A 72089-nucleotide genomic window follows, 5' to 3' on the forward strand; every position below is an offset into this window, starting at 1 on the left:
ACAGTCTAGATGACGACAGCAACAACGCAGTTAATAATACAAAACACCAAGCCCAAGCGGAAACCCTGTCTATACTCCGTTTCACTTTGTGTTGTACCGCAGCCGACGCTACGAGTTATCTTGTCCAGTCCATCACTAAAAGTGAGTCACGTGGCCTTCCCGTTGAGTACAACTGCACGGGGAAGCACGATGTGACGTGGCGGGGTCAAAGCACTGGATTGGTTTTGATGCCTCGTATAGCATTGTCTGCGACAATGCATCGTTGCATTGTCGCGTCACCGTGTTTTTAATTTTTGTTAGCAAACATAAAATCAACGAAAAGAAAGCAAATTAAACTCGAGATGACACGCAGTTTTTGCCACGGCCACGCCTGAGCACTATCACGAAAGCAAGCGCTGTTCGTGTTCAGATCTTTGCTTAAAGGCGGTTAGCTATGCCGGCAGATAATGAACAGGGGCTGTGTGCGGTCCACGGAATAGCCTAGCAGACGACGGTCGCAACAGAAAGAGCTTTGTGCGCGCACGCTTTATCTCTCCCGTGACGCCGCATTTTTCCGCGGCACAGCGCTGGCCGTCCCGGCGGTCGACGCTTGCTTGATATTATTAAAAAATTCGGCCACTGTACATGCACCTCCCTTTTAAAGGGAAGATGGGGCACTTCTGTATTTGAGAACAAAAAAAACACTTGTATGGCGTTCGTTTGGCCTTTAGAATAACAGATATCACGATTATGTTTCATTGCGACGCGCCGGAGAGCCATAAGAGCAATTTCAAAATAGGGCTGAAGAACCGCCTCTCTCGCCCGCCTTGGGCAGCCAAAAGATCCGTCGATGACGTCCCGTACAGCGACTGTGTTTCGCGTTTTCTCACGTGTAACTATACTTCCGCATCAAATGGTTTGGATATGAGGGTTCACGGGGTAAAAATACATCAGAATTCACTTCTTACTCATTTTTTTTCAAGAACCTATATACCTTCCCTTTAATGATACAAACTCCCTTTTAGAGACAGTCAGATGAAACAACCCGGTTTCAGTGAAGATAATAAGCAAGCTGCATCTCCTATGCCTTGAGGAATGTCATAGCAGGCACGCACGGTCACACATTTAATGGAGCCAAAATCTATCAAAAATGATATCTGGCTTAATGGTTACATATCTCACGTGTGCACTAAATAAACACGAATCCAGTCCTCAGCGCGGTTACGGCGCTAACGCTTGCACTTCTAAGCACGCAGTGCTGTCTGGATCCGAGCGAGCCCAAGGCAAAACGATAACTTGCTAACAATGTAGCGCTGCGCATCGAAACTTACTACCCAACTCGCTGAAACACCACCACCACTCCGATCTACTCTGATCCCGCCACTCTGTGGATGTCCCCCGAACTATTAAGCAAGGAAAAAAACTTATAAATTGAATGAAATATTCAATTTATATGAATAAACTGCCGTGGATCCTTCAAAGCATGCAAAATAAGCCAAGAGCACAACAGTTTTCCATTGAAAATCCGCGAGAAACCCCTCTGTCAGTTTAGCCAGTCGCCCACCGGGAGGAAAAGTTCGCGGTGCTCCACATAGATGCCGCCACAGAAAGAAAAAGCTAGGGATAAAACCGAGGGAGGACGCAATCTGCTCGCTTATTCGGCTCTTATTTCCCCACTTGCCTATCTTACACCCTGGTTGTAGGTCACCTCGTAGTAGAAGTGTACCACGAAATTGAGAAGTTTCAAGATACCAAAATATTTCTTTCGGTATTTTGAAACTATCGCAGATTGAACCTTTCCTATGCGCAGTTTGTTTATCACTTATCTAGAGCGGTGTTCCGTGTTCGGGAGACTCCTGCCATTACGAAGCTTTCCCGCAAAGGACAGGACTGCTTTCGAAAGCTGAACATAATCTAATAAATTCTGAAATAAAATACTAAAAAATCGACTAAGCCGATTGTAAAAGGCACGGCTTGAGACAAATCACAACCACCAATGCACACGACTTACCACAGTATCGCAATTTACAATACCATAGCGATTTTTCTTGGAAACTTTTACCACAGGGTAGAGGCGAATGTGCAAGCACAGTCCCTCTCTCGAAGGTTGCTTCTTCCCAAGCACGCGGGTGTGCTGCGGCGAAGCGAGATTGTAATGTTTAGCGTCATGGGCGAACTTCCTCCGCACAGTTCGAAGCCCAACTGACAAGTTTTGTCAATGTTTTATGCAATGATCGAACCGGATAGTACGGTATTTGAAGCAATATTGAGCTCATTGAAAATCCGCGAGAAAGGGATCAGACAAGGTCCTGAACGAGTCATTGGTATTACAATCAAGAAAGAAATAGGATTTCTCACATTTTGAAAAATTATGTTAAATCAGCCTCAGCGGGCGTCTGTTTTCTGCTGTAGACGAGAAATTTAGCCAGTGAAGTACCGCCGCCAGCCTGGGATCTTCAATGGGCAACATACTGTGGTGATACGCGACCGCACGCCGGTGCTAAGCTCATCCAAATGGAAACGGGCAGGGGAGTGGATTGGACCCATGGTCTCCAGGTTCCACAGTGCAAGTTTACGGCCCACATGCTCCGAGCTGCATCACGTTTTTGGCGAAATGCAACACAGTGTACGGGGGTAACCACTTGACAAAGACCTTCGTCCGACAGTTGAGAACCAATTTAACGCAGCAAGCACATGGACAATCTTGAGGCAGAGCAGGTCGGCCGCAAAAAGTGACAAAGCCAAGGTACTATTGAACAAACTTTTAATTGCGAATCTGTACAGTAAAAGTGAAGAACGACAGTTCCGAGACTGCCGAATAATTTGCAATGTTTATATACCAGCACGAGACTTATGAAAAAGGTACCCCGAAAAAGGAACACTTTGAACAAAAGCGAGGTCAATGTAGGACGGGGACACATCTTGCGAGACTAACAATATTGAATACTCTGGGAAACTCTGATAATATATGCAACTTGATGTAGCGGGTTCATGCAGCACGGTTAAATAAGACTCAAGTGCACGCTAGGGTGAGGCATGGCAGTGGAAACTGGCACCATAGGTTTAGCTTTCCATTAAAAAAATGCTACCGACAGAAAAAATACCAAGAAGCACATTTTGACACGAACGAGTTTGGAAGTAGTGATCACTTTCACTGGGATCCAAGACAAAGGAAAAAAGCGCTTGCAGAGGCTACACAACTAAACAAAGACAAACCCAATACAAGAGATGAGCTCTTACTCTACACCTTCGAAGCATGCACTGCAATGATGGATTGCAGTGCATGCTACGAGAAATCCCAGCCAATACAGCAATGGATTTTCTCCGATAGCTCGTAGCAGCTGCTGTGGTCCACCTCAAGTTGGAAAGGATAAAAAAAACTGCACATTCTATGTCGAACAGAGAAACTAAATGGGACTCTACGTCCAACAGTCGAAAAAGGTTTCTGTTGAAGAACTTCGACAGTTACGTTGTATTAAGAAGCTTGTAAAAAAATCTAGCGGGCAAAACATCGAGCAGTTCACACAGAGTGTAACCAGAAACTTTGGCAAAAAAAATTTAGGATCGAAACTCACTGCCATGATTGCGGAGGAGGTGAAATGGTATTTGTGTCGGCAGTGCAATTACCTTGGCAATTATTAACATCCACGACTGCGCACAAGTGTACACACCCGAGAACTCTGCAACTGCTAAAATCGCGAGTGAAGGGAAATGATTGACAAGATCCATATTCCCCTGACAAAGAAAATCTAGAGACTAACCCCAAACAACACGTTAGCCTTGCCTGCGATGTTTTTGATTAACATACATCATTGAACAACCAGTGCAACCACTAAACTGTCCAAACGCAGCAATTTCAACTGGGCAGTTTAAAAACCAAGCATAAATATGGTGCTCCGATGTAACACACAATAAATTCAAACAAAATTGTGAAAAAAAGGTAATTTTTTTTTTTGTTTGCGAGGTCAAACAAACAGACATTTCCGAAGACAACGATCAAAGTCAAAATATCCATAATCAAGTGCTCCAAAACACTCTGCCCGCATTCCAATAAACTGCAGGGCAAAGTCGCGTCTGCCGTAGAACAGATTAACCCCCGTGTCGCCCACGTACAAAAAAAGCAACCTGCTTTTTTGGTGAAAAGCACTTCACAGGTACAGTTGGCAAACTAAGAATAATGGTTCACAAGGTACTTATGTTGTTCTTGGTACGACCTGCGCTTATAATTGCAACACACCGGAGTCGACTTGCCCAAAAAACTGGCCAAAAATTCTTAGCGAAACCAGAGCTTCAGAAACTGCTGCCAGGGCTGCAGAATGATGTCCTCCCGAAACCTATTGCAGTGATGTTGAAGTTACACCCTTTTTCTAAAGCGATTAGGGTTTAAAAACTGAAGGTTTTATCTCCAACACAGGAAAAAAGTTTGGAAAAACCATAGCAAACACCACGCAAGGTTTGCTGCAAGTAATGTGGTTCCCCTGTCCACAAAACTAAACGAACAAGCACTACACTACGAACAAGACAGCACTTTAATGTAACATGATGTAGGTTACATGAGTCATGAAACGACAGCAACAAAAGCACGCACACAAAGGGGTTAGAATATGAAGTTAACAAGTTACAGAAATGCTTTAGACAGGTTATGTGGGGACACGTTAAGCTATTTTTTTTTCTTTCTTTTAAGGATAAAACAACTGCAGTCACAAACAGGTGGGTCAAGAGAGAAGTACAGAGAAAGGCAAAAGGAATATAACCAATAAAATAAATGGCACTAAGGATCTAATGACTTTTTTCATTTTTTTCTTGCCTCTTTACATCACGCAGCAGCGGTTGGGCTCGTTGGGATCCTGCGAAGGCCGCAAAAAGCAAAAGTTAATGTGTGAAAAAAAAACTCACGTAGTCTATTTTTACGACAGACTGCCATGACTGGAGTTCGTCGGAATTCCTGGGATGGTGGCAGTATATAACCGGAAGCAAAGCGCCGGCAGAACATGGGCCAAAGTAACACCTACCGACAAGAAATGCATGCTCTCATGGATATTAGAGCAATCAAAAAGTTTAAAACATGTTGCTATGCACGATGTTCAACATCGCTGCACCAACACCAACACCATAGCCACTCGCAGCCCAAGAAATGCAGAATGGCTTATTCAAAGCTTTCGCAAAAGCGAAATCTTGAAGGAAAAAAAGAAGCATCTGCTTTAGGTAAGGTAGCTAACCCTCGTTTGAGGACGAGGGTCGGGTATGACAGGCCCTACAAAGTTCGTGAATTCCACGGCGTGCAACGAGCCTTTGCAACATTAATGCGTTTTCAAAACAAGGACAACAACCCTAACCGACCGATCTCTCCAAGTGTTCGGCACATGCGCGACGCCGTCAGAACTTTAGTTGGCGGGAGGCAGACGGCGGTGCAGGGGAGGGCTCGCGCCGTCTGGACGCTGCGCACGGGCAGAGTGCTGGAGAAGCTGTCGTCTGTGCTGACAAAGTTCACTCGATGCAGTGAAGTCATACTGTCCGGCCAGAACGGTCTATTACAGTAAAAGCTCGTTAATCCGAATTTTGAGGGGGCTGCTGAAATAGTCCGAACGATACAAACTTCCAATTGATGAAAGTCAACGAAGAGAAAAGAGCCCCGTCCCGCGTTGGGTAGACTAGAATGCTCTCAACCGCCAGAGGCGTGCAAGTCCGCTGCTGCGGAGACCGAAATGCCAGTTCAGACAGCACGAACCAAAATAATCAAGGCCTGCCAACAGCCTCCTTGGATTAAGTCCACGCAAATTTATCGCGCCCGGATAGCGCCCGCTCGGCAACTAGACCCCAGCAATAGCTCGCTGCGACGTCGAAATGCTGGCACACGGGCTTTGAACACTATAGGTGGTGTTGCTTTATTCCTCCAAAAACTGGGTGTATCAAACATTCTAAACTTGATGAACCCCTATTGGTCCTGGCATTAAAGGTGCGCTGAACCGCTTTCTACGGTAGTCTAAATGCCAACTCAATCTACAAGCAGTAAACGTACTTAATAAATTACATTTATGTGTAGCAGATTAAAAATAGTTAAAATAGGTATCAAAGGTCAATTATCTCAGAACTATCACACGCCGGAGGGCAGTCGGAAAAAAAAATAAGCTCCTGTCCGACGGCGGCCTCTGGTGTTGGTGATAGTTCCGGGGTAATCAACCTTTATACCGATCTGAGAGGAATCGCCACGCATGGAAATGATGTTTGGTTTCTTAGCACGCTTAGAGCCCATAGATTGAGGTAGTGGTCATAGACTATCGCGGAACATGATTTAGTGCCCCTGGAATGTGATGAAGCAGTAAACAAGCCTACAATGTAAACAATACATGTATAAGCGAGCGTTCACCTCATTGTCACGCGTCAATTAGTTGGTTGGTTCTGCCAAAACAAGTCTTAAAATGGAGAACAACTACCAGGCGCGCTTTCACGTGCTGTACCAACAAAGGGCATCTGTCACGTCCCTGCGGATAATTGATGATTAATTTCGATCACCGGGGGAAGCTTTCAAAATGGAACCACCCCGACCGGAATTCAAACTTGCTGGGGCACTCTGGGCAAACCCTCCTGTCCCCGGAACCCAGTTTAAATATATATATGCTCTTAGAAAAAGTTTCAAATTGTTTTAATTAATTTTTCTTTCCTGCATAGATTAAGAAGTCATGCCCCATTGAAGAAACCGAAGGAAAGAAGAGGTACTCACGTGCTCGTGGAAAAGGGGCTCACGCCCCGTCGAATATCCTCCCGCGCCGGACGACCTTTCCGAGAGGCGCGTGAACTGACGCCGCCGGTTTTCCCGAAAGGCCACCTGGGGGCGCAACGAAAGTGAGCGTTAACTCGTCAGCCGTAACATGCCGCAGAAGCGCTAGAGTTCCGGTTACACTGCTAATTCATGATAAAAAATAGACTTTGCAATTAATGCACTGCCTCGTCACGTGGGTCATACAAACATCGTCTGCAGACACGTTCGAAGCATGCATATGTGTTAAAGGTGCTTCGAATGTGCTCGAGGCCTGCCTGCAGGTAATTTTCAAAATGTGTGCAGCGGAGTGTGTCATTCGTATCGTGCGCGAGCAACGGGACTGCGGCCGAGAGCTTCAATGCGGCCGAGAGCTTAAATGCGGCCGAGAGCTTCAATGCGGCCGAGAGCTTCAATGTGGCCGAGAGCTTCAATGTGGCCGAGAGCTTCAATGTGGCCGAGAGCTTCAACATGACAACATAAGAAATTCGAGGGTCATTTCCATAGGATTACCGCAGCAAAGAAGCCGCTTCGCAAGGTCACCGCCGCAAGTGTACGACCGTGAGTACACCTACGAAAGCTCATCCCCTAAATGCAGAATCGCGTGCACAGGTGCCGACATCGAGGTTTTTTATTACTTTAGCAGTTTTATTTGCAGCATTTCACTTTGGTGGAACATAAACTAGGTTTGTACTGCAAGTGCTGGGAAGTATTCAATACAGGGTGTCTAGCAAATTATTTTGAAATCCCTTGACTTTTTCAGGTTTTCCCAGACAAATTTAGGTGAAATTCCCTGACCACTGTAGAGGCGATTAAATATATAGGACCATTACAACACAAGGTATTGAGCATTGAGCAGTGTGAAGATCATTTTGCATGGGCTTAATCCAACCTTCATCTTAAAAAATATCTGGGTTCGTCCTGTCTGGAATAAATGAGCCCTTTCTTGCTGCGGACATAGTCAGTGAAGAGCCCACTTCCAGAAACACGATGAAAACACGACGCTCAACCACACACGCCTTGTTACTAACAGAATGGCAGCACGGCCGCCAAATGGACACTTTTGGATACCTCCGGCTTGTATTATATTGGGGTCTGCGGCTTTCCCATTTGTTACTAAATCAAGTAGCTCTAACTAGATTTAGCCTAGTGTCGTGCCCTCCATATAATCCAACCCAATCCAAGGCTTCGACTGGGTTTGCCGGCTGTTCCCTTTGCATCGGGTAGCACACTCTACATCGGGTGAGCAGTGACCGTGCTCCGCTCTAAGCAGAATTTATTGCCCATTTTTCTGCACCCAAGTCTTCAAGTCTGCTCAGGGCACTCAATGGCGTTTGCGGCTCGTTTTCCCTGACTGGGCTCGATATTTTACAGCATTCCTAACAATTCCCCGAGTTGTCCTGGTAATTAAAATTTCCCTGACAATTCCCAATTTTCCCAGTCGCTAGACTACGTGTGAATAGAACTTTACTGTGCAGTACCTGAAATTGTACAGGGAGATTTTTTATTTATTTTGGGAACAAATTTTTATTAAAACTAAAGTGGCACGACTCTCTTCAATAATGCTACATGCACCATACATCATAGCATGTATGATGTATGATGCAACGACACGATGGTTAGGATTTATGAATGTGTACATTGAATCCATCGGATGGACGAATGGACAGATACGTCTGAACCAAAGAATCTGGCAGCAGCTTGCGCCACCTGGTATATAAAATAGCCAAGGTTGTCGACAGAGTTCACTTTCTGCTAAATCTAGCGCCACCGTGATTTTTTGCAGAGCGTAGCGTAGTTTGTCAGTTTCACGCTTTTGGTGCCGCTAGGCGCAGGAAATTTGAATGTATCAAAATGGCACAATTGGTGCAGCTGTCCCGCCCCTGCAAATAGAGCCCAGGGACAACAAGAAAAGTTTTAAAGCACTATATGGAGATAGACAAAATCACAGTAAAATGTCAGCCCCTCAGAACAGCAACCAGACACGGCAATAGAAATGTCGGGAAGAGCTCATTGTAAAAGCCACTCCTGAACTACATGCCGACTGAAGAAAGACAAGCATGAACACGTGCAAATGGTTATCCTGGGTGTCGAATCAAAGATAAATCAAGCAGTGTTCACCAAAAAGGACACAATACCACAATTCAAAGGGAAAAACAAAGCTTGTACCCTCTAAATTCACACATCGATGACATCTTACATGCAAGTGTCTTATGAATAACTATTTTCCCTTCTGCTACCGTGAAACCCTTTATTTTCGCGGCCCCGATTTTTCGACAATTGGACTGCGGGGTCATATTCGCGACCATTAAATTTCGCGATTTCTTAATGCTGGAATTTACCTATAGAAACCACTAAACTAAAACCACTAAAACCAATTTTACAATTCGCGTATTTCGAAAATTAGGGGCTCTCAAACATTAATGGTTTAACAGTATATGAATAACAAGGCTAAAAGCTGCTTAACAGGTTTTCACACAAAATCAACGTGCGGGCAATACATAGGCTCTTCTAAAGAAAGCTCTAGATGATTTAGTTTTAACTTTACTGGCACTTTTTCGAACAGATGGAGGAGGCCTATTAAAGGTGGTAACTGAACGAGCAACTTTACAAGTAAATTACACCTATAGTGCAGCCCAGCTACAATGGCAAAACACTAAACCGAAGGCGCTCACCTCCTCCCCATCAGCGCTGAGCAAGGCAGTGCGCATCTGTTCAACGTGGGGCCACTGCTGGTTGCGCATGACCAGGTCCGACGGAGGGCTGTGTGCTGCACCGGCGTCGGAGCTCCATACCTGCACAGCATCCCAGCTTCGGATGAGTCGTGGTCATCTCACCGCAAAGGAGGTATACTAAAGCAAGAATGTGGGCAAGCTGGTTGAAAGAGAAGCTAAAAACAGTTCTTTAAGAGAAAAAAAAAGCAAAAAACTGAATGTTTTAATGTAGGCATTTTAAAGATTATGTCTAAGTTTTCTTTCGATCTTATTACTAGGAGTGTCAAAATCTCTAATTAAAATTTCGACGTAGCCCTGCCCGTCGTTGCATGCGGAGAGCAGGAGAGCGTGAAGGCGGATAGAAAAAAATTCAGGAATCCCGCGTTGATCCACAGTAGAGTCGCAGCGACAGCCACGACACGACATGGCGAAGTTGTCGGGCACTGGCGTCGCGTTCAAACACCGTGGGGTGCGTGAACAAAAGCGAACAAAACGAAATAGGCATCCGAATATTTTGTTTTGAAAAACGCTCGTATCATTTTTGTTCCGGATAGCGTAAAAGCGCTTTCCCCTGCACGAGCTCTTGGCATTGACAGTGCTACAACCGCCTTCTGTTATCGGCTATTTTATTTTCTTTTCCAGAGAGCGCGTGCGGTGGTGCTACAAAAGCCTCCGGTATAGAGCGGGTTGTTGATGCTGTGGCATCAACAACTCCGCACGAAGCGAACCCGGGTTTGATGCCCGTGGGCGGCGAGCAATCTTTTTAAAGATTTTGCAACACTGGTGACGGACGTCCTACATTGCCAACAACAACGGACGTTATGTCAAGTGGTGGCAAGAGCCCAGAACAGTTATCGCTGCGAGACTAACCAAAGGGACGTCGTCGGTCAAATGACTCTGCTCGGCACTGTGCAGGAGGACGACTATAACGTCGCAATGTCTTCGACGGATAACAGCTGGCGGCAAGGCTCGCCGCATGCCCTACGGCAATCGCTGCGCACACATCTCAAAATATATGGGGTTTACGTTTACTTCAGTCCAAAAGCGCGATGACTGAATTCATGGGACAAAAAGCTATAGTAGAAGACCGTTCCAAGCATTTTTTTTTTTAAGGCGGTTCACCTTTTTTGAGAAGGGCATAATAAATCCTGGTGCGAGGGAAAGGACGGACAAAGAACAAACTAAACTCCCAAGTTTTTTTGTTTGTCCTTCGTCCGGTGTTCGGTCTTCCTTGGCCAGTCTTCCCCTCGCTCGGATTTACGGTGTCTGCCTAGTCTGTTTACGAGGACGAAAATAAAATGTTATGGTAGGGTTTCTATTGAGACTTCAATTTCCACTACCAGCACTATGGGCTTATGATATAAGGCAAAGTAGCGATTTGCTATAGGAATAGCTACAAGTACCAAACAGATTTTACTTTCCTCAACCCAGGCCAATGTAAAGCAGGCACACGCATAAAGAATTGGTCAAGCTCAAAGCCAGTAGCGGTTTTGGCAGAATAATTTCTAACCGATTATCGGATAGTTTCTTCGAGCCTTTTACTAGTGATGGACCGAATCTGCTCAACTTCAGATTCGGCAAAGTTCGGCAAAGATTCGGCAAAACTTCGGAAAATGTCTGCGCACGCGCGAGAACGCGACGGAGCCTTGGATTGCAAATGGACGCTGTGCAGTCGTGCGGTTACCATCGTGCAGCGTAGTACAACCAGCGGTTACGCCGCGGTGTGGGGTAGGCAACACGGTAACTGCGTTTGTGATCGAGCGTGGTCCTCTTCAATATTTTCTGCCTCAAGAATAGAAGATCGACCAGTAATTTACGCAGTCCACTGCGCAAGTGACGAATGATGCCGTGTATTCTGAAACAGACACATTGTCCCACAATTACTTTAAAGCACTCCTCGCGATTATAACAATTCTTTTTTCGGCTCAAACAACAAAATATTGCTTCTTCAATTAGTGTTATCTCGCAATTTTCATGTGTCTGCATAAAACTAAACACGGAACTGCAATGCTCGACATTGCACATCTTACATTCACTCTCCCCATCTTCCGAAACGTTCGTGTATTCTTAAACACCAGAAACCGGCATTTTAAAGGTTAAAAACGAGACGTTGTGAATATGGGACGCACACTTTCATGCAAAGCCGACTCCAAGTGACTCAGCAACCGTTGCATTCGTTTTCCCGCACAAAACGGTGGCTCCCAGAGAAAGCAAGAACGCAGCGTTATTGCTTTCATTTTAGCAATGTGCACACACACGCCGGCCTGCGCTGATGATACCTTAAAACCGAAACTCGTAGCGTGATTCGTGACTGCGCCACGCTCGCTTCTACCCAACCTCCCTGTCACGCCACTCCTGCAATGAGTCACTAAAATTGCCAGTAAACACACAAATACAACATATAATGCATATAAGCCCAGTTTTTACTAAACAAGATGACATTCTACAAGATAATTGTATCGGTGTCGTTTTTAGGTTAAGAAAAAAAAACACTTTTTTTGCCAAGAAAAACTAAATATCAACGCTAAGCCTAATAACAATGTATCGAATCGAAAATTCGGCACCAAACTTTCGATTCGGCAAAAGTTTGGCCCATCACTACCTTTTACTACCGTTTTACCATGCTTAAACGAAAATTCAGCTGAACTCGTGAAGGTTGTGCCCAACCTTCACTTGTCCCCTTCTAAGCTTTGTTAGTTTTAATGTAACTATATCCGTGAACCATGGCCTCAGAAAGTCCAATGCCGACATGGGGGTGGCAAAAGAAAACGACAGATTTGACGCAAAATTAAGCCCAAAGAGACGCCCAGCCATCCTCACCGAGCGAATTTATAAATCAGCTCGATAGACACAAATATTCTTTGTTTATTCTCAATCCTCCACAAAAATAAATAAATAAATAAACACGATTAATAAAAGCAGATTGTCAGGACTGTAATGCCTGCGATCCCCGCCGAACATCCGCGTACAGCGGAAAACCAATGCCCGCGAGCTTCGCGGGTACTGCTTTTCCGTAGCACACGGGTGCTTGGCAAGGAGTGCCCTCAACGGGGCCAGGCCCACTCCCGATGAACGAATGGCACGAATTAAGCGAAAGCTCCACTTGAATTAAGCAGCTTAAAAATGCATCAAAACATAGCGGGAAAAGCAAAATATTTAAATTTGTCCGAAATAAAAGTGAGTACGAAAATTTCTAGGTTGAATTATCGCGAGACCACTGTATGCACCGTTTCACTGCGAGTCCTACCACAGCCGACGCGACGATTCGACGAAGACAATCGAGCAAAGCCAAAACCGCGCCGTTACACCGCTCGTCTTTGTGGATACGCCATCACCAACTTAACCAATCGCAAACATAAAAAAAAGTGGGACCTCGTTGCATCCACTGCACGCGATTGGTGTAGCCGACGATGGCAGATGCGCAAAGGCAACAAGTGCAGGGACGACGCGCTTCGGGCGCTGCTCAACCGACACTGAAGGACGGTAGCGCAGCCTGTGGTCGGACTTAAAGAAAAACTGAGTCTTCGAAAAATGTCGCCCATAAAAAAGCAAGCCAGGGGGTATTTACGCCAGTCCCTCTATGAAAGACTAAGTTTGAACTGACGAAAGCCTCGTTCTACTTTTATGAAACAAATGGAACCAGTGCCTTCGACGAAGAAAAACAATTCAAGAACTGCAACGAACCGTGATGGTGGTTCCCGGTTGGATTACGTGGGTCCGGTGGAACCGGAAGGTGAACTCATCGTTGCCGGACCTCCGGTCAATCCGCCAGCCAGCCAATGGAATCTCCTGAAAAAAAAAAAAAAATATAGATATATATATATATATCTCGAAGGCGCACCTGCAAGGATCAGCTAACGCGCGGTTGGACCGTCGCTTACGGGGAGTGGAGCCTGTTCCTTGGAGTCTCGAGCCCGAAAAGGAGAGCATCCCAAATATTTCTCGCAAACCGAGTGGCCAGCTGAGCTGGCAATCTTGTACCGCAATTCGAAAAGCAAAGTCGAGCACCAAATTGTTCTCCGGAAACTTGCACAGGTTTTTATTTCACTTAGAGATGTCAAAATGCCGTGGAATGTTCGCACTTAACCGAGAGTGAAGCGTCTGTTTTATTTCCACCACCCATACCAGGCTGCTCCAATTTGTCGAGATTCGAGAAAAAACTTTGCCTTGGTGAAGCTAACTGCGAATGTGTTCAATCGTTGCAGACGTCTGCGAGCAACGCAAACGAAAATAGAAATGGAATTTCAAACACTGAAAGTAAAAGACAACACAATCTACAGATAACAATGCCCGTGCTTCTTAGGAGAGGGGCAGGGAAACAGTAGCATAGAGAATGAAAGTACTGCAGCTTGTGCAGCGAAAATTCGTGCCGCAGAGCTCAAGGATCACGTGCTCAATTCACTCTTGTCCGTTCTAATGTGAATGAGCACCATACCGGCGTGCAGCCTTGTGTCACTACTGCGTGATGCACGTTAAAAAACCCCAGGCTGGTGGCCGTACTGCACTGGCTAAATTTCCTGTCTACGGAGCGACTACTTCCCACTGTATAGACATACGAACACGACGATTACTTTAGCTTGGGAAAGAATGCAGAAGAAATCAACTATGTGTTAAACTTTGTTTTACCTGAAGTCCTAATGTCGCTATGCCACGAGCCAATAGGGTATATCAAGCGGCTTCAAGTACATAGCGCGACGATATTCGAGCGCCTATTTTATTGTCGAAATGTCAACCACGTTTGTGCTAGACCAGAGACACCAATATTTTGCTCTTAAAGCACCAACATATTATTGAAGAAAAATTAAACCGAATGTCGTCACGTCACTCTGAATTAAAAGCAGCGCCGCTCCGCGAAAGTACTGAGGCAAGCTACAAGCGCACAAATCCTGTCAAACTTTGCTGAACCGGATTTTCCTTTATTCTCGCACCTATGCAACTCCTGCGGGGGCAACTAAAAGGATCAGGTTTGTAACGAGCCTCTCTGCGTTAGTGATGTCGCGTTTTTCTTGACGGCGTGTTTGCGAGTTTCGCCACTTGTGGTGGCAACGGATCACAACCTGACCGTTTCAGTTGCCCCGCTCTCCACAGGCGTTGAATAGGCACGGGAGAACAAGGAAACCCGGATCGGTCCTGTTTGACAGGGCTCGCGTCATCGTGCGAGCCCCGTCGTTTTGGCCCTATGTTTTGGCGTCTCTTCGAGCAAACAATTGGCGCCTCCGCGGTGTCGCCATCAAATGTGCTGTGACCTCACACTTCCGAGTATATCCGCTTGAGTTTGTTTCAGCCTTTGGTTCTGTTCCGACTTCCGACAAGACAGTGTTAGGCTCTGTGCAATTCAAACGTGATTTCCCTTTCATGTCACAGGCTTCCAAGCATTGGCCTTACAGCTCCTAGATAACAAGGCTGCAGTTATGAATTCTAAACGCCGCCTAAAGAGGCAACACGGGGCATTGACTGATCAAGTGCCATATACGCGTCTGACGAAGACTTGTCTTTAATCGACTAGAACTTGACCGTCGGCTAAACGCCGTCGCAGCACTTGGGTCCACCCTATGCCCCCGCGTTTGCCCTTCAGAAGACGTCGAAAATTCGGCACCACGGCCTTACCCAGGAGACGTCTATAGGCTTTAGATGGCAGAAGAGGGCGACGTTTACCAACCTTCGTGCCCTTGTTCTTTACGATGACGTATTTTCCGTCTGGGCAGTGGTCCGAGATCTCCAGGTCCCCCTTGGCGGATGCGGAGACCTGGACGTCGAAGTTTGACTGCTCCTCCCGGTGGGAGAAGGTCAGCCTGCGCTTGGCGCCTCGGAGCAGCGGACTGGTGTACATCTCAGCCCCGCTGGTAGATGCGCCTGAGAGAAACAAAATATCGTTCGCATCTCGCACGGTGAATCGCGTGTGTGCGGCACGGTTAACGCGTCGCTCGCCTCCATTGCCCGCCCTTGACTGCGCTACACGACGAGCGAGTCTGACAAAATCCGTCCCTTCGCACGAAAGGGGAGGGGCATAAAAGCGAGGAGTCTCATTGCGCACAAGAAAGGAGGCGCAAAAAAAATGAAAGGCAGCGTCCTTTGTATGGAGTTTGGTTTTGCGCCGTTAATGCGCGCTGAGCAATGTCGTCAGAACCACCACGACAATGCTGCTTTTTCGCAGTTTACTTTTTACGGACGCTAGTGGTCTTTGCGTTTTACAGTTCACGTTGCGTTCCCAAATATGTGCCCCCTACACTAGCAGTTTTGACGGCAGCACTTTTGATTCTAAGAAAAAAAAAAAGGAAAACCGGCGATCGCACCTGTGCGCCTACAATCCCGTGCCGGGATCCTACGTGAAAAGAGCAGACAACGTAATGTGCAAGCCTTGTCTTCTGGGTGGTGGTGGTGCGGTGCCTGGAAAGAGTCTCCGCAAGGGCGATTAAAAAGTGGGAAAAAAAATAGGGCGATAGGTGAGGCGAGTTTCTTTCGCTGCGACGAGTCGGAGTTGCTCCCAAAGGGTCGCCAACATCATTTTTACGCATTGCGTAAAGAGAACCACGACGGGCGAGGTTTCCCTGCTCATTTTGAAGTTCTTTCTGTGTAACAAAGCGACACCAGCAACGTGGCCTTATCGGGACCACCACATTCCAAAGTGGCCGAAATGCATGGAACCCTTTCCTCTAGATCATTTTTAAGAGTTAATATAATTTTCCACGGGGAAACGTCGCATGCATTTGGGCCGGTTTGGAATGGCTGTTCCCCAAGGGCCCAGATCACTGGCAACGCTTTCAGACAAAGAAGCAAAAAAGCATCAGTTGCAAGGTCTGCACCTACTGCAGGTTTGTTTCGTACTTGCACAAAGAAAAACACAGACGTATGACATTCTATACAACAAAAATTTTACAAGCGCCCTAACGATTGTACTAGCAAAAGCCCGGCCAACCTATTGTCTGCTCTCATTTTCCGCCCTTCTGTAGCTTTTTTTTCTCATTTCACTCGGGATTACTTACTCCACCGCTTACGCAATTCGCCGCGTTCTGCTCCCATCGCGAACCCCCACCCCGAGATTCTCACATAAACTCTACGGACTCACTGGGCGTAATGTGCAGCCGGGACTCTTCGCCCTCCAGGAGCTTGCGGTACGCGGCAGTCTCGAGGTCCAGAGCCACCTTGATGTCCAGCAGGTTCTGGTACTCCCGCAGCTGGTCCTCGATCTCCGCCCGCAACCGGGAGACCTCTTCCTCCTTGGCCACCAGGGCCCGGCCGTGCCACTCCCGCTCCTGGTCCAGCAGACGCTCCAGGTCTCGCACACGGGCCGTCAGGGACAGGTTCTGCGGCGGAAGACTCAAGTCACGGTCTCTTCCCAATCTTCCTACCAGGAGTCGTCCTGCGATTCCTGCCCTGGCCTGGGGAGCTTCTCGGTCACAACAGCGTGCAAAGACCACGACATCATGAAATGGTCATTCACTCTCTCCACCTTAACGTGATGGTCAAGCCGATCCACTTCTCCAGACGCTCGAAATGCCGAGAACAAACGAGTGGAAACAAGGCGACTACCAACTAAATTGCATCTCACACCGTCGATACTGCATTAAAAAAATTATTTCCGCAAAAAATTTTTTTTTCACAGGCATGTTATAATTTTACTTAAAGGAGCTCTGCAACAGTTTCAATGCTTTGCTTAAATCATTTGGGACTTCGTGTCTTGACCTATCTGAAGTAAAGAAAAACCGATTTTGCCTGCATGTCCCAGTTTTTATTTTAAAAATGGACAAAGATTCAGGTTTTCGGCACCTCTCAACTCCTTCACCATCTTCCTAGTCACGTGCGCTGTGACGTCAATGGGGTTTACGCGGGGTTCCGGTGAAGCTTCCTCTTTAGAGCCATCAATGGGCAGCGATAACTCATTCGCTCGCGACCGCGTGACCACGTGCTAGCGGGCGCAGCCAGCGCAACGCGAGCAATATGGTGAAAGGATGAAGGTTTCATCCGGGTCCGGCTATCCACTTCCGGTTCTGTCCCCCTCCGGCTTCTGGCGGCTGTTCGCGGTAGCAGATAGAGCTGACGGTTTTGTGGACCTAGGATAGATGGCGCCACTAAAACTTCGTATAACAAAAGATTTGTCGATGATACCAGGTTTTTGACACATTTATATTCATGTTGAAACAACAAGATTTATAAAAAAAAGTGACTTTTTATCGAGCAGGTATTCGCACAACTTGCCATCTTTCTAAAAGACACCCCATTCACGTCATGCAACCTGTTTCCTATGGCCACCGCTCGCGGCTGCAGGTCGCGGGATATTTTAATTTTTACCTCTCGATTACGCGGCGGAATCGCAACATTTCGAAGGAAGGAGGTGTGTTTTCCGTTCTTTGTGACAAGATGAACAATGTGAAAAGCAAAAGATGCCAATTTTTTCAACGTTAAAATCTTTGCATACCTTCTTAGAAATAAAACAACAAAAAACTTTATTTTCAGTTGCTCTTTAAGGTAATTAAATTAAATTTTAACAAAGCATCTCGGCCAGTTGTACACGAGTTCAACTTAAACCAATGAGGTTGGTACTACAAGTGTTGGAAAGAATTGCATTAAACTTTAGTGCGAAATATATCTCAAATCGCTCAGAGAAAGAAATTTATTTTAGAAAAAATGTAATTAAAACCGGAGGGGCAAGACTCGGCAACAAATTTTAGATGCTACATTGTATGCGTACAATATAACTGTACATATACAGTCGGGGACAAAAGTCCCCAGGACGCGCGAGCTGCGACTGTAACGCATCGCTCTGCCATCCGCCGGCGGGTCGCCTGGTTTCGAGATCACACAAAAGCGCATGCGCGTCCTGTGCCTGCAAGCGTGTGTGTTTTGCCGCTTTTCTGCGTCGCGGCGCCTAACTCGGAATCGGGCGCGTGGTACCGCCTCGGAGATAGCGCTCACCGCGCTTACTGACATGGCAACTATGAAGCAGGGCGTCACGGCTGCTCAACTGAGCGATAAGCCCAGCTGGTTATAAAGCAAGATGCGCTGACACGGCGAAATGCAGCACAATGCCGCAGGCGATATCTCCAGTTTTGGAATGTGTAGCAGACGCTCGTCAGCCGCAAGCGCTATCTCCGAAGCGGCACCACGCGCCCGATTCCGAGTTCGGCGCCGCGCCGCAGAAAAGCGGAAAAACACACATGCTTGCAAACTCAGTAGGACGCGCATGCGCTTTTGTGTGATCTGGAAACCAGGCGGTCCGGCGGCAGATGGCAGAGCAATGCGTTTCAGTCGCAGCTCGCGCGTCCTGGGGATTTTTGTCCCCGACTGTACAATGTATGACGCAGCAGTACGATGGCTAGGATGTATGATACACCGAATCCATCGGATGGATGGATTGACAGATATGGCTGAACCAAGGAATCGGGTGGCGGCTTGCAGCACCTGGCAACGAAATAGCCAAGGATGTCGACTGAGGTTTCGCCATCCGCTAAACGTAGCGTCGCCGTAATCTTCGGAGCAGCGCGGCACAATCACGGCCGATTTCTGGCTTTTGGCACCGCCAGGCGCAGGAAATTGTGATTGTATCCAAATGGCGCGGCTGTGCCGCCCCTGGCAAGCTTCCGTGAACTGAAGAACTGAAAATCGACTGCTGCGACACCGCCACGACCGTGGAGGGCGACGAAACTTCTACGAGTCATTGCGTGGAAATTAAGGTCATTTGTTAGGACGTTGTTAAAACACCGGTTGGAGACTTGGTCGAGGCACCGCACCTGAACTGTCTTTGAGTACCGAAAATGTTGGGCATCAACTCTAGACTTAGTAACAAGCTGAAACGACTGAGAAGAAAGGGACAGGACGGTGGGCTTACTGACAACTGTCAGTTTAATAGAGCATGTAGGGAAAAACAAGGTGGAAGTGAAAAAGGAGAAGAGAAAGATAGAAATAAACTCTCAGCTGCCACTAAGAGAGAATATTTAGTTGTAATGACATGGATGCCGAGAGCACCATATCCCATGTCGGCACCCAGAGGAGAAGAAGAAAATGCGCGCTACAGTCCATGCCAGGCGTCATGAGCAGTTTATTCACTGTGCGGCTAGAAAGTCTATCCTGAAGGCAACAGTGAATAAATGCTCATGACGCCTGGCATGGACTGTAGCGCGCCGACATGGGATATGCTACTCTCATTATCCATGCCATTACAACTTTTTTTAAAATATATTCTTTAAAAAAAATGTTTATTTCGATTTTTAAAGCTAAATATTTTGTCTTAATAGCAGCTCAGAGTTTATTTCTAACTTTCTATTGTTTTTCACTTCCACCTTGTCTTTCTCAACACGCTCTATAATATCGACAGTTGTAAGTGAGCACTCTGTCCTGTCCCCTTCCCTTAGTCATTTGCGCTTGTTAACTCAAAGTCTAGATGTTCAGCCAACTAGTCTCCCCCCCCCCCCATTGATCTTGATCAATTGGGGGGGGGGGGGGGGCTAGTTGGACCTGGTTCCCATGTATGCGCACTGTCGACACTCGACCATTTTGGACGAGCATAACCCGTCACCCCGGAGTTGTCCCGCAAACTGTTAAGGACGAGTGCAGCTCATCTGAGGCCAGATTCATAAAAAACCTCTTACCTACGACAACTTAGCTACGAAGTTCGTAAAGTTACGATCATCGTAAGATGAGGCGAGAACTGTACTCACAAACGCATTCTTAAGTGAGAGGAGGAAAGTTACGACCTCTTACGGAGAAGCGATGACTTCCGGTGCTGTTGCTATGGCAACGGCGTCTTCGGCAAAACGAACAACCAATTAGAGAGCTAGGCACAGTTCGGAGCACTTGGATTGTTAATAACAAACACAGGCTAACCACTCGTTGATAGACATCTCTGTGTATGTCCTGTCCTGTCTGTGTGTAAATGTGTAGTGTTCAAGCTGATTCTCATAAACACGGGCGACCTTTCCACCACCGCTTGTCTGGGGTTCGTGTCCGTGCAGTGGTATATCGACGCTAACACGATTTAAACGCTTCGTTGACTGCTACAAACTCGATCGCTACAAAGTGAACACAACTGTCATCGTTGGTAAAAGCCCCGTGCCAGTCGTTTGCAAAGAGACGTAGAAGAAAACAAACCGCCGCGGCGTTTCTCGCGGCCTTGGAATTGCAGGAGCGAGCCGACGTTAAAAAAATACGTTTGAACTACGAGAGTGTCAGCAATACGTTTGATCGAAGTGCCGGATTCAGATTGCGTTTCGGTAAGCGCTTCGGAACCGATCTTCTACGATTGCAACTCGATACTGACATGACAGTCGGAAAAGAAAGGTTGGACCGGCATCGCGTAGCTCCCACAAACGGATATACAGCTCGACAGTTAAAAATGGCATACTAATAAGGAAGTGTACAAACCGTGTTGCGAAGGTAATCCATACGGCGTTTATTTGAGCTCTATAAAACACAAAACAAGGAGATAGAATCGAGGAGTCCCTTTTCGACGACAGCGTTCGTCACCGCTGCCTCGGAAAACAAGGTGATCGAGATGATGAGGGGAATCGGTTGACCTCTGAAATTTAGTTAAGCTATCAAACGGCAGTGTCCACAAGGGCCGCGCGGGCATATTCCATTCAGCAAGCCAGCCGGTCGTGGGCAGACGGTCTTGGCCAAGGACCGTCTGAGCAATGCTGCGCCGGAACGGGTCGGAGTGCCTGCTAGGCCTATATATTCTGCCGAGCTCGCTTGGTCGGTGGGATCGTCGCCTTTGTTGCCTTTTCCGGGTGTCTGTGGATCCCGCGTTCATGTTCGTCGTGGTCGGTTTCAAGTACTTCTTCATTTTTTTCTTGCTGCTTGAAGTCGGGACGCGCAAGAAGAGCAGGCAGAAAAAGAAATGTCCGTTGGGTCGTTGCGAACGAGCAACTGAGTGACGTTGTCGGCCATGTTAATTTGATCATAGAAAGGGCGTAAGACAGCTTCGGAGCTGTCGTAGAATTTTGTCGTAACCTGCGCAAAAGTTACGACAATTTCGTTTCGAGAATACGGATTTTCTCTCAAATTTGTAGTACGCATTTTTTTCGTCGTAAGTTCGCTTTGAGAATCCGGCCTCTGCTTCATCCGCTGATGAAGCTCTCCGCATCTCTACATCGTTGAGTGCAGTACACCTCAGAGCTACAACTATGCAGAGTTTCCAACACAGAATTTGTTTCTGTGTTAGAAACTCTACATGGCTCTAACTCTGAGGTGTAGCGCGCTCAATAAACTCGACGAAAAAAATTCTTGAGCAACTGCTGCGGAGGACTCGCACGCCATTTCCCCGAAAAATTTATGTGAAGAAATTTTCGACTCCCAACATATATTTCTCCTCCAAATTCAGCAGAGAAACTGAGGTCGCACGATTGTCGTGATTTGACCCGACGTCCATCTTCCCGCCAAACATAGTGTGGAAAGTGATGCCGTGTCGTGCCAATTACCTAACTCAATTTAAAGAAGAATTCAATGCAAAGCGATTTCGATTTCTTTGTGCTAGAAGTTTGCGCTGGATGCAATCTGTGACCCCAGGTCTGTTTGCACAATAGAGCCTGCGAAATCTATTCTTAACACCCTAACCCCAACGAATTCTGCACAAAAAGGAAGACGTCCCTGACCTGCGACTCGAGCTCCGAGATCTTGGAGTTGAGTCCCTCGATGCGCGACTTGTACGCTCGCATCTCCTCCATCTTGCTGGAGCTATCGCTGGAGCTCTGCTCGAGCAGTCTCTGCAGGTCACGCATCTTGTTCTCGTAGATGTTCTGCGTTTTCTCCCGGTCGAGCTGCATCTGCGACTCGTACAGTTCTCGCTGTTTCACCAGCGTGTCCGCCAGGCGCAGCTCGTAGCCCTCCCTCAGCCGCCCGTCGATCTCCGTGGTCTCCGTCTGCTTGGCCACGCGCACCTCCTGGAGCTCCTGCATTGAGCAATGGCACCCACGCCAGGGCAAGGAAAGGTTTAGGGGGGGGGGGGGGCGGGGGGGGGGGCATGGATGTCGTTTCCTTGAAGGTGTCCTCTGGCATTTTCGTCGTAGTGCCAGATTTGCCTGGAAATTCGTTAAACACGCCAAAAAAGATCACTGAAAAAGTAACCCAAATATTGTGCCAAAATAAAAAAAAAATTCCGCTATTGAACTTATTGAACTTGTCATCCTCACCTTGTCTTTCAAAGCGAGTCTACTGGCCACAATGAAGAGGTGACCTCAGGGGAAGGCAGGGGTTTGCTCTTTGGGCTGTAGACTATTCCCAACAGATTAGTTTCATGGTGTCAAAGGAATGCTTTGGAAGTTGGCTCCAGTCCTTGTCCAGCAGCACAGAACGAACGCTGGGCACAGTCAATTCCTAGACTGCCCGCTCAACCTGCAAGCCTGCCTTTCCCCTAATGTCATGGCATTGAAAAGCGAGGGTATATTTGAATCTTGGTTTTGGAGTCATTTTTATTTGCCGATTTCACAATAGCTATTAGGGGCGAAGCTCCTTGGGGTCTAGCCTTCTCCGTCCGTCCGTCCGGCCGGCGTCTGTGCTCACATAAAAAGAAAACAATGTTTGCGCAGTCGACAGGATTTGAGTCCGTGTGGGGAGACCCCAATGGATTTCTAATCCATCGCATTAACCACTCGGCCACGACTGCGGGACAAGTAGGGGGCTCTGAGATGTGGTAGTAACACAAGAGCTGGGGTTTGTCATGGATAAAACGTTGCATGTAGCAGCTCAACGTCTATACAGGAGGGCGCTGCTGTCAGATGCGTATATAATCGCGTTAAACTTTGCATGCATTGGCTCAACGTTTATAGACGAGAGGGCGCTGCGGTGAAATGCTCAAATGCGTATATAACTACGTTCCATACCATATATTCTCTTTCTGACATGGACCGTTGACTTAAGCGGTGGAGATCCGTTCCCACGGCTTCTAGCGGATCCAAGCTGATCTGCTAGAAGAATCACTGGCCCCGCATTTCACCGACCACAAAGCAGTAACAATGAAGTCGAAACGCAACCCGCAACTCAACACTAACTATGAGCAATAAAAAAATATTAGTATCATCAGCGCACAGCAGAGCTTTATCCCAATCAATATCATTCACCACGTGGAGATGCGGTCATTTTTTTTTTAATTTCGCGACACTGAATGGCATACCGGAAAGGGTAGAGGCCAGCGATTGCAAAAATAGTTACTTAGGGTAGCTAAAAAAAAAAAATTGCCGGAGTACGTTTTTGAAGGGACACTAAACATAGGCAATTTTCTTTTCTACCTGGTTTGGACGGACATGTCTCAAAAAAGATTGTAAAAGAAAATTGTTTTTGTTAATATTTATGTTGATACGAATTTTGACTCACGGGCAAAACCGAAATTGTACCACGTACGATGATAGCGTTTTCACTGAACTAGTATGCGCTCCGTGATCCAGCAAACTGAGCGCATAAAAGCTGGGTACGAATGAACGGCCGATGGAACGCATTGTTCTATCGCCCGTTTAATTAAGGCATTCTTCAATTAATTTGTGAACCACTCTGGCCGATACATCAAATAGCAAAAAATTCCTTGTGGACGTTCACCCAAAATAGAGACAACTTCTGGAAAGATGGGGTGGGCTATTTGGGGATGCCACAGCAATTTTATCAAGTTAGCGACGAACACCAGGACTATAAAACATGCTACACGGAAAGCGTCACCACGAATCACGGATGTGGCAAGTTTGCGTTTCACGATGCAATGAAAACGCGAGGATTCGCTACAAACTTTCTGTCACGGGAAAGGATACCGTAGATCAGTGGTTCTCAACCACTGGTGTTTCGCGGACCCCTTGTGGATCGGCGGATATGATGGAGGACCCCATTCGCGGTGAGGGGAAGGAAAAGTTATTGATTAATTATGATAGTGATTTAATAAATGGATGTAACTAAGGGCTAGTGTGAAGTGGATTTCTCTTATTGACGTATACACGAGAAAACACACCCAAGAAATGGAAGCTTTATTCTTAATCTGAAAAAAGACAACTTTTATCGCCAGCAGGCAGGGCTTCGCGGACCCCAAAGGGTCCGCGGACCCCCATTTGAGAACCACTGCCGTAGATTGTGGATGCAGCAGATTTGAGTTTCATACTGCAATGACCGTGCAGTAGTCTGCTCCAGACTTGCCAGTCACGGAAACCGGTGTCGTGATGAACACTTGTCTTTGTGTTTATCTCTGCATATTGCAGACAAAAAACGAAGAAACGCACTACAAATGCGCTTGCCACGCGTACCAATCCCACGGATCGCGCAGTTGATGAGATTCTTGTCAACGGAAATCGCATCGACCGCGCGATCCGCGTGCGGTCGTTGGAGTTTTTCCACTATGAATATTTAGCTAGAAAAATCGAATGGGCTACCCGTCGGAAGGAGGGTATGTTCACAGGATTTTATGGCATCACATCCCTAACATTAGAAAGCAGAACGCTTTTGAAAACACAGTCTTTTGCATACTTTGCCCACTGAATTCACACAGTTGCCGATCAGACTGAAGTTTCTAAATTCACATGCAAAGAAATTTCAAGATCTTTTGCGGGTCCTCCTTCCACATGCTCCCCATTGTCCGGAAATTCTAGAAAGGTCCTAGGGAACCACGCTTACTCTGCGACGTTTCATTCTGATGCTCACCTTCTCGTAGAGGGACTTCCGGAAATCCAGGTCTTTGGAGAGAGTCTTGGCCCTGTTCCGCAGCTCGACGTTCCGCAGAATCTCCGCCTCCAGCTCTTTGCGGAGCTTCTCAAGCTCCTTCGCCATCGCGTCCCGCTCTGCCTCCGCATCCTAAAAAGTGGACCAACAAAACAAAATTAAAGGGCTTTGCATCCGTTCTGGACCGTGGGCCGGGATATGGCACAGACTGTGGTCACCAACCAAGACGAGTGCTGCCGTTGCCACCTGGTCAGCAACTGTACTCTTTCATTTAAAAGTTGCAGTTAGACTTGGCCTTTCTTGAAATGTACAATATCTATGTCTGCACAACCCGGAGTCTAGAAAACTGAAAATTTTTCTACACAGAGCTTTGTAATTTGCAAAGAAGATTCCAGAAAGAGGAATATATACATCCATGCACATACTCTCACATAGCTTACGCTTGAAAACTAAGACCATAAAAAAGATAGCTTGGTTTAGATGCTTTGTTCAAGGCAACGAGCGTGCAATAGCACTAATACACAGTTCCTACCTCAATGAGCAGCCCCACTCTTACACAGTAGAGGTGATAGTGAAGTGGGGATGTTACTACACTACTTACTGCTCTACTCCCTGTTGAGGGAGGGGGATGTTACCAGAGTAATCACTCCTTCCACTCATTGAGGAGGGGTACGGTGTTACACCATTTACTTCCTCCACTCCACACTACTGCATCAAATCAACAGCTGCACTCTGCCCAGACATTTTCTACCACAACGATGCTACCGTGTGACCAATGCCAACACGAGCGACTAAGGTCCGTGCAGGGTTTCCACGCAAGGCTCTCGCTCCAAAATGTTAACTCAAACCAAGGCCCGTCCAGAAGTTTGGTAGACGTAGCGCCAGTTACCTCCCACCACAACGAAAAGTAAGCCGTCAGAAAACTCAGCAAGCCGACCACGCAGACAAACGACGGTTAACGTAAAAACAAGCGTTTGGCCGCTTTCCTTACCTTGAGTTGTGGAAGGGCCTGATTCAGACGTCCCTGGAGGTCGACGTTTTGAGATTCGAGCGATGTGACCTGTTGCTGAGCTGCGGACCACTCGCGTTCTCGTTTGGCGAGTCTGACGGGGTTAAAAAGTTGCAAGCAAATGCACGTCATTGAACGATGTTAGGCAAAAGGCTGCTTTGCACATTTATGTGTGAAGGCCCGTTCACACACTTGCGCTTGAGTCCGACAAGACCGGTTTTCAAGCCTTTTCCGACGGCTCACGATCGGCTGCATTGCTGCGCATCCGGTCGTAAGCCGTTTCAAGAGGCTTAATTAAAACTCGGCCTTGTCTCAGTCGGTCCAAGTCAAGCGCAAGTGTGTGAACGGGCCTTGAGTGGCAATCAACTGCGTATAACTAGACTGAAGGCTTGAAAGTGTTTGCGTGACCAGACCTACTCCGACATCGAGAAGTGGCTGCTCGCAGGATTGTCGGCATTTTCTCAAACACACGGTTAAAGATGGCTCTGGATAGCGGGCATCACTTCCAAAAAGTATTAATCTGAAATAGGTTATCTTATGCGATAAAAACCGATGGATAGGTGACCACAGTACACAACTCAAAGCTAGTCCAATAAGCACTCAATCGTGTTTGTCTCAGTTTCGCTTCAGATCAATAGGGCTCATTTTAAAAAGAAAAAAAACTGAAAGTGTATTATGTAAACCCAATAAAATGCAAGTCATCAGCGAGCCCCGACTGCAAGAAGTGCGTCTACAGTTACACCTGCCGTTACACTTCAATTATAAAGAAAGTTGTCAGGGTGTCTAGCAAATTATATTTTGAATTCCCCGACTTCTCCAGATTTTCCCTGACAATTTCAGGTGAAATTCCCTGACCAATGTAGAGGCGGGTAAATATAAAAGATAATTACAACACAAGGCATTGAGCATTGAACACTGAGGATCATTTTGCATGGGCTTCACCCAACTTGCATATTCCGAAATATTTGGGCTCGTAAAGTCCAGATTAAACGAGCACTTTCTTGCCGCCGACATCGTCAGTGAAGGGGCCACTTCCGGAAACACGATGAAAGCACGACGCTTAACCACACACATAAATAACCGAACGGCAGCATGACGGCATAGCCGCCAGATGCACACTTTTCCATACTTTCGGCTTAGATTGAATTGGAGTCCGCGGCTTTCCCTTTTGTTACTAAATCTAGTAGCTCTAACTGGATCTAGCCTAGATTCGTGCCCTCAGTTCAATCCAAGCCTTGGACTCGATTTGTCAGCTGTTCCCTTTGCATCGGGTAGCACTCTACAGGGGGTGAGCAGAGCCCGCGCTCCGCTCCAAGCAGAATCCATTGCCTCTTTTTCTTCCCCCAAGTCCTCAAGTCTATGCTCAAGACACTCGATGGCATTTCCGGCACATTTTCTCTGACTGGGCTCGCGTTTTTACAATATCCCTGACAATTCCCCGATTTTTCCTAGTAACTAAAATTTCCCCGACAATTCCCGGTCACTAGACACCCTGAAGTTGTCCAATGAAAGCTGTAGCAATAACCAGTGCAAGCACACCAAGGAAGATGAGGTAAATATACGAGAGGATAAAAACGTTGGGAGGGGGCTGTCCAATATCCCTCATAATTGTTTTTTTTTTATTTTGGGTAATAATTCACTATTGTAATGTTGTGCACGACAAAACTTTTTGGGTGAAATCACAATGTTAATTGGAGAGCCTAGTACGAGTACACTTATATGCTTCATTACAAACAGAACTGGAACACTACAAATGAATTCTGAAAGACCATTGAAACATCAGCCGTTTACTGCATTTGCCACATCTGTCTTTGTTAGGGGCAGATGCAATGGCAAGGAATCAACAACCCCGTTTGTAAGCTGGTAGAGCGCAGGTGTTCGAAACGTCAGAGCTAGAGTAAAACAAAGGTCAGAAACTCAATAAAAAAAGGACAAATAATTATTGTTGGAACCTCCCAAAACTGGTTTCCATAGATCGAGCAACAGGTTTTGAATTTGTTTTACTTGGTTACGAAAGAGGCTGGCAGACTCGTAGGCCGAGCAAACGATCGAAGACACCAGAACCACTTCACGGCCAGTGTAGTAATAACCTTACCCACGCAGATAACTTATCGCTAACTGCTAACAAAAGGAATGCCTTGTGATATATAGCACAAAGAGAAGTGCCGATGCGGACCTTACACAAGTCCAGATAATAGCTTCTTTTAGTACTCTTCTGTATGCAGTATGCAATGTGTCATGTACAGTCGGGAGCAAAAGTTTGCGGGGCACCGGAGCGCGTGCCGAAATGCATCGCCGCGCCGTCCGACGGCGCGCCGCCGCATTAAGGAGACGTGCTTTGCGCATGCGCGTCTTTCGTGCTCGCAATCATGTCTCTTTCGCTCGTTTCTTTTCGACGCACTCCTGATACCAGGGGTCGGCACCAGGGGCGCGAGTTAGCGCTTCGCTGGTTGTCATGCTGTGTGTCTGCTTCAGCCGCCTCAGCCACCGCGCTTTGTCATGGAAGTCGCGTAGGGGGAAGAGGGGGAGGGGGGGTAACCAGGCGCTCAGTCACCCAGCGCGGCTGCTGAGGCAGCTGAAGAGGACGCGAGGCATGACAGCCAGCGAAACATCAACTTGCGCCCCTGGCGCCGACTCAGGTTATCAGGAGTGAGTCGGACAGAAACGAGCGAAAGAGACATGACTGCGATCACGAAGGGCGCGCATGCGCAAAGCGCGGCTTTTTAATGCGGCGGAGCACCGTCTCACGGCGCGGCAATGCATTTCGGCACGCGCTCCCGTGCCCCGCAAACTTTTGCTCCGGACTGTACTATGAGTTTTCCGACAAGTGGGAATTCCACCCACTTCACACGGACATTGCTCCGGAGAAGTTCATCTCAAAACTGCTAGCCAGTCTAGCCATTTCGCAAGCGTGGCTGCTACGTAAGGATGGAAATAAATAAAAATGTAGAAATAAACCTAGAGCTACCACTCTTATGTTCCTTGCGCGCATTGCGAAACGTAGACAAACACACAAGAAAAGAAAACGGAACGTGCTACGCTGAAAAGAGGCGTGGCGGAAATGACACTGACGCCATATCCGGTCGAACCACCGCCACCTATCAGTCAAGGTCGGCAAAACCGTCATTCAACAGCCGGCCGACTGAATCATCAATGAAACCTGCACTTTTAAGTGGAGCTGTTACGCTTCCATTCATTCCGTTTGTAACTGACACTACCCGAGGTGTGTGGGCTACAACGGATTCTTTCCAAGGTAAAAGCTGTCAGGTCATCACAGCATTTGTACTCGGCTCAAAAGCGGCTTCGAAGAAGCAAATACACAGAACCCGCGATGAACCAAAAAAAAAAAAGAAAAGGGGGAGGGGGGCGGGGGGAGAACCCGGCAAGTTGTGACAAATCGTTTATGCCCCGCTCTTTTTTTTTCTCTAGTTGCTTTAAAGTTTTATCATGTCTAGCTTTAAATAGCTAGCTTATCATGACTCTGCCTCCAAGGCTCACGAAGCCGGTTAAAGATTTGGCGGTCACACAAACCGCCCCGCTTCGAAAAGACAGCTCGAGCGACGGACGCCTAGAAGCCAGACAACGAAAGACCGCGAGCCACAGCCGCTCGCCGAAGTCGCAGGGTTTAGAAATTGCCTCAAGAAAAAGAAATATGGGCTGGCTACTTACTTCGTTCGCAGGGTCTCGGCCTCTGTCTGCCACTTCTTGGCGTCGAGCTGCAGTTTGGCCTTCTCGTTTGCGGTCAGGTCGACGGTGCGGCGTGCGTCGGCAAGCTTACGCTCGTACAGGATTTTAACGCTGGCGACTTCCCGTGTTTGGGTCTCCTGGATCGTCATCTGTTTGGTCAGCTTGCTGTTTTCGGACTCTAGGTGACGAACGCGGTCGATGTACGCAGCCAGCCGGTCGTTCAAGTGGGCCAGCTCGTTCTTCTCCTGAATTCTCGCAACCCTGGACGCCGAGAGCGGCGAGCTCGAGCGTTCCCGGCTCCCGCCGGCGTTGGTGTCCGACGAGCGAGATGTCCGAGGCGAACCCGGGTTCGCCGGGCTGTCCGCGCGGTCTTGCTGCGAAACGTACTGGGACGACGTCGTCGTCGTCGTGGTCGTCACGACTTGTTTGTGGACGCTCCGCGACGTCATTTCGGAGTTTGTGCGGACGTGCGAGATACCAACTGTTCCTGCAGACTTCGTCAGTCGAAGTGCTGTCCCCCGCAATGTGTTCGCCGATGCCTCGGGTAATAGAAATCGAGATGTCGGAGTGCCGCCGAAAAGGGCCACGTGACCTGTTGCGCCAATCAATGGGTTAGTTTGGTATCCGTGTATGCTCCATTTGCTGATTGGCTCTCAATTTTTAGCAGATCATTCTAGGGGTGTGCGGACCGAATCGAATAGCGCTGCGATTCGAACGAGACATGCATCGCTCTCGTATACCAAATAACGCAGTGTCATTCGCAGCTTCAACATGCTGCATGTTAACAGAAACGGTTCTCCTGGTTCTTTTGTCTTGCGCTGTGAAAGCTACGAATGATGCAGCGCTATTCGATTTTATACCAGCGTCTTGCACCGCCACCGCCGCCGCTGACGTGGTGTATCGGTGAGGCAGATTTAAAAATGACCTACTAACCTCAGATCAGAACGCAATTATGCACGTAACTTACGGCTCGAGTTTCAATGCAGCAATGGGCCTTTTCGGCAAATGTTGGGCGCCATTTATCGGCAAGCAGGAGAAACGTTTTTGGTGGCCTGCCTTGCTTCCGCTTCTGCCCGCTCAAAGCTATGTTTGATGTCTGAACGCGGGCGCTAGACGCGCTCAGCGTTTGTTTTTCCTCTACCCAACGCGATCGACGAGTACACTTTATTTTTTTAAATTAATGTGTTTATTACGCACGACTTCGTACTTTTGTAGATTTTTTTCCGACTGACTTAACAACTCGTGCTCGCGCTCGGGAACAAAACAGAAACAAAAGCGTAGGCACATAGCCAGGATATTGTTTTGGCGGGGGGAGGGGGAAGGGGGGGGGGGGGGGGGCGGAGGTCTTTCTTTTTTTTTCGCACTGCAGATATAAAAACTGTAATGGAACACTACATTAACGTATTTATAGAGTAGAAACCGATGCTTACTTAAATATGAATCAATTTTTTGTAATCGATATTTATTGAAAACCTGGTAACAGCAGTGCAAGAGGACGTCGTCAATAATCTGGCTGTTGTGACAAAATTGGACACCGCGTAAAACATTATGTCTCGGTATAAACCTAAGCTGATCAGTACTTTGTAGGGAAACCCTTTGCATCGATCACCGGTTGGCACCCACGGTGCATTCGGAATTCAGGAAATTGTCAATGTTGACACAAGGGGTCGGTTGTTCAGCCGTTTTTTAGCCACCAGGGGTTGAAACCCGACCCCTGGTGGCTAAAAAGGTTGCATTATGGTGTACCATATCAAAACAAAATATAATTGGCTATTCATTAGACGTCGAGCAATACTTCTGTAAAAGAAACAAAATATCATATCTTTTTGTTCACTACTGTGTATGGGGAGTAAGATAAGATTGACAAGTGCAACTATAGTAACATTGTGAACGAAGAGGGGTGAGTGCATAGGCGTAGACTACGGGGGGCATCGGGGCTCGTGCCCCCCCCCCTTCCTGTTGACATCCTGGGGGAGGGGGGCACAACCCCCCCATTTTCCCCCGGGTTATGATCCCTACCGAGACGCTGTTTACGTGCCATATAACGAGCTTCTAGTAGTGGCATGTAAACAAAATAACGCACACAGTGACGGACATACGGCGATATACATACGCTCTAAATTGTACCCCTAAAAATAAACCTCATAGTTGCCGGTGTAAAAAAAATTGCGCGGAAAACCATCCCCTCCCCCCCCCCCCCGCCCCCGCTTCCCGGAGAACTTTTCAGCCTGCCTCCCCCCCCCCCCCCCCCCCCGGAAAAATGGAAAATCTACGCCGCTGGGAGAGAGTGATTTTTGAATCTTGGAGAACGGCGGTGTCTTTAGATTTTATGCGATGACGAGTGAGATCAGTTTTTTAAGGGGGCCCTGCAATCATATTTACGCGTCTACCTTTTTTGCGGTTTCCACGTCGCTTGGGGTTGGGGCAAGCCAGCGGGCGCGGTGAAAGTAACTAAATATCAGTGCGTCATATTTTAACAGGACGACGCGGAAACCTCCTCCACCTACGGGGCGACCTGCGGTGCCGAAGGCGCGCATTATGTGACGACATCGTGATGTTTTAAGTCCTGGCCTTTCTACTGGTCGGAGCCGTTAGAAACTTTTTAGTCAAAATACAAAATATAAGTGGCGAGAGCCGTTTCGATTATTTATGAAAGTAGTTTCTGTTCATGTTCAGTATTTTAGATAAGAAAAAAAAATGCAGTTTATAAAGTATGGAAACAAGAAATGACCCGTTGACATATCCGCCACCAAGCGGTGGAAAAGCGGCGCATACTAGGAAGGTGTAGTGGGATCAGGCACCGACGAACGGCGAGCGTAGAAAGGTCCCGGATGTGCGCGGCGGCGCTGCAGTCAAAGATTCAACCGGTTCCGAGCGTTCCGAGTTCCGAAGGCCTTCGGCGACCAGCTTTGGCTTGCGGTTTGGCCCTTTGGAGGTATGGCAGCGCGAAGTGGCTCCCGTTCTGAACTGATCCTTACCCCTTGTTTGCGCAGACTTGGACGTAGTTCAATTACTCTACTCAAACTACTGTAGTTTAAGTACTTTTCCGAGTAACTTGGTAACTTTCAATTACAACTTTATTTGGGTAATTAGTGGCTTAACTTAACTACATTTTTAGGTAACTTGGACTCAAATTACTGACTACTTTCAAAATCTAGTGCTTATTTTGCTCACCACAAAACGTTTGACCGCAGAAATAAATAAGACGCCTGCAGATGAAGTGACGAGCAAAGGGCCTCCCCACATCCCGTTCCCACAGGCGTCCTTGGGCCAAGGTGGCGACAAGTAGCCAAAACATAACACTGGCGCGCACGAACGCAGGAACAGCCTTGGTCGGGTATTGACCTAATCCGGTAATGCACGTAAGCGCCGCGCCTCCAACTGCAACCGTGAAAGTCGGGGACACTCCGAAGGTTGTTGTTTTCATGTTGTCTGCCTTTAGTGAGCTCTGACTCAAGCGGTTTGGGGTTCCACGGGTAGGGGCCACTGGAATGACCTCGCAGCTTGGAGCCTGTTACCATGGTCGCCTCGTCGACAGCGCATACTCCCTTGCCAAAGCCGGACTCCCCTGCCCACAAACGCAGACACGGATAATCCGTTCATGGGAGCGCCTTCCCGCTTCAATCTACAACTGTACGAGCGACGATGCTTGTTCACTTATCCTTCGCGTCCTTCCGACCTTCTACGCCGGAAAAAACCTCCTCTTTGTTGAAAACGATTTTCTTGTCAGGCGTATCAGGCTACCACAAAAATACAAAAAGAAACTTCGAAAGTAACTTCAAAGTAACTCACTACTTTTTACAGTAGTTAGTAGTTTACTCAATTACTATTACAAATGCGTAATTTCTACTCTACTCAAATTACATTTGGCGTCCCTACTCAGTAACTTAACTTAACTAGCTTTTTTGAGTAATTTGTACATGTCTGTGTTTGCTGTCGTTTGTGGCCAACAAAGTGTCATGCCGAATTAGTGTTTAATTCCGCAGCAAATGCAATGCGAGCCGCCCTGGCTTCCCGCTTCATACAGCCTATCCAGAACATGCTTCAGTGGCGCCCTCTCGAGCCGTCGACACAGAGTGCGGAAGCCTTTGAGCACTCGCTGAGCTCGCTACCCCTCCTCTAGTTCATGGCCACTCACGCAACCAAGAACGTCATAAAGGAGGTCGTTTTTTTTTTTTTTTGCTTGTTTTTGTCATTTTAATTTGCCTATAACTTTTAAAATAAAGCGAAATTCGAGAAAAGAAAAGTTTCATTAAGTTACTACGTTCAGTGCGCTAAGGTTCGGTGCAAATGAAAAACCACTAAAAAAGTCCTTGCAAGGCTCCTTTAACACTCTCACTGCGAAGTGCGCTGCTGCGCACTTCGCAGAGCAGGGAGCTTCCTCTGCGAACATATCTTGATCGAACGACGTTTTCTGAATGTTTGGGAGCAGTTACCGAAAACCGGACTGAGCGCTTTCTCCGCTTCGCCGATTGCAGAACGGACTGCCGTTTACGCCTTTAGCATGATCGCGTAGCTGCCCGCGCGACACGTTTGCTCTATTTCGACCCGTGTCTTTGCGGTTCTAACAGTCTTCTCAAGAAATAATTTTAAAAAATGTACTTACCCTACGAGAAAAGGTTATTCATGTGGCGTCTATTTCTGTTCTATGTAAAAGTGAAGAACATATTCAATCGACAAAAACGAGCATCAGCTGGCGACGAGCAACTGCGTACGACACCGGTCAAAGTACAGGCAGCTTGCATGAAAAAAAACATTCCTCGGACACCATAATCGTCTTCAACACGGCGATGAGGGGACTGGAAACAAGCTGATCACCAAAATTAGGTCGGGGGAGGGAAGAGAGGAGGTCCCTGCAAAAAGGAAGATTTCGGGGGGGGGGGGGGGGGGGGGGGAGGGGGGAGCCATTGGGCCCCTCCCCCCCCCCCCCCCCCCCCGGGCTGCCTGCCTGCAAAAACATCAGGAACCAAATGGTCCGATGTCATCACCCTAAGCAAAGCGCACATGAAGGCGTTCCAAGCAACAGCCCAGCGTGTGCTGCTCCACAGCCGGGCAGGCGCGTGTGCGTCGCCAAAGAAAGCGAGGAAAACAAGCGCCATACGCTACGCACAAGCCTTCTAGATGGTACCTTCCAGAGGCTATCTTTTCAAGATATGTAGACCGTACAGCTAATAAAGAGCTTCTGTCAGGTGGGCGAAGAAGAGTCAGCTACAAGGCAACCCCGAAGTTCCTGCCGAAGAACCGGGCTTCGTACTTGCAAGCTTTTAACATTTTCTTCCCTTTTAATGAAGTGGTAACGGTCTGGCCATTTATTCGATCGAATTGCCAGGCTTTTTAACCTTCAATATTTTTCTCCTTCATGGCCACATTTGTTTGCATGCATGCCCACTGTGTTTCTAGGGTTCTTACAGGGTTCACAGTCTTGCGTGTGGAACTGCGAAAGAAAGTTATTTATAAACTTCGTGCATCTTTCTTTTTTCGATTCTGAAAAGTGTTTAATATGATTTAAGACTATTACGGGTAAAACGTCTAATTAGGTTGTGAGATCTTCTGACAGCAGTTTCTTTTTAGGAATGATAAGAAAAATTCACAAAGATAAACGTTACAGCCATTGCAGGTATGTTTCCTGAGGACCAAGGTAAAATGAGCACACGTCACTTCAGTCACTCAAAACAGCTCTCTAGAGGAACGATTATTTATCTTGAGTCTGCTTCCTGGTTTTTTTAATGGGATCATAATGACTGCAAGTATGTCAGCTTGCTCCTTGCTTGATCGTTGGATCTTCGCCGAAAAGGTAAAAAAACGTCGCAAGTCGCGATGCGAAACTAAACTCGGAGTACGCCACGACGCGCAGCAACGAAGTCGGGGCAATCGCCATCCAGAGAGCGTCACCGTGGCCAAATGAGGTAACACTGGGACGGCTAAAATCGGTAGTGCCGCCGGCGTACCTTTGCGAGATTACGTTATTACCAACTCCGAGCGTGTGTGGTCGCGCGCTACACTACCGACTGTTTTAAGAATTTATCATATGTTCAATATATAAATGTGCATGCGTGTGTGGTTTTGTCGTTCTAGCATTAGACAGTTTTAGTAAGTGCCTTCCTCGATAGGTAGAGACAGCTCAAAACGGGAGATGCTGAACAAAATTGAACGTCCTGATATTACGATAAACCAAAGGCAGTTCTCTCTTTTTTTATATAGATTGTTTGCGCGCGCTTTAAAGGGGCACTGACACATCAAAATCGCAATTTATTTTATTATCCGAAACCATTGAAAATGATGCCGGGACATTACCCTCAAAATTCAAAAGTTGGGAATTCAGCATTTGTGAATTAAAAAAAACAATTTCCAAATGCCGAATTTGAAGTTCCCGCGCGATCCGCGCCAGTGCAGTGAGTCAAATTTTGCGGTGTCCTGCGACTCGACTTTCTTTCGGACCTCCGCACCACGCTGTGAAGCAAAGCGCCGTTGCTACCGCGACCCGAAGAGAGGGGGAGGTGAGCAGGCGGGATAGAAGGGAGCCGGCGCGGGGAAAAACCGGTTTCTTCCCCGACTCGGCGATAAGCCTCTGCTTGAGCTCCGCCAAGTTTTCCGAGGGAGAACACAAATCCAGGAAGCGACATCACACCGAAATCTGATTTTTGGTATTTCAAAAAGAAAGGCCGTATTGCGTTCGTCATTGCATTAAAAAACATGTTTTACGATTGCCGTTATTAAATGTTATCGAAATGTCGCCTACATAGCTTCTAAATTTCCTGATTTTTGACGTCACCGATCAAAGGAAGCAAGGAGGTGAGCGCGGGAAATATAAACGCCAAAAATAAAAGGCGCGCGCATTCGCGGGGAAATTTTTTTTCGCGATGCGGTATTTTTTGCGTGTCTATGACTACAATTTGCATCGTTTATACAATAAAAAAGAATGCGACCTTCGGGGTGGCTTTAAGATAACAAAAGCAAAAACTTCGTGGAGCTTCCCTCCTCTACAAAAGCGGAACTAAAAGCGTCCCTTCCCTCTTCCCCTTACCCACCCTTTTTTACAGCCCCCGCAAAGAAAAGTCGACCAGTGTTGCGGATTTGCCACTCCGGAGTTGAAATGATTCTGGAATCATTCCAAATTTTCGCGACCCCGGAATGGAATGGGAATGGAACTGCGGCAACGTTGAGGGAAATGGAATGGGAAGGGAATTATATGCCTTTTGCCCGGAATGGAAGGGGAATGGAATGAACCCGGTTCTTCTATTCATATATTTTCAGTGTTTACGGTCAGCGAAATTGAGCCAGTCAGCGAGCCAGTTGCTCAGAAATAAAATGAACTGGCGGGAAACAGCTAACCCGCGAGGAGCGCTAAGAGACTTATACGCAAAAAGAATGCAATACAGAAAAAAAAAAAGCGTCAAAGCCAAAAGCAGAGGGTGGAGGGGGGAGAGGGGGGGGGGGGGCGTGGCGGTGGCGCCTTTCGCGCAGGCGATGGTCTTTACAGGCGCCGTTCACACTGTTGCAACCGAGTACGACCGAGAGAGACCAGAGCGGTTTTTAAGCCTCTTGCGACCTCTTAGGACCAGCCCCGCTGCAGCGCATCCGGTCCTAAGAGGTCGCAAGAGGCTTAAAAACCGGTCTGGTCTCTCTCGGTCGTACTCGGTTGCAAGAGAGTGAACGGACCTTTAATGCCCGTTCACACTCTTGCGACTGACTACGACCGAGAGAGACCACACCGGTTTATTTTTTTTTTTATTTATTTGGTACCTACATCGCTTGATGGACATTACACTAGGGGGGGACGAAAGAAATTTACAAAAGCAAACGAAACAGCAGAACAGCAACGTCAAATAACAAGGCAAGCAGGAGAAACATATATACTGCAACAATATAAGAAAATGAATAACAGCAAAATAACCATGTCAAACAGGAGAAACATGCCAATATATACTGCAATAATATGAAACAAAAAATGATTAACAGCGTGCAGAAGTCACACATCGAACCGACTACAATAATATAATTTCATCAAAAAATGATTGTACAGTAGGAAGCTCTACAAGTGAGTCGGGCAGCACATACCAGTCATTAACTGTCCGCGGAAAAAAGGAATATTTTAGAACGTCGGTCCGTGCGCGAAATTCTCGGATCTTTTTTTGATTACTAGTTCTAAGGGAAACGTAATGAGGTTCCAATAGGTATCTCGACTTATCTATACCGACGCTACCGTGATAAGGATTATACATGAACTTGAGACGGAGGCACTTTCGTCTTAGTTGTAAAGGTTTCCATCCGAGTTGAAGCTTTAATTGAGAGACACCGTCATAAAAATTTTAGTTATTTAGCACATATCTAGCGGCGTGGTTTTGAATTCTTTCAATATGATTTATACATGTTTGCGTGTGTGGGTCCCAAAGAATACAAGCATAGTCCAGGATTGGGAGGACATAATATAAGAAGAGAGTTTCTTTCAAATGAGCCGACACTTTTCTGAAATTGCGACGCAAAAAAGGGAGCATGCCGCTGGCCTTAGAACATAAGAACTTCACATGATTATTCCATCTTTAATCAACGGTTAGGCGTACCCCGAGATAAACTGCCTCAGTGCTAAGCTGCAAAGGAAGATTGTTTAGTTCAAAAACGGCAGAGACAGTTTTACGTTTTCTAGTGAATCGAACGTGGACGCATTTGGATACATTAAGGAACATTTTCCACTTGTCACACCACTCTGTGATCTTATTTAAATCACCCTGTAGGGCCTGGACGTCGGTGTCATCGGTCACTTCTCAGTATAAAACGCAATCGTCAGCATACAACCTTATATTCGATGAAATTCCGTGCGTGATATGATTAATGAAAATTAGAAAAAGGAGGGGGCCCTAAAACAGAGCCTTGTGGTAAACTTGACATTACATCTACATATGATGAATGAAATCCATTCATGATGACGCGCTGTTTCCCAGCATTAAGATAATCTGCTATCCATTGCAAAACTTTTACATCGATGTTTAGACTATGTAATTTATGAAGCAAGAGCGAGTGATTAACCACGTCAAAAGCTTTCCTGAAATCTAGAAAATTTCAATCAGTTTGGCAGCATCTATCAAATGCACAAGCAAGGTCATGATAAAATTCTAGGAGCTGAGTGTTACATGATAACCCTTTGCGGAAACCGTGTTGTGCCGAGGAAAAGAAATTGTTGATATTTAAATGACTAATAAGATTAGAATGGATTATATGTTCCATTATCTTACAACATTCACTCGTTAGGGAAATCGGCCTATAGTTTTCGACTCTATTTTTTGTACCGTTCTTGTGTATTGGGACCACATTACCAAACTTTCAATCATCAGGTAGACGTCCACTCTCTAGCGACTTCGTAAATATTAGTAATACGTATGATGCTATAATGTTGGCGCAAGACTTCAATACGATATTTTGAATTCATGCGGCTTAGGTGCTTTTCCGAGTTGTCTAGGACGCATTTTGAGATATTAATATTTATTTTCTTAATTATTAATGAATATGTAAAGATAAACAAAGATAATTATTTCCAAGTTTTTAAAGACGAAAAATCAAGGCACCGGCATAGTCTATACATAAGAGAATATTCTGTGAAAAACGATTGCTTTAAATTTAGTTTTTTCCCAAGAGCCGTCAGGGAATGGAATAGACTGTCGAATGAAACGGTGACATAATCATCCATTACGAACTTAATTCCTTTACTGCATTGAAAACGTTTTGATATGTGCGAGTAACTGAATGAGTATCGTGTGTATCGTCTTGATTACGTGCCAGCACGGGAAGTTATCTATGAAGTGTCAGCATTTTTTTATGAAACCAAGCGAAATGCGAGAACTGTGTGTATTTACATATTGTATCTCTTTGCTTTTTATCGTTTGTACCTTCCACTCTTGTAATGGCCTTGTGATAGGGCTAGCAGTATCAATAAATAAATAAATATTGCCTAGTAATTTCCTTATGCCATTGTGATCGAACGCGAGTTCGTTCATTTTACCGCTAATCATTATCAACCGTCGGCGGTAGTGATGAAGGTGCGAAAGTTGAAAACACAGATTTGAAGTATTTATAGAAAGCGGCTGCCTTGACGCTATCGTCTGTCACTAGATTACCATCAACCAAAAGAGAGAGGACACCAGCCACATCCTTTCGTTGCGATTTTACATACTTCCAAAGTTCTTTGGGACAGTCCTTAAGTTTGCTATCAAGGGAGAGAAAATATTCTGACTCAGCTTTTGTTATTTTTACGTTGAGATCTTTTTGAAGATTTTAAGCTGGCCCAATATCAGTGAATCGTCACTTTTTTTATACCGTGCGAAAACACGTTTATTTTATTTATTGAACGTCTGATTTCTGAATTCATCCATGGCTTATCTTGTTTGCGCTTTGCGCTGACCATCTTTGTTGGAGCATAAATTTCTACAAATTCTTGTATTTTATTTTTAAAGATGTTCCATAAGGTATTCACATCACATGACATACTCTACACCTCGAAATCAGACAAAAACTTCATAAGGTCAAAACCTAAACTACCATATTGTTGAACATGTACGCCTTTTTGGGTGGGTTCCTATATCTAGGCACATTCAAACATTTCATAGTCGCTACTTCTGCCTCATGATCACTTATTCCGGGGACTACTGAAGCGGAGGTGATCGATGGAAACCTATTACAAAGAAGAATATCCAAAACACTTGCACGACTGACGCCAAGTCCTGTGGGGCATTTGACATCGGGTGCTTCCGTGCGCACCACGCGATCGTACATAGGGCATGAACTTTCTGTAAAGCAGTCTCCTTTGGGAAACTTGGCAGTCCACTGTGATAAGTGCTCGTATGACCCTTTGATGGCTAAAACAGATCCCGGGCAAGTAGGAACAGAAAACAGAGGGGAAGTTTTTGAGGCGTTCAATATCAGTGTAAAGACAGATGACAGTTGCATCAGTGCATCGTCACTTCTTTTATTAAATAAAGAATTCAGATTCATTTGGCTTCAGGTATAATAAAGTGTGTATCAGTGGCATGGCCAGGAAAGTTTTAGCAGGGGATGTTTTTCTTTGCTTAAGCTGTTTGAAAGACACAAAAAAGAGAGGAAAAGAAACTGTCCAAACACAATTTTGTTTACTATTTTCCTGTTTCCTAGACGACAAAAATCCAAACATTTTTGCCACATCTCGTTCTTACAATATTTAAAAAAATGGAAATTTATTGTTCAACGACGAAAGAACGCAGTCATAAAATATTATAATTGGCTTTGAACAAAAAAGTCCAGACGGGGTCACGAAAAATTACGGTGTGTGCACTTCAATGCGGAACATTCGGGTATCCAACGACTGAAAACTACGGAAAAGTGACAGAGAATAGCGAAGTTTAAAATACAATTAAACACAAAAACTACAACGCGCACTGGGGCAATGAGCTAGTGAAGCGTCACGCTCATTGTTCCAGCGCGGATCACATTTTTCAGAAATTATCGTTGTATAGTCATGTTTTAGGTTATTTCCGTTCTTCGTTGTCGTTTTACCAGAAAGTGAAAGAGAAAAATACCAGTTTCTATTATTTTTTGTGGTTTAAATATTTAGTGGAAGCCGCCGTCGGTCGATAGAAAGAAGCGAGAGTACCCTTTCGGTGCTGATTTGCATATTCCGGTGAATGTTCAAAAGCGCAGCCCCTATACTGCGCTCCCGACTAAGCTCAGACTAGAAGCTCTGCTTTTAGCGCGAGCTTTCTGCCCTTGCAAAAACAAGTGTGATCGCGCAGGCACGCGCAACCAAAGCACTGCCGAAGCCAGCGAGCTCGCGTTAAAGGTGGAGCGTCTGGTCTCAGCTTAGAACGGAGTAGCAAGCGCCCCTGGGACGTTAAGCACTCAGGTGCTTCAACGTCCCAGTCTTCGGAGTCTCGAAAACAAACGTTCCGCTTCAGCGCTGCTAACGGACATGGTGGCCACGATTTGCAGCAGGCGGGTTACATTAGGATACAAGGCCTCTGGGCAAATGCAAGTTGCCTGTACCGCCCAGACGCGTTAAGGGCCGCCCACACTAGAGAGAAAACGCGCGCGGCGCGCCGATCGCGTTGAAAACGCGTTGCGCAAAATCGGTTGAATCCTCGAGATCTTGCGGGAAATCATTCGTTCGCTCGAATGCTTCAAGAGTGCGCGAGGCCTCCTGTGCTGTCACGTGACATTCGCGGCGGCAGAACTCTATCTAGTGTGGCGTTCAGGATGCGGGACGCGTCTTCCCGCGATCGGCGTGCGACGCGCGTTTTCTCGCTGGTGTGGGCAGCTCTTTAAGTGGTGGGGTCCCTCCACATCTGTGTCAAAACTTGTACTTCCCCAGGAAGTTCATTTAACAAAACGAATGCTCCGCACAGGCTGGATGTTAGCTCGAAATCGAGGCTTGCGACACAGAGGCCGGTGTCGTTGGCCACAACATCGCTCCCGCCTAGGGTGGACGATGCTGCCTGACGTGAATGTGCCGACTCTGTAGGAGATATTGATGGCACGCTTGAAGTTGTAGGTCAATAGTCATTCTTTGAAAAAGCATCAAGCGACAGCTTGGCTCTTGAACTCTTTTTTGAAAGTTTATATACGTAAAGGAAGTTTCACGACTCACATGCTAAACGCAAGCATGTAAACATTACCCACTGCAGCGATTTAAGGCTGAAGTCCATGGGACGAATACGCCGCAAAAAATCGACGCCCGGCGGCTTTTGCTCAGCGCGTGGCATCAGCACAGTGGCTGCCACGTCGCGCGCGAAGCTACCGTGTCGTAGGGCGACGTTCGTCAGATATTCGTCGCATAATTCGCTTCAAATCAACTATACCCATTTTCACCTCAAGAACCATAGTAAAAAAAGTCTGGCATTTCGCGCAGTATTACTGATTTCCCCCTTTATGTAGAGAATTAAGATATATGTAAGTGAATCGTAGACTAGATACGTGTTATCTTATCAAGACATACACGTTCCAAACGCCAAAAGCATCGCTTTTTCCTCCGACAACCAAATCTCGCAAGAACTACTTCGCGCCGCATATGAACAATGCGCAAAGCTTGCTTTTTTCTTGAGGTGAAAATGGGTATGGGTGCGCTTTGAAACCAAGTGATTATGAGCGTTCCAAAGCTCCTTCAACAGCGCATATGCTGTCGCTTTTCTCTCTTGTTTCTTTCCTTTCTTGTTTTTTTTTTCAAAGATGTGAATGTTTTTGTGTGTGTGTTCTTTTTTTGCATTTTTGTTTGTGTATTATTGAAGCTAAACGAGTACAGGCAAGTAAAACGTAAAAAAAAAAAACGGGACAAAAAAAAAAACCGCTAAGCTGTTTGCTATTTTGTCGTCCCGTTTCCTCCTCATTGTAGGGTTCGTAAAGTCAAAGTATTGATATTTTGAGATTTTCTTGCGCTGCCCTGAAATTGTCGTCCAGTCCTTGACACTCAAAGGGTGGGGGAACTTTAGTTAAGCCGCCTGCATTTTCCGAAGCGAAGCCAGTGTTCTTCGAGGTCAGGATTTCACGGCTTTTGTGACGTCGGGAGCTGAGCTTTTCGCATCTGCGGGCCTGAAGAAAAGCTTCGGTTACTAAAATGGCCGAGTTTGGAGAGAGCTAGCTGTTCCCAAAGCCGAAGCCGGAGATGTGTTTTTCACTCAGTCCACGGACAGCGTCGTTTTCTTCGTTTTGCTTTGGTATGTTGTGGGCACGGCCCCTCGCCGTAATAAGTTGCGAAACGGTAAAGAAGAGGTAAAGAGGACAACATGAAATTTGGGGAATGTTCCGATTCTTGAACACCCCCCCCCCCCCCCCCAGGCCGTCCTCTGGCTACGCCACTGGTGTGCAAAAAGGTTCTTGTTTTCCAAATAAAATTTAGTTGCCAGTAGCGCTCCGAGTTTGCACTACTACTTCTTACAGTTCAATTGTTTGTTTCTTCTTGCGCTTCTAAGTATAGATTTCTTGCAGCTGACGTCACTTCCGGCTAAACTGTAGGTCAAAGCCAACATTGTCGTCTGCCTTGGCGCCATGTTGGAGGCATTCGGCGTCTTATTGTGACAGCAGTAGTGCTGTAAAGTCATAAAGCCGTCTTTGTATAACAACATTTCAGAATATTTTCTTGACTTAGTCAATCGCAAAAAAGTTCTTCACCTGACACGAAGTGCAGTCCATAAACCCATAGTTAGGGTACGAAGCTTTTCTGTCAAGATCATAGAGTCAACATAATAATCTAAAGCGAAAAGTCCCAAGCGTTTCGCCGCGACGGGAGGGCGATGCATGGACGCTGACATCGGCGGCTCCATTTGGCGGTCCCTATGAGCTCATATCGCTGGCGACGCATATGCACAAAGGAGCAGCAAAGAATCACCCGTAAATTCCGCACCTTTTTTTTTTACTTTGCAGAAAAACATTTGAATTCCGCGTTGACAAAATTAAAGAAAGGTAGGCCGCACCAACTTACTTATTAAAACATCCTTGCCCATCCTCCTCCAACAAAAAAAGGAAGCGGATAGGAAAAAAAAAAAAATAATCTGCGCCGAGCAGCGTCGAACATGCGCCGACCCCATAGCGGCGCCATCTGTTGACAGCCCGTGATATCGCGAGGAGAAACTTACTCTCGCTACAGTTACTCTCGAGTTCGAGTAAGGGTTAACGGAGGGTATCATCGGAGGAAGTGGTCGCAAAAGAGTAACTTTGATGAAGAGAGAGTTAAAGTAGAGTAAGTTGGGGCACTTACTCTCCTTTGACACCTTCTTTTTTTTTTTTTTTAGAGTGTATACTGCATTTTTTTACGTGTAAGTCCGCCTTTTACTTGGTTTTTGTTCCGATGCATGCTTTCTGCGTTATAGGTTTTACATTGAAGTGACTCCCGCTCATTTCCTTTGACTTTAGACTCTGCCTACTGTGTTTCACCATGGTGGACCGCTGCGGACGCTACGAGTCACCCCAGCCAACCCAGCACCGTGAGGGGGACTACACACACGGCGCGTTGCTGCGCCCAAGGGTCACGCGACACTCTCGTAGGGTAAGTACATTTTTAAAATTATTTCTTGAGTAGACTGTTAGAACCGCATAGACACGGGTCGAAATAGAGCAAACATGTCGGGCAGCTACGCGATCATGCTAAAGGCGCAAACGGCAGTCCCTTCTGCAATCGGCGAAGCGGAGAAAGCGCTCACCTCCTGTTTTTGGTAACTACTCCCAAACATCCCCAAAACGTCGTTCGATCAAGATATGTTCGCAGAACCGGCTCCCCGCTCTGCGAAGTGCGCAGGATCGCACTTCGCAGTGAGAGTGTTAAAGGGGCACTGCAAGGACTTTTTTAGTGGTTTTTCATTTGCACCGAACCTTAGCGCACTGAACGTAGTAACTTAATGAAACTTTTCTTTTCTTGAATTTCGCTTTATTTCTTGAAAGTTATAGGCAAATTAAAATTACAAAGACAAGCAAAAAAAAAAAATAACCTCCTTCATGACGTCCTGGGTTGCGTGAGTGACCATGAACTAGATGAGGGGTAGCGAGCTCAGCGAGTGCTCAAAGGCGGCTGCACTACGTGTTGACGGCTCGAGAGGGCGCCACTAAAGCATCCTCTGGATAGGCTGTATGAAGCGGGAAGCCAGGGCGGCTCGCATTGCATTTGCTGCGCGATTAAACACTAATTCGGCATGACACTTCGTTGAAAAAAACGGCAACAAACTCGGGGGAAATGTTGAGATCAGAACGGGAGCCACTTCGCGCGCCATACCGTCAAAGGGCCAAACCGCAAGCCACAACTGCTCGCCGAAGGCCTTCGGAACTCGGAACCGGTTGGATCCTCGCCTGCAGCGCCGTCGCGTACATCCGGGACCTTTCTACGCTCGCCGTTCGTCGGTGCCTGATCCCACTACACCTTTCTACTACGCGCCGCCTTTTCCACCGCTTGGTGGTGGGTATGTCGACGGGTCATTTTTTGTTTTCGTACTTTATAAACTGAATTTCTTTCTTTTCTTATCTAAAATACTGAACAAAAACTACTTTTATAAATAATCGAAACGGCTCTCGCCACTTATATTTTGTATTTTGACTAAAAAGTTTTTATCGGCTCCGACCAGTAGAAAGGCCAGGACCTAAAACGTCACGATGTCGTCACACATTGCGCGCTTTCGGCACCGCGGGTCGCCCCCGCAAGTGGAGGAGGTTTACGCGTCGTACCGTTAAAATATCACGCACTGATATTTAATTACTCTCTCCGCGCCCGCTGTCTTGCTCGAACCCCAAGAGACGTGGAAACTGCAAAAAAGGTAGACGCTCAAATAGGATTGCAGGGCCCCCTTAAAAACTGATCTCACTCGTCATCGCATCGAATGCAAAGACACCACCGGGCTCCGAGATTCACTCTCTCCTAGCGGCGTAGACTTTCCATTTTTCGGCGGGGGGGGGGGGGGGGGGGGGGGGCAGGCTGAAAGGTTCTCTGGGGGGGGGGGGGGGATGCTTTTCCGCGTAATTTTTTTTTTCACCGTCATTATCAGTGGTTTATTTTAGGGGGTGCAGAGCGCGACACAGCGCCATCAAGCGATCGCCGGTTTTTTCAGTTCTTCTCTTTGAAACCAAATGATTTCATCCACGTTATGAATGCTACGGAAAGAGCTCAACGAGTTCTATAATGTAAGCAATGAAATTTCGTGCTGGCTAATACTATCTTTAAGTAAAATGCGAAAATGCGCCGATGTCATGTTCGCGCTAACAGCGTCTCGGTGAAAATCATAACCCGGGGGGGGGGGGGGGGGGGGCTTCCCCGGGTGTAAACAGGGGGGGGGGGGCACGAGCCGCGATGCCCCTGTTGCAGATTGGAAAGAACTTGAAGCTCACGAGAAACGAGAAGAAAGAAGAAGGCTCGAGGCACGAGCGGAACGAGGCGAACGACAGATGCCGATTGAGACACTTCTCCGTGATGATGTATATTCGATTGATTTATTAGTGTAAATACAGTTTGTGTTTTGTTTTTACGCTTATTGAATGATTTAAATACGACGCCCACACGACCTCTTCAATTCTGAGACAGCCCCCTGTAGTCTACGCCTATGCTCTCACCCCTCTTCGTTCACAATGTTACTATAGTTGCACTTGTCAATCTTATCTCACTCCCCATATACATATAGACGCGGACACGAGTACACAAAAAAAAAACATGAAAGACATTTAGCAGGCTAGACGAAATGTGAGCGTAAATCGGCTATTAAATCAATAAATATCCATTTATTTAAACTGTCGGAGGCCCGTTATAGGTAGAGTCCAGCAGTCGGGTTTTTTAATAAAAAGGAAAAAGAAAACTGGCTAAAAAGACGTTTAAGTTTGAAGGTTGGCTGGGGTAAACCGGCTCGGTGTAAACAGTAGACACAAGGAGATGTTGATCATTGTTACAGTGGCCATCACCGACTTGTTATGCCTGATTCAATTGGTCGTATCCTGCTTGCGATTTTCAGAGTCGACTATTTTAGCCATGGTTCACGCTCTTGTAGCCCGAGCGACGCCGCGACTGAAAATTGCGAGCGGAATTTTATCATGCGAATCAGGCTTTAGCGTACATTCTGAGGCGTTTGCGCAGAATGAATCGCCGCATGTCACATTATTCACGCGACCTTTTTCGGTGTAACGAGCCTCGGTAATTTCGCTGAGGCCGCTCATGCAGTCAGACATTGCCACGAAGTCGTAGAATCAACAATTCCAACGCGAAAAAGAGCAGGGGGACTCACACGGACGCCAACATTGCATTTCAATGGTTTGTTTATGGGCGACGGCGAGCTTCTTGCCAACACTCTATCGCGCGTGCGCGGCGTCGGTGGCGTCCGCTAGGGGCGATCCAGTGTGTTTGTAAACATGAGTTGGTGTCTACCCTAAAATCCACTTAAGGAGATGTGATAATATGTGAAAGTGTTATTGCCACAAGCCTCCTCGTTCGTTGCTGCACATTTCTCGTCTCTTAGAAAACAGGATGTATTTTTTTCTGTTTCTTTCACCTTAATGACCCTGTTTTAAAAAGATACTTACTCTTTTGTAGTCCAACTTCTAGGGTTGTCCCACTTTATTTGTGAATTCCAGCCAGGTTATCTGCCCCTCAGTTACCCTTTTTGTGAGTTAGCTTTTTGCGAGCACTTCGAAAATGGTAATTGTCTTCCTTTCTTCTTCTTCCTGTTTTTACCCCAGCAGGACGCATCCTATCTCAAGCAGATATTTTTAAAAATGAAGCATAATAGTGGCTAACGTAGACTTGACATTGCCGCACGCAGGGCTGAGAAAGCAACGCTTGATCACGAACCTCTAGAAAGTTCTCGTTTATTCTTGTTCCAGACGTAACTTCTATCATTTATCCCTGCTTTAGTTGTTAAAGAAAGTGCGTGTTCATTCTCGACCCGGGCGCGCTACGCTCGAACCTTCTCCGCCGAATCTTAGAGATAGGGACTCACCTTACATAAGAGGCCGCCCGCGCCCTTGTCGAGTCAGTTTCGCCTCAGCGTTCGATCGTGCTGCTTCGCCGCCCGCGACGCTCTGTTGTTATCTTTCTTTCTCCTTTTATTTTTGGGCACAAGTTCTTCCCATTAAACGTTCAGTTTACTCAGTCCTTCGCCGCCTCGTTGCTTGTCATCCGTGACAATATGCCCTTCGCTGCCCGCGGCATCAGCGGACGTCTGTCTGGAGAACACCGGAGTAAACTGCAGTCGGTTCGTGCTCCGTGCGTTTTTGAACGATACCAAAAACGGTACACACGGCAAACGTGGGTTTACATTTCCCTGTTTTAACTCACGTTCTAATTTATTGTTGTTATCAGTGTCCTTTTTTCAGAGCGCAGCTCTTAGGCGCCCGTTTCCGGCTTGAGCGGCGTCGCCGTCGCCGTCGGCGTAACCAAGGTCACCCCAAGGTCATGTGACCCCCAGGACACGTGACCCCTCTCAAGGTCACCCCAAGCTCACGTGACCCCTCCCAAGGTCACGTGACCCCCCAAGGTCACGTGACCCCCGAGATCACGTGGCCCCCCCCTCCCCCCCGAGGTCACATGACCCCTTCCCCCCGAGGTCAGGTGACCCCCCGGAGCATATTAAAGAATGAGGGGAGGAGGAGGAGGGTTCTACCCTCCCCTCAGTACCCTTCCCTCCTCCTCCTCAAGGGCTGCGCTCCAATTCGGCGTTACAGGAAGTAGTAAACGGCTTTCACTTTTTTTTTCTCGGTTATTTATATTTATACACTGGAAAAAAATTTTATTCACCAACCTGTCAACCGAGGCTCGACCTGTTCAGAACCAAAGGAAGAAGGGTATCGAACCAAACCTTATTTATTATTTATCACCTTACTGTTAGAGCTATGTTTTGTTATTGTCTGGTAATATGTGCCGGTATAGTAAGATAGGCATAAATCAATTCTTATTCTAGTTTTCGCTAGATGTATGATGACTTCAACAGCTTCGCGATTTCGACAATGGAGAATTTTAGTAGATCGATCAGATGACTCCGATAACGATACCCGGTACTCCGCCGCCGTCTTTTGCGCATTCATCATATCGTTATCTGCAGCAACGGAGGTATATGAACGATCTACTAAAACTCTCGGATATCAGGCAACGGCTGCAACGCCGAAGCTTTGCTCTATCTTTGAGGAGAATAGTACTTCCACTGCTTCGTTGAAAAACCTCAATGCAGAGCATAAAACATTCTTGAGGAACAATATGCCACTCCCATCCAGTGCCTCACTTCAAATGGTGTTCAGCGTGTAGTCGACATATTGAGTAAAAATTAACGGAAATTGCCCGACGAGGCTTTCGGGAACGGCTGTTGCTCAAAATACTCAAGGTCGAGAAATAGAACAGGTGGCAAATTTAAGAACTTGACTAACCCACTTCCCTTTGTTTCTTGCTTGACGACAATAATGTTGGCACTAACGCCACGAAAGTAACGGATTACTTTTTAGGGTAAGGGTCACTTACTTTTATAGAAGGGTAATTATGATTGTAAAAAAAATACATTTTAGACTTGAGTAATTGTATATGTAATTCCTTACCATTTTTCAGTAAACTGTACAAGTCTGCTCCATCCCACCGTGACTTGGCAAACGGCAAAGGCTACAGGGTTCCAGTGAGCCAATCAGCGCGTCGGAGAGGGTCACGTGACTGTACATCTACATCCCCAGTTTAGTTTCAGGGGCGGGAGAAAGAGGAAACCCGCTTTTGTACGAATTTCGAGTGACGGGCTCATTTTCTAGCAGGAGACAAACGACGCCTAAGACACCAAAAAGGGGTCCAGGGGAATGGGGCAGTTTCTCGTTCCCCTCTCCTTCAACTGCCTGGCTCATACTCTCGCCCTCGTTTCCTTGGTGTCATGTGTTCTGCCTCCGTCACTTCCCTTGAATCGCTGCAGAGTATAGGCTCCTTGCACTGACGTCACATCGCATACTTTTGAAAACCAAGGAAAAGGAGGAGAGGGAAATTGCTTTTGTAAGAATTTTGAGTGACAGGTTAATCTTCTCTAATCTTCTGGGGGAAGAATAGCGACGCCTGTTCAAATCCGGGAGGCAGAAAGGAGGATCCTGATAAGAGGGGAGCTCCTTCCCCTTTTCTCTGGAGGGCATCGGAAATGACGTCATGTGCAAGGAGCCTATAGATTTGCATAGACAACCGGCTAAGTCTCGTGCAATGTGTGTGAACCCATACGGGCGTATTCGGTCCTCACTGAGGTAAAAACAAAGCTCAATTTTACTGACCCGTGCTGATTGGGGTAGAAATCTCCCGACTTTTTCAGACCCGTCGAATTCCCAGTTTTCCAGGTTGCTAGCCATCCTGATTGACCCTGTGTCTGAAGCAAAAACAGTATCACCACATAGAGAGTCCCACTGTTCTCAAGGTTTCATACTTCAACTTAACAAGCGAGCGTCCGTGCTCCTTTTTCTAGCTTTGTTGTTTTGTCATTTTACCGGTGACATAAGGTCGACGCTGGCCTTAACTGAACAAACTTCGTTTCCTTTTTTTTTACCCGAGAGTGTTGACAGTTGTCAAGCGACTTCGAGCAACGCTAGCCAAACGTCAGCGTCGTTTTGCTCATGAGATAACAAGGTAGCCAAGTAAGGACAAAACTGCAGACGCTCCAGTTTGGAGAAGCGCCCCTGGCGAGCAAAGTCATATTTTTAGGGTCGCGTGCCGGTTTTTCGTCACCACGCTCGTCCACGTTGATATAATGTTGGGATATAAAACGGCAATAAAAACATTTTTCGAGGAAGTCGTTATCGCATTTTGATAAGACGCTTCAAAGGTGAGTTGCACTGCTCTTTTCGCTCGTTCAGACGGTTTTAAAGTCCTTTCAGGCGCTCTGTTCGCGAGCGTCGGCAGGCGTCGACAGACACTGACAGACGTGGACGGTATACGACTCCGTTTTATGTCAGCATTGAACGGTCGCGTCTCACGGACGCTACAACGCCTTTTTTTTATCGTGTCTTGCGCATACCACAGCACCCCCTGACCGAGAAATACAGACCTATGAACACTTGTTAAAGGAGCTGTGCAACAATTTTTGTACTGTGCACAAATACCGCTTAAAACGGATCCCTAACGTTAATGACCTATGAAACACACGTTCGTTTTTCACCCTACGCAATAGAAGTCCCAGAAAAAAATTAAAGAAAAACGAGCAGCGTTCACCCCCTCAACTCGCAGCCAGAACAAGCGGCCACGCGATCCGGAGCCGATTATATGCCGCCAATGTAGATCATAGCCACGCGCTGGGGTTGGCAAAGCGCAGGACACGCGCTGAGTTGCAGACATTGTTACGGCTCGGCTGTTGTCATCGTTGCAGCGATTGGACACGGGTCACTACCCGAATGCTTCTCGAGCTAGCGATTGTCACGAGCCCAAGTCGAGTGCCCACGCAATGCTCGGGTCCAATCTATGTACCGCATTCAAATATCGTCACTTGGGTGTACTGCGATCCCCGAGTTACGTCATCAAATTTTGCAAAGGAGAGATTGAATGAAAATGATCGCTTTTGTCCTTGAAATTACACCGCAACAAAGGAGTTTCTTGGCCAGTGGCGTTGCGTGTGAGTATCCTTGAGTTCCAAATGTGCCTGTAAGCTCGTGTAGAGAGAAAAACATTCCAACTGAATATCGTTGCACAGCTGCTTTAATGTCACGTACGTGCCGCCATGTTTAACTTTCATGAATTCTTGTTTCAAAGCTTGTGTAAAGGCGAGTGTTCTGAGTTTATTTTATATATATATATATATATATATATATATATAACGGGCATGGTGGCGGGAGGCCGAAGGCGTGGGTATAAAACTGAGAAGAAAAAAACCCTTAGTGAAAAACAGCAACAACGGACGATTTAATCTTCGACGTTTCGGCCGGAGTCCGGCCTTCGTCAGGAAGGCCGGAGTCCGGCCTTCCTGACGAAGGCCGGACTCCGGCCGAAACGTCGAAGATTAAATCGTCCGTTGTTGCTGTTTTTCACTAAGGGTTTTTTTCTTCTCAGTTTTATATATATATATATATATATATATATATATATATATGGGTGTTTTCTACTCAAATCGTGCAGGCAAAAAGGGAAAAATTTTTAATTTCACCAAAAAAAATATATGTTATGGTTTCTAAAATCACAGTGGCTACATATCGCGAGTTCGTCGGATTTTTTGTTCTCGACCTAAGAATTTTAAAAGAGGCCACGTCGGAAAGCAGTGTTTTTCCACATATCCGTCGTGGGTCGGATGTTTCGCTCGATCTCCCGCCGTGGATTTTCAGTCCATATTATATTAACTTTTTGCAAGCACTATGTGAGCACATTTAAAACGCTCTAATACTATAAAATATTTTTAGGCGTTTTGCTTTTTTTCTGTAAAAATGTCATAAAAAGTTCACTTGGTCAATTGTTGACGAACTTTGACAACTAAATACTCGCGATCTACTTGGGTTACATAAATATTTTTTATGTCTACGGACAGCCCAAAGCACGCTCGACGTTTACGTTAATGTTATGCGAAAACCAAAAAGTACCAATTTTAAAATTGAATTTCCAAAAAAAACTATTTTTTATTTTTTCTTAATATGTAGATATTATAGTTTTCTACTCGAAAATCAAGGCGAGAAAGTGTGTATTTTGTTTGTATGTTCTATATATAAGCCTCAATATCGAAAAAAAGCCGTCTTGGTCTTGCAAGACCTAAGTCAGACAGCGACCCGTGCGTTTCCATAAATTGTGAAAAGTTTTCTTGAATTTTTGTCGACAATTTGTAATCAATTATAAACGTATTTCGGGGTATTGAATAGTTATTTATGTTTTGATAAGAGCGAGAAACCACGAGAAACATATGTAACCAAATCAGCAGGCCTAGTATACCTTCAATATCCAAGAGGCACATACGTTTTATTGTTTCGATTTAGAAAACTTTTCACTGTAAAATAGCATGACTAGTTATTAGCTGTCATATTACTAAGACATAAAAAGTCACCACATCATTGATATATTTTAAACACTTCTTTCCGAAACCAAACGTTAGGGTTTGTTCGCCGCATATCGCACAGATCACCAGGGAATATCCTTTCACTTCCGTCATACAAAAAAATGATGACACAGAAACCGTCCCAAACACACGAAGAGAGTGTCACGGAGAGGGGTAAGGAATAAAAATAAATAAATAGGAATAAAATTACCCAACTCCGATCCTAAGGAAAACTGCGTTAAAAAAATAAAAATATTTAGGTTCGAGCTGTGGCAAAGCGAAAGGTCCACGCCTGATGGAGAGTCAGACAAAGAAGTCGACGACACGGAAAGGTAAAACAAGAAAACAAAAATTTAATAAAGACCGAAAAGCTCAGCCGCACATGGCAGGAACAAACATCAACTCCTCCGGGCATTCCCTAAACGGTACACAACCGAATGCGTGCGAACACGCTCTCTACAGCACCGCCAGGTCGCTACGCCATGACGAAATAAACCAAACAACTAAACAATGCTAACAAACAGTTAATCATAAAACATAAAAAAACATACAGCGGGGCGAAAAAAAACACGCACGAAATAAAAAAAAAAGTCTTAACTGACCGACACCGAGTCCAGTCCCACGACACTGAAGCCTGACAGGATGACGGTGTCCAGATGATGCTCAAATCTGTTCTTCACTCTATTACGCACATCCACGACGGCTGTGCGGAACAGTGGCTGTGCGGAACAAAGTAAACAATAGATTCGAGCAGCGATGCGCGAGAAGGTAACCGAGACGTAACATGCCTCGAGCTTCATATCGGGAGAGGAGCTTTCGAGATGGTTACTGCACTTACTCAAACTTTCTCTTTCCCCTTCCCTTTTTCAAGAGAACACGTCAGCCGGCGCTAACTTTTCATCTCGGCAGAAGGTCACTCTTCACCAGGACCAACTTGAATAGTTGGTCCTGCTCTTCACAAACGGTTATAGTTGACAAGGAGGCTGACTTCGACCTAACTAGACTCCGGGCAGAATAAACACGAGTATATTTACCAACACGCTCGTTTTTAATGTCAGGTCTCCGGGCTTTGCTGTTTCCAAAAGAGATAACCTGTCGGTGCTATCGGATATCTGCCGAGAGAAATGTTCGCCGCGTCAACGACGCATTCGTACCATTTCATTCCTCGTGACACAGGGTGCGCTGCTCATTTTACAGTAACGGGCCGTCCAATCTAACACAACGAGCGCGAAAGGTCGTGGTCATCTGCTGGTTTCGAAAGGGTGGGACGTTCATATAGGCCAGTGAAGGCCCCGAATCAATACGACGTCTGCCGATTTCTACACATCAAAATTTTACGACGCCTGCTGGTCTGTTTAGAAGTGTTGCTTTCCCTTTTGGACTCCTCCAAAGTAGCTCGCCACCTAAAATAGAATTTAAATAATCAATAAATATAACAAAGTGGAACTACTGTATTTAATTTTTGTGTGGAAACGTTGAAAAGAGGCAAAAATATTTTCAAGTTTGTGAAGGCGCGGAATTCGCAAGTCCAGTTCGAGCCGTAAAAGCACGATTTTGTACGATATTGATGCTTAAATATAGAACATACAAACAAAATACACACTTTTTCGACTTGCTTTCCGTGTAGACAACTTTCATATTTACATTTTACCAAAAAAAAATTAAAAAAAAAACATGTTTTTGAGAAAGTCAATTTCGAAAATGCAACTTTTTGGTTTTCGCGTAATATTAACGTAAACGTCCCGCAAAGGATAATTTATACAGCCGCGTTTCTTATGATATATATAAAGAGCGTGTTTCTGGCTCTCCGTGGAGATAAAACAATATCAATTTAACCCAAGTATATCGCCAGTAATTATTTGTCAAAGTTCGTCAACAATTTACCGAGGGGGTGTTTTTGACATTTTTGCGGAAAAAAAAACAAAACGCCTAAAATTAATTATGGTATTAAATCCTTTTAAATAAATTTACAGAGTGCTCAAAAAAATTAATATAATGTGGACGGACACTCCACGGCGGAAGATCGAGCGAAACATCCGACCCACGACTGATGTGAAAAACACTGCTATCCGCCGCGCCTCTTTTAAAATTCGTAAGTCGAGAACAAAAAATCAAAGGAACTTGGGGTTTGTGGCTACTGCGTTTGTAGAGACGACGGCATTACATACATTTGTTTCAGAGAAATGAAAAATTCCACCCTCTTTGCCTCCACGATTTGAGATGAAATCACACATACATACATGCATATATATATTTGTATATACAAAGCAGATATATACAAAGAGTGACGAATGTTGACAAATGATTCCGTTGATATATACACCAGCTCATGTTTACAAACAAACCGGAGCGCCCCTAGCGGACGCCACCGGCGCCGCGCATGCGCGATGGGGGTGTGGGAAGAAGCTCGCCGTCGCTCATAAACTAACCATTGAGATGCAATGTTGTCCGCGTCGGTGTTGTCCCCTGCTCTTTTCCGCGTAAGAATTGTTGATTCTACGTCTTCTTGACGATGTCTGACTAGTTGAGCGGCGTCAGCGAAATTACCGACTCTCGTTACACCGCGAAACTTCGCGTGAATAATGTGACATGTGGCGATTCATTCCGCGCGGACGCCGCAGTATGTGCACTAAAACCTGATTTGCATGATGAGATTTCGCTCGCAATTTTCAGTTGCGACGCCGCTCGGGCTGCAAAAGCGTAACCCGTAGAGATGGTTGACGTCGATACTGAAAATCGCAAGCAGAATCGGGCCAAGTCAATTAGGCCTAGCAAGTCAGCGATGGTCACTGGTAAGAATGATCAGCATCTCCTTGTATCTACTGTTTACATCGAGCCTACTTAGCAACCTTGAAACTTAAGTCTTTTGAGGCCTGCACTTCTTATCGCAAGTACCGGGCCAGCATTTGGTCTACGGGCCGGAGTAGTCGAAGAGAGCAGACGACAAGCAGAAGCATTTGAAAGAGCAGACGACAGTTCGAACGATCAGGCGGCCGTTTGAACTTGAAGACACACTGAACGTAGTCCGCAGGTGGTCCGCACAACTTTACGGTTTTCTGGCGTTCATGTTGGAACAAAACAAATAAATCTGATGACCACAAGTATCCGTGAATTTAACCCCAAGTGCTTCCCGCCCCAGCAATCGTTGTCCGACGGCGTCTGCTTTTCCCTTTTCACGGCACATATCCAGATCCTCGGACGAACCGAGCACTTGAAAACTGACCTTCAAACCTTTCTTGACTCTTTTGGTTTGGCCCCAGTTCCGGCGTTTTGACGAGAAGGCAGGTTTTTGTCCGGTTCCTTTCAAAAGAACGCAGGAATACACGTCTGGCATGGGGACTTCTGCTCACAGCCCCAGACCGGAAGTGCGACCGACGCGCAACCACAGCTTCGTGACGTCACAGAGATGAATTCGTGTATAGGCAAAAATAATGTGCGCAGACACAGCAGCCGTAGGATGATAAAAATAAAATTCTAATTCAATGGCGAAAAACATCACGCAAGAAAAAAGGGTGAAGTGCCGAAAAAAAGTTGTATTAGTTTACGGGAATAATGAAGACTAGGCACAAGAACGCTAATTACGCGGGAAAGAAACTTTTAAGGACGGAGTAAAAGTTAAAGTTGAAACACAAGAACTTACAAAAATAAATTGTTAAATGAAAAATAAAATAAAGATTTAAAAATAAAAAAATGAATAAAAATAAGAAAGGGGCCTCACGTCCTTCGACGTTTCGGCAGTGGCACTGCCTTCTTCGGAACGGGAGCCCACAGGGCGTGGTGGGTTAGTTTTATAAAATATCTAGGGGGAGGATTTGTTAACGCGAAAGTTCGAAGGGGTTTGTAGGGAAAGGGAAGCAGGGGGGGACGAGTCCAATTTTGTCGCGATGAGGGAGGCGGTTCTGGGTTCTGTTCACAGGTGCATTGGTGGTATGAAAGAGCTTGTAGGGAAGGGGAACACAGAGGGGATATTGTCACGGGTGGTGACCAAAAAACAATAAATAAACAGGAAGAAATAAAGTTTAATGTGGCGAACGTACTTGTGCCGAAAATAGAAGGGTACAAACGATAATAACAGAGCGTCGCGGGCGTGGAAGTCGGCGTAAAAGCAGAGTCGAACGCTGGGGCGAGACTGACCCCGCTCGCCTTGCGGATTCCCTTATGTACCCTCGTGGGTTTCTGGATCGTTCGGCGTAGAAGGTTCGGCGCGTAGAACATTCTAACCTCGAATCAGCAAAACGGTTCTCGAATTCACCAGAACATCACATTACAGTGTCAACAAAAATGTGTAGCCGCGGCCAGGAATCGAACCTGGCCTACTGCGTGGAAGGGAAGGGCGATAACCGTTAGGCCACGCGAACTCTGCCTACTTGGCCAGCTGCGCGCGCGGCATTAGTCCCCCCTTTAAAAAGTGCATCGTTCCGTTGCAACACAAAAGCTAAACAAAGCAAATAAAAAGAACGGTAAACTAAAGAGTCATTTGGAACACATAAGGTCCACAGTCCTATCGAGCGTAGTGCGGCTTCAGTCACACGACGTAAACGACTTCCGGTCGTGGAGGGCGGCGTGACGAAGTCCGTGTTCCGTCGGGCATCACCTCGTAGGCCAGATCCCCGAGTCGACGAAGCACTTTGTAGGGTCCAAGGTAACGTTTCAGGAGTTTCTCGCTGAAACCGCGGCGGCGAATCGGTGTCCACACCCACACCCTCTCTCCAGGCTGGAAGTGGACGTCCCGACGACTACGGTTATAGCAGCCAGTGTCGACACGTTGTTGAGCCTTAATCCGGAGTCTGGCGAGCTGACGGACTTCTGCCCTTTGGGCAACCTGGGCGTCGTCGCTTGTGTCGACAGCCGGTTTGTGGGTAACCTTGCGCCCAGGCACCAGTTGAAAAGGTGGCCCTCCGGTGGTCTCTTGTACGGCCGTGTTGTAGGCAAATGTGACGTACGGCAACACCTCGTCCCATGTCTTGTGCTCCACGTCGACGTACATGGAGATCATGTCGGCGATGGTCTTGTTGAGTCTCTCCGTTAGCCCGTTGGTGTGCAGGTGGTACGCCGTGGTGCGACGATGGCTGGTGTAATGGCGCGTTCACGCTGGAAGCGGATCCGCGTTCGCGAAGCGGATCCGCGCGTTCTCAACCGCAAAGCGGCTAGGAACGAGCGGTTGGAGCGCGTTTTTTCCAACCGCTTCGGGACCAATTTCTCCCAACCGCTTTTACGAACCGCAAAGCGGCAACCAATCACAACGCGACGCTGACATGACGGCAGTGACTTTCGAAACAAGATGGCACCTGTCGCTGGTGAGGCGTCCAAGGCGCTGTAGTCCTAGTGATGTAGTCTTAGCTTTCGACAAATCAACGGAGAAACTTGATGTTCACGCCCGTCACTTGAATCCGCCGCGAAAAGAATTTACTCGGTAATTTTAACAGACTTCGCACCAGTGATTTGGTTCGGGTAAGGGTTTGTTGATTATTCGGGGTGCCACAGCCCAAGCTCGTTGCCTTTTTAAAGGCCGCCGTACAGTTCGCGCTTTCCACCTTTTCTGCGTTTCCTCCTCTCCTGCCCTCCTTTCCTTTCTTCACCGCCCTCCCCCACCTGTTTACCGCCCTCCCCCGAGGGGACAACACGGAGAATGGATTAGGAGACGCCTCCGTTAATCCGGCCTAACCCGCCGAAGAGGGGGCCTGCTGCTTGACTAAAAACTATTTCGATGCTCAAAAAAAAAAAAAAAAAAATCGCCGCGGGCAGCTACCGATTGCGCTTTGCCGGATGCGCGCAACGCTCCGTCCGCCTTGAACAAGCTTGTATGCATTGGACTAACATTTTTCGAAGCGCGGCAGGTTTAGTGTAGGTCCTATCATATGGTCTTGCAAGACTTCCCTGTCCGCCATAAGCTAGCCAATAATTCAAGAACATAACGACGGCAGCGTATTCAAACAGTGTAAAATAAAATGTATAGAATATTTATAAGAACACCGTTGTCTTCATTGCTTAACTTTCACATTTTTAGCGTTACCAATATTTGTAATCAAACTATTTTTATGATTGAAGACTACTCGTCGTGCACCGACCCCAAGATTATGCTTACGTGAAACATGATTTGGCGCGGGAGCGGCTTGAGTAACCGTAAACTTTCTTTTTTTCAACGTGGATTTTGCTTTTTAATTTAGCTGAGGTACCACTGGCAGAACACGAATCGCATACTTGGAAGGTATATACCGCCTGAAAACTCATATAGCTGGTTCAGTGAATGCAATACTATCGCATTCGTTGAAGCTTGATTTGTTGATTCGAACTTCAACAAATCACACGCACCCATTCTCCCTATTCCTGTTTACCCAGTCATAGTCGTTCCCTCATGATGCAATACGAGTACAAGTAACTGCAGTTTATGCATTGTTGACGTTAATTGGACAGCCGTGATCGCACGGTTTTTAGAAGCGCTATTCGCAACTCCAACGCCCTATAGGTGGCGGGTCGGTAGTTCCAAGATGGCGGAAGAGACGGGGATAGATTTTCCGGGATATCCCATGCGCCTGCTCGCTGACGCTGTTCAGCGCGCTAAAAATTATTTATTTGTCTACAAATGCAAAGCGGTTAGGGAGGGATCATATTACAGGTGACGGAGCTGCTGATGCACGTTAAGAAAACGAGAACTCTGTTATTTAGAAGTTGCGGAAGCCTCAAAGTGCGAAGCTTTGTGGTGAGCGAGCGCGTTTTAGGCACCGGCCACGTTACTGTTTGTGGCAGAATATTTTCGAAGGTGATGAAGGTATGCTTGCGCTTTGCCTGGCCATTAGTGCTCTAAAAAGAGAGTTGCGAACGGTGACTGCCAAGCTTCGGAAGAGCAGCAATACACAGTATTGATGTCTTCGCGTCACAGCCTCTCAGATCGCTGCTTGCCGTCTCAGTTTTAGTGTATTGCAACACGTAATCAAACTGCTCTATGGTTATTGATAAAAAGTTTATTACCGCAGTCTACCATGCGGTGTAGCATTACAACCGCCAGCTAGCGCTGCGCCTTTGAAGCACAATTTTCAGTGCGCGCCAGAAGCGTCGCCGTGCTCATCACTCTTAAAAAAAAAAAAAATGTTTTAGTCCTTACATTTTTTGTCACATATACGACGCTCCATAACTTCAGTTCGCCGTGCAGCCCACTGACGTCAAACTGACGGCCCCAACTTTTACAAGAAGCTTGATGACAAAGAGTCCGGAAAAACAGAACAAAAAAAAAAAAAAAAAAAAACACCGCGGTTTTGCAGTAGGGCCAATAAAACCCCGATTACTTTCTTCTTTTTTTTTACAGTCATTTACACCTACTTAAGCTATTTTAATAAGTTGCACAACTCGCCTATCAAGCCGCTCGTGAAAGTTGGTAGCGCCGGTTGAACGTCAGTGCACTGTACGCCCAACTGAAGTTTAGGGGTGTCGTACGCTATGCAAAAACTGTCTATTAACATAATCGGCATGTTTATGGGTTTTATTTATTGCTCTGTCAAAAAAATATTTTAATATACCGTACATTTGTTGTACCGTGTTATTTGCAACATTGCGGTCCCCCTGGCCAAAACTGCGCGTTCTAAGCTCTCGTCACAAACGGCTGGCTAACACAGACGCGCTTAAAATGCTTCGAACATTTCTTTTTCTGCTTTGTAATTACCTGAAAGCAAGTACGGGTATTCTGTCTTTTAAAAGTGCTTGGAATAAATGGTCATGTTCCTTGGAACGGCCTTAAACGCAAACCCATTCCCGATTTGTATTGCTCGACATACCGTTGCGCGACGAGTTTTCTCCTAATTATGGCAAAGAAGACTTTCCGTAGACCGTACTATACAGTTCTTCATTATTAGCGGGAGCGTTTTCCGTCACGTTAAGCACAGATTCAGCTGGCGGCCATGCACAAGACCCGAAATCCGCAGCGTATGCGATACACGAAAAGTCCCTAATGAAATTAGACCTCCCGGTCCTTTGTGCAAGGCTGTTGCAAGGCGGAGCACAAGAATTCCTTTTTTAAAGCGCTCACTTTTTAAGTTAAAACGGCTTCACGCATCAAGTCCGACATTCCCTGCCACCGTTTCCGCGCCGCCGCCGCCGCTGCCGTCCCCGCTCCTCTGGTTCTCCGTTCGTCCGCGGGAGGGCGAGCGGCGCGCTGGAGTTGCGAATAGAACGAGCACGAGCGTCGAATTCCGGTAGACTGATTGATTTTTGTCTCGCCGCCGTGACGCCACACGAGGAAAGCGATTTCGTTCTGTCTGTGAAATTAGGAACATAGAAATCAAGCTGTAATTTTGGTAATAAAACAAAGCGAAATGGATCTCTGCAGCCAATACCCAACCGTTTGCGAGGTGACTAGGCGAAAGCATATATTACCTCCGTGCCTTTACCCTCTGCACACCGCCAGAGAGAGTCATACAAACTCCTTGGAGCTATTGTCAACACGATTGCGTTTGCAAGCCGGTAGTTTGACTCGGCTGGAATTCGTCCCTTTCATAGCTCTCTATGAAACCAGAAAGGTAGATACTTTTCTACATTGGGTGGGTTTGCCCGGGGCCTCCAGTTATTTACGGCCAAAATCACACTGGAGGCGCTTCAGCAATGTTCACTCTGGTCGACACACGTGCACTCTAAAAATGCCAGTCGTCTGCCTTCTCAAAAGACACTTGAAGAGCCAATCGTAGAGACCGACGGATAACGATGCCGAAATTATGCTCATACCTCAAAAAAATTATAACACAAATTTGGTCTCGTCATTCCCAAACTGGTTGCCGGACGAAATCCTCTATGCGTATTGCAAGCCAGGATTGGTAATAGTAACGTAAGATACGTACGGCAGAATTCCCTGCCATAAATGAAATGATTTGGCTAACGCCAAAGTAACGCGAAGTAGGTGCAAAGAGTTTATGCAAAAGGAAGCGTAAACCGAGAAAAAGGGAAAAAAAAAAGACAGAAGAAAAGGAGAAATAATTAAAAAAAGTGAAAGCCGTTTACAACTTCCTGTAACGCCGAATTGGAGCGCAGCTCTTGAGGAGGAGGAGTGGAGGGTATATTCCTCCTCCTCCCTCGTGATCATGCCTGCTAGTCCTCCTCCCCTCCTGCTCCCCCTCCCTCTCCTTTACCACCTCCTCGTCCTTCAAGCTCCTCCCCTCCCCTCGCCTCCGCCTCCTCGTCTCTCCTCCCCCCCTCCTCCACCTTCGTACTGCTTTCCTCCTCGCCGCTGAAGTCATGTGACCCCCTCCCCCGAGGTCACGTGACCCCCCGAACCAGACAATGAGGGGAGGAGGAGGAGGGGGAGGAGGAGGAGGGCAGAGGTCCGGGGGGTCACGTGACCTCGAGGGGACGGGATCACATGACCTTGGGCGGGCCGTCACGTGACCGACGGGGGGAGGGGAGTCACCCCCCGGGGTCACGTGACCTGGGCAGGGGAGGAGGGGGAGGAGAAGGAACGGAGGGGGAGGAGGAGGAGGGGGAGGGGCGACGCCGAGGCCAACGCCGACGCCGCACAGGCTGGAAACGGGTCATGTGACCCCCTCCCCCCGAGGTCACGTGACCCGCCCGGACCATACTACACAATGAGGGGAGGAGGAGAAGGAGGGGGAGGAAGAGGAGGAGGAGGGGGAGGAGGAGGAAAGGGGCGCGGTTACGCCGACGCCGACGCCGACGCCGACGCCGACGCCGACGGCGACGGCGACGGCGACGCCGACGGCGACGCCAACGGCGACGCCGCTCAGGCTGGAAATGGGCCCCTAAGAGCTGCGCTCTAAAAGTGGGAGCCGCTTACAAATCCCTGTAACGCCGAATTGGAGCGCAGCTCTTGAGGAGGAGGAGTGAAGGGTACTGAGGGGATGGTAGACCCCTCCCCCTTCTCCTCCTCCTCCCCTCATTCTTTAATATGCTCCGGGGGGGTGTCACGTGACTTCGGGGAGGGGGTCACGTGACCTCGGGGAGGCGTGACCTGGGGGTGACCTCAAGGCCACGTGACCCCAAAGGTGACCCCCACGTGACCTTGGGGGTCACGTGACCTGGAGGGGTCACGTGACCTCGGGGGTCACGTGACCTCAGAGGGGTCACGTGATCTCAGAGGGGTCACGTGGGGTCACGTGACCTTGAGATGACCTTGGAAGGGGTCACGTGACCTTGGGGGTCACGTGACCTCGGGGGTCACGTGACCTTGGGGAGGCGACCACGTGACCTCGGGGGTCACGTGACCTCAGAGGGGTCACGTGACTTGGGGGTCACGTGACCTTCAAAGGGTCACGTGGGGTCATGTTGGGGTCACGTGACCTTGAGATGACCTTGGAAGGGGTCACGTGACCTCGAGGGGTCACGTGACCTTCAGGGGGTAACGTGGGGTCACGTGACCTTGAGATGACCTTGGGAGGGGTCACGTGACCTTGGGGGGTCACGTGACCTTGGGATGACCTTGGTTACGCCGACGCCGACGGCGACGGCGACGGCGACGGCGACGCCGACGCCGACGGCGACGCCGCTCAAGCCGGGAACGGGCCCCTAAGAGCTGCGCTCTAAAAAGTGAAAGCCGCTTACAACTCCCTGTAACGCCGAATTAGAGCGCAGCTCTTGAGGAGGAGGAGGGAAGGGCGCTGGGGGGGGGGTTAGACTAACCAGGGGGGGTCACGTGACCTTGGGGGGTCACGTGACCTTGAGGGTCACGTGATCCCCAATGCCGATGATGTCATCAGTGACGATGACGATGCGGGTACCGACGACGTCATTAGTGACGTCACTGATGACTTCACCAGTGATGATGACTATGCTAATGTCGGTGACGTCATCAGTGACGTCGCTGACGACGTCATCAGTGATGATGACGATGACGATGCGGATGGCGGTGACGACATCAGTGATGTCACTGATGACGTCATCAGTGATGATGACGATGCGGATGTCGGTAACGTCACCGGCATCCACATCGTCATCGTCATCATCACTGATGACGTCACCGGCATCCACATCGTCATCGTCATCATCACTGATGACGTCACCGGCATCCACATCGTCATCGTCATCATCACTGATGACGTCACCGGCATCCGCATCGTCATCGTCATCATCACTGATGACGTCACCGGCATCTACATCGTCATCGTCATCATCACTGATGACGTCACCGGCATCCACATCGTCATCGTCACTGATGACGTTGTGACGTCGTCCGGGGTGATGGTTGGAGACGCCGGCGCGGCGCGAGCAAGTTCGGACGCGCGCGGTTGGAGGTGACACATGGGAGCGGGGAAGGCACGGACAGGAAATGGACAGAGGGGGCCAGGGAAAACTGGAAACAGATGAGGGACGGAGAGAGAGGGAGGCGAGCCAGGCAGAACGTGGGAAAAGACGACGGTCTTGGAGGAGAGCGAGTCGAAGGCGGAGGACGGGTTTTTGGGATGCGGGCAGCGACGAACAAGTGAAAGTGATCGCGACGTGCGCGGTGAAACGTGGGTGCCAGCGCAAGAGCACAAGAGGACGGCGTGAATCGACGGACATCCGAGCAAGCCCGATTCGCCGCATCCTGAGCCTCCTCGGTTCAACCTGCCCGTCGAACCAGAGCCACGTTGATGACCGGTCCTTCCAAGTCCCTTCTCCCAAGGAACCCCTGCGACGGGACACCCAGAACACTCCGGGCGAGAGGTGAGCAACAGGCGGCCCCAGCACGGATATTAACATTAAGATTATTCTGTTGAGAGACTAAATACCGTCTTCTCGCTTCTCTTCTCCCCAGCGTGGACCTAGCACAAAGTATTTGTGCTACCCCTACTGGAGTCGTCACAATTGGTGGCAGCGGTGGGATCCCGTAACCTAAATCGCTGAGGAAAACGGTGAGACCTTTTTGCCCTCACCCGAGAGGAGAGGCGAGACGATGTCTCAGACACCGGTGGCTCCGCCGAATGCCCTGGGTGCAGGGATGTTGGCTCTGGGGGGTCTTGTTCCCTCGTTTACGGGCGACGGGACCACGGTATGCGTCAGGGAATTCTTTCAAATTCTAGAGCAAGTAGGTAGCATGGGGGGATGGCAAGATAGCCAACTCATTGGGATTGCTCGCTGCAAGATGGTCGGGTCCGCGTACGCCTTCGCATGGCAAGATGAGTGTGTGGCCGCGGTCACGACCTTTACGGCATTCAAAGCTTTGGCTTTTGAACGGTTCGACATTGAGCCCCAGAACGTGAAGCTCTCGAAATTCTTAGCGGCCAAGCAGAATGCGGGGGAGGACGTGCGCGCGTTTGCCGGTCGATTGCGCGTACTGGGAAATGCCACCCTGGGAACGAACGCGTTAGAGGGTGCCCAAGAAAAACGGGAAATGCGGAGACAACTGCTCAGTGAACAGATGCTATCGCAGTTCGTCGGAGGACTTCGAGACCCTATTAGGAGGTTCACCCTTTCGCGGGACCCCGAGACGTTTGACGGGGCAATCGAGATCGCGGTGAAAGAAGAACGCAACGAACGCATCGTTAACGGTGGCACACAGCCGGTACGGCGGGTTGAGGAGCCCAATAAGGCTCAGGACGAAGTGCGCGAACGTTTGGACAGGCTCGAGAGGCTATTTGAACAGAGCTTGTCACTTCGTGGTGCGGCTGGAACCAGTCAGAGGCGTTCTCCACCGAGAACACCGCGAAAGACCAATTCAGGTTGTTTCGTATGTGGGACGTTTGGCCACTTCGCGCGGTCGTGCCCACATCGGCACCGCGACGGCCGAGCCGACATAAGGCAGATTGAGAATGGGGACCAGGGAGAAGCAGGAGATCACAGACCTCTGGGATCACGGGCTGCCCATCAGCCGGGAAACTAGAGCGGCCCCTCTCTGAAAACCGCAGAGAAGGGGCAGTAGAGGAGCTCGTGGTAAATGTTTGTGGAGAAACGAGCCCCATTGTTGCGTGCAAAATCGGTGGCGCCACGGTCCATTGCCTTATTGACACCGGGTCAAGGGTAAGCCTGGTAAAGAAGGGAACCCTAGACGCCATTCTAAAGGACTGGGAGAATGTCCTTCCGAAAAGGGACAGAGCGGGCAAGCTGGTGGGAATCACGGGCGACGCACTAGATACGGTCGGATGTTTTGAGATCCCGCTCACGTTGGGCGGTCATGAGATTAGACCCGCGTGCTTCGTTTGTACAGACGGGCTCGTGTTGCCTGTCGCGGGAATCATCGGCCAAGATGTCCTCCGCGGAGAGGACATCGACTTGCTTCTCAGTGAAGGCGTCTTGCGCATTGGGAATGCAAGAGTGGAGATCACTAACTGGGCCAACCAGGTGCACGCGGTCGAGCCAAAGCCGGAGGAGGTAGGAGGGGCCCAGGCGACAGTGACTCTTTTGAAGCCCTGTGTCCTGCCCCCTCTGAGCGAATGCCTTTTTCAGGGGAAAGTAAGTTTGGGTGGTGTAGCGGGAAGACTCGGTGTGCTCGAGACTCACGACCTAGGGGTAAATGGCGTTGTCGGCGCTCACGCACTCGTGAAGACGTGGGAGGACGCGACGGTTCCGGTGCGACTGGTGAACGTCACGTGTCAGGAGATACGCCTCCCACAAAATAAGGTCGTGGGGACGCTCGTAGACGCTTACGAGGCTGGTCCTGTCGGCCCAGATGCTTGGGCATGCAACCGGATAGAACAAGTAGACTTATTGGATGATTTCGACTTCTCACATATTACGACAGAGGAGAAGGCCCGCCTGCTCGGACTCATCGACCAGCACCGAGACGTGTTCTCCTCGAATCGGTCAGACCTGGGTCGTTGTGAGGCCGTGAAACACAGGATTTTGACAGGGGAGGCAACACCCGTTTACCGGAGAGCCTACAGAATCCCGTACTCGAAAAGGGAGGAGATGGAGGGCCAAGTCGATCAACTGCTCGCGAAAGGGATTATCGAACATTCCACGTCTCCTTGGGGTGCGCCTGCCTTGCTGGTTGAGAAACCCGATGGCTCTTATCGTTTTGTTGTTGACTACCGCGACCTAAACAAGGTCACCCGTGTGGATCCTTATCCATTGCCGAACATACAGGAGACCCTGTCCCAGCTTGGATCTGCGCGACGTTTCACGGTAGTTGACATGACCTCGGGCTACTGGCAAATCGAGATGGACCCTCGTGACCGTGAAAAAACGGCCTTCAACACGCCGTCGGGACATTACCATTGGACCAGGATGCCGATGGGGCTGGTGAACAGCGCGGCTGTATGGCAACGCACAGCCGATGTCGTGCTCGCAGGCCTGCTAGGTAAGATATGCTATGTATATCTAGATGATATCATCATCTACAGCAACAGCCTAGAGGAGCATCTGGAGGACTTAAAGACTGTTTTCCAAAGGGTAAGGGCCGCTGGTCTCAAGCTCAAGCCGTCGAAGTGCCAGTTCCTGAAACCCGAGGTCAAATACCTGGGTCACATTGTGTCAGCAGAAGGCGTACGGCCGGACCCAGCTAAAATCGCGTGCGTTCGTGATTTTCCTGCACCCCAAAACAAGACGGAGGTGCGTCGGTTCCTAGGCCTCATGACTTACTACCGCCGACACGTGCCGCACTTCGCCGAGGTGGCACGGCCCTTAACGCAGCTCACCGGCAAGAAGCCGTTCGCATGGGGAACAGATGCCGAAGCGGCCTTCGAGGTCATGAAACAGAAGTTGACGGAGGCGCCTATCCTTCGATTCCCGGACTTCTCGCGACCGTTCACACTGGCCACGGACGCCTCCAAGTTCGCCGTGGGAGCGGTGTTATCCCAAGAATTCGGCGGCCAAGAACACCCCGTAGCATACGCGAGTCGGCAGTTGAACGGGGCGGAGCAGGCCTACGGGGCTACGGAACAGGAGTGTCTCGCTGTCGTGTGGGCCGTGAAGCACTTTCGCTGTTATTTGTATGGACGCCATTTCCGTATCTTGACCGACTGCCAGCCACTGAAGTGGCTTATGAGCACGAGAGACCAGAACTCACGGCTTGCGCGTTGGAACCTGCGTCTACAGGAGTACGACTTCGAAATCGTGCATCGTTCGGGGAAGACAAACCAGAACGCTGACGCGTTGAGCCGGGCAGTGGTGAGAGAGGTGAACGTGTTCCTCCCGTCAACCGATGGGTGGAGAGTGAGGGAAGAGCAGCGGAAAGACGCCTGCCTCCGCGCTGCGATTGCCGCCTGCGAGGCCTCAGAGGAGAACAGCAACGGGCAGTTCTATCTCGACCAGGGTGGGCTGCTCAGACTGCAAACAGACAAACCAGGAGTGACTGGGAGGATGGTGATCCCCAAATCGATGGTTGGCGAACTGCTCAGAGTGCACCACGATGCCCCTTGCGCCGGTCACCCGGGCGCCAGGAAAACGAGACAAAGAGTTGCAAAGCAGTACTTTTGGCGCGGCATGAGGCGAGACATTGTGGAGTACTGCAAAGCATGCAAGTCGTGCAGTCTACGGAAGACACCCAAGGGTCGAAGGCCGGCACCTTTTCAAGAATTCGGGCAGCTCAGCAGCCCGTTCGAGCGCACTGCTATGGACATTGTCGGGCCGTTGTCCGTCACCACTGCCGGGAGCAAATACATCCTGGTCTTTGTGGACCACTTAACTCGATTCGCAGAAGCTTTCCCCATGCCTGATCAAAAGGCCGACACTGTGGCTAGAATGTTCGTCGAGGGCGTAGTGTTACGACACGGAGTGCCGGACCAACTCTTAACCGATCAGGGTGCAAATTTCACCTCGCGCCTAATGAAAGAGGTGTATGAGTCATTGGGAATCTCCAAGCTGCAGACGACCGCCTACCATCCTGAGTGCAACGGCGCCGTCGAAAGACTGAATCAAACCGTTATCAAGATGTTGGGACACTTCGTGGCGCATGACCAGCGTGATTGGGACCTCTGGCTCCCCTTCGCGCTGTTCGCTTGCAACTCTGCCGCCCACGAGGGAACCAGGGAATCGCCTTTTTTCTCGCTCTACGGTAGAGATGCGGTTGTGCCCAGCCTGGCTCGCACAGCACCCGCAGCGAACTACGGGACCCTGGAGAACTACAGATCCGAGCTCGTACAGCGACTGGCGATATCGCACCGGCTGGCATCGGACGCGCTTGTTCAGGCGGCGCGAACAAGAAAAACTCGGCATGACAAAACGAGCAGGGACCCTCAGTACAAATTAGGAGATCCAGTCTACCTACAGGTGGCAGCGCATAGGCGGGGAACCGCGCGGAAGCTCGCCCCCAGTTGGTGTGGGCCCTTCCGAATAGTGGAGGTGCTTTCCGACATCACCTGTAGAATCCGGAGAATCGGGGAACGAGAGGAAAAGATCGTTCATGTAAATAGGCTCAAACCCGCGCACCTTTCCTTTCCCAGCGAAAGTGCGAGCACTCCTCCGGTAGACGACCCCCCTTCCGCAGCAGAGAGACAGCGGGCGCCGAACCCTGCAGACGTGACTCTCCGTGAATCGCAGGCTGATGCGACACTGGGGGCCGGCGTCGACCCGTTCTCTGCGGCATTTGGCATGCCGATGCCCATTGCGACGCATGGGTACTCACTCAGGAGCCGCGAATAGGTGGGAGTCTCCGGTCATCGCCAGCAGCGAGCAGTCGTAGGGGGTATAGATATAATTTAATCGATGTCATTTTTGCAAAATTTTCTTTTTTTTCTTGAGCCACCTGTGTCTTAGTGCGCCATTTTAACGCTTTAACCCCTCGCTCTTTTGGTCTTATCGGTGCTGGGGTGGCTTACGTTGCTGTTCGTCTCTCTTCGTTATTTTTGCTGTGTGTACTCTTCTTTTCCGCCAATTTACTTGGCTGCTGAACTTCGGAATTTTTTCTAAGCGGAAGAAAATTTTTTTGAAGTTGGAGCGGTTGTGACGTCGTCCGGGGTGATGGTTGGAGACGCCGGCGCGGCGCGAGCAAGTTCGGACGCGCGCGGTTGGAGGTGACACATGGGAGCGGGGAAGGCACGGACAGGAAATGGACAGAGGGGGCCAGGGAAAACTGGAAACAGATGAGGGACGGAGAGAGAGGGAGGCGAGCCAGGCAGAACGTGGGAAAAGACGACGGTCTTGGAGGAGAGCGAGTCGAAGGCGGAGGACGGGTTTTTGGGATGCGGGCAGCGACGAACAAGTGAAAGTGATCGCGACGTGCGCGGTGAAACGTGGGTGCCAGCGCAAGAGCACAAGAGGACGGCGTGAATCGACGGACATCCGAGCAAGCCCGATTCGCCGCATCCTGAGCCTCCTCGGTTCAACCTGCCCGTCGAACCAGAGCCACGTTGATGACTGGTCCTTCCAAGTCCCTTCTCCCAAGGAACCCCTGCGACGGGACACCCAGAACACTCCGGGCGAGAGGTGAGCAACAGGCGGCCCCAGCACGGATATTAACATTAAGATTATTCTGTTGAGAGACTAAATACCGTCTTCTCGCTTCTCTTCTCCCCAGCGTGGACCCACCACAAAGTATTTGTGCTACCCCTACTGGGGTCGTCACAACGTCATCATCATTGATGACGTCATCATCACTGATGACGTCACCGGCATCCACATCGTCATCGTCATCATCACTGATGACGTCACCGGCATCCACATTGTCATCGTCATCATCACTGATGACGTCACCGGCATCCGCATCGTCATCGTCATCATCACTGATGATGACGTCATCAGTGATGATGACGATGACGATGTGGATGCCGGTGACGTCATCAGTGTCGATGACGTCATCGGGGGGTCACGCGACATCGGCGGGGTCACGTGACCTCGGGGGGTCACGTGACCTCGACGAGGGGGTCACGTGACCTCAGGGAGTCACGTGACCTCGAGGAGCGGGTCACGTGACCTCGGGGGGGTCACGTGCCCCCCCCCCACGAAGTCACGTGACCCCAGAGGGGGGCTCGCGCGGTGCATTATGGGACATTTCCCATGATGCACCGCGCGGTTACGCCGACGCCGACGCCGACGCCGACGGCGACGCCGCTCAAGCCGGAAACGGGCCCCTAAGAGCTGCGCTCTAAAAAAAAATCTCTGGTGACGTGGCCAAAAAAAAAAAAAATTCTGTTCATGTGATTTTTATTGTCACGTGACCGAACAAAAAAAAATAAGCGGAATGAAAAAAGAACACGAAAAGAAAACCATCCCCTGTCCGGTTTCGAAGCTAGGCCCTCTTGATCGTGAAACACGGACTGCTAGAAGTTCCCAATATCAATGTAGAATTCCATTCTAACGGAACCTAACTCAGAATTTGCCACCGTCCGAAGCATGCGCACTTGCGCCGCCGAACAACTGCGCGTTTCAGCACGTGTCAACGCGTTATGATCCCCCCCCCCCCCCACACACACACACACATTATCTGGCACTCCCAAAAAAGTGTCGTTAGATGGCTGTCCATTTTTCCACGACTCTCATTCTGCGTATGTATGACGGTTTATGAGTTGATGGGAAACTCTCGTACATTAAGATTGATCGAATTCGCTTGGCTTCTTTCGTGCCTTTGTCACACTGGCACAGTCTCCGGACCCCCTGGTATCGATCGGCAAGCTTGGGAGAATGAAATAAACAAGGGCTCGAGATTGAGTATGATAATTGAGCTTAAAGGTGTCGCACTAAAAAGGGCAACGAGGGTGTCTTATTATTTTTTTTTTAAGACAAATAAATTTTGGTATTAAACTATCACGATACTTATGTTATGAAATTTCTGAAATGCTGTCATAAAGAAAGAGAAAGCAAGTGACTGCAAAGCAAGTGGGAGCCTTCCGGGAGCCGCGAACGAAAGTGTACGTCCACACGGCCACAGGCGGTCACTGGCGGTCACACGACAGCACGACAGTGACCGCGTAGCCTCCGCCGTGCATTGGGAGCGGCCGGCGCTTGGAAGACGGTGACATCACGATGTAGGGGACGCCCCGCTTCTTAACACTGTAAAGTCTCTTCATTATTAATTTTACAAGTAACGAGAACCAATCCAA

General features: G+C 48.0%; 1 protein-coding gene across 1 annotated transcript; it reads right to left on the bottom strand.

Moving 5' to 3' along the window:
* Window positions 1–4078: 4078 nt before the first annotated feature.
* Window positions 4079–30284, bottom strand: LOC120846564 (lamin Dm0-like). Its single transcript, XM_040218377.2, has 10 exons — window positions 29753–30284; window positions 26066–26177; window positions 25057–25206; window positions 22038–22334; window positions 16517–16754; window positions 15110–15303; window positions 13135–13239; window positions 9412–9531; window positions 6701–6805; window positions 4079–4826 (listed from the first exon to the last, which is right to left on the bottom strand). Exons 1-10 carry the CDS (start codon window positions 30217–30219, stop codon window positions 4791–4793), a joined length of 1824 nt encoding a protein of 607 aa, XP_040074311.2. The 5' UTR covers window positions 30220–30284; the 3' UTR covers window positions 4079–4790.
* Between the last annotated feature and the right edge of the window lie 41805 nt (window positions 30285–72089).

The sequence above is a fragment of the Ixodes scapularis genome, unplaced genomic scaffold (genome assembly GCF_016920785.2).
Source record: "Ixodes scapularis isolate PalLabHiFi unplaced genomic scaffold, ASM1692078v2 ptg000137l_1___fragment_3__unscaffolded, whole genome shotgun sequence".
Lineage (NCBI taxonomy): Eukaryota > Metazoa > Arthropoda > Arachnida > Ixodida > Ixodidae > Ixodes > Ixodes scapularis.

Excerpts from the sequence above, each read along its gene's own strand:
- LOC120846564 (XM_040218377.2), bottom strand. The coding sequence starts at position 30,219 with ATGACGTCGCGGAGCGTCCACAAACAAGTCGTGACGACCACGACGACG. Across the intron at positions 15,304-16,516 it reads CCGGCTGCACATTACGCCCA|GCGCATCTACCAGCGGGGCT; the intron begins GTGAGTCCGTAG and ends TGTTTCTCTCAG. Across the intron at positions 9,532-13,134 it reads AACCGGGAACCACCATCACG|GTATGGAGCTCCGACGCCGG; the intron begins GTTCGTTGCAGT and ends GATGCTGTGCAG.